Source organism: Rattus rattus, chromosome 2 (assembly GCF_011064425.1).
Source record: "Rattus rattus isolate New Zealand chromosome 2, Rrattus_CSIRO_v1, whole genome shotgun sequence".
Taxonomy (NCBI): Eukaryota; Metazoa; Chordata; class Mammalia; order Rodentia; family Muridae; genus Rattus; species Rattus rattus.
This window is the reverse complement of record NC_046155.1, coordinates 104377511-104444658: the sequence shown is the minus strand read 5'-3', so window position 1 is coordinate 104444658 and position 67148 is coordinate 104377511. Positions and strand designations below refer to the sequence as shown.

Sequence of the window (67148 nt, the reverse complement as noted above, 5' to 3'; positions counted from 1 at the left end):
ATGACCAAGGTATATATAAGTCTTTTAAGCAAGAAGAGGTAACCTCAAGTATCCTTTTGGAGGTCACCATAGCAATGAGAACTGATGTAGAGGGCAGACTGATTACAGAGGAACACAATGGCGAAGCTATCTCAGTGGGCAGACGAGAAAACATGGTGCTTGCACTCTTAAAGGACCAGAAATATACAGATTTCATGTATAATTATGAAGCAGAACTCACAGGACTTAATATTTATGTAACAGTATTTTAGGCATTGTTCCATGTGCTGAAGATACAGTGGTGGTGGTGGGGGGGACAACAGATGAAACCCTTATCCCAGGACTGGGTTTGTATATTTCAGTGGTAGAATGCCTGCCTACTGTGTGCCAAATTCCATGTTCAATTCTCCAGTACAAAATAAAAACATTCTCTGCACAATTAGACAATATAGGGACTAGTAGATTCCGTAGCTCCTTCATTGCAGCCTAATGAGAACTGATTGTCAGGGACTTTGAGACCTGGTTGATAAAAGCTGGCCATTATTAAACTGTAGCCTGGTACTATGACTTTCTATAAAGACTAGTCTGGCCTCAAACTTACAAAGATGTTCCTGCAACTCAAGCGCTGGAATTAAAGGCATGTACCACCGTGCCAAGCTATTTCTCCAGGCTTTTTGTTTTAAGGGTGCATATAGGGTTTTTAAAAATATGTATTAGCGGAAGAAATGGCTTAGCAGTTAAGAGCACTGAAGAGCACTGACTGCTCTTCCAGAGGTCCTGAGTTCAATTCCAGCACCCACATGATGGCTCACAACGATCTGTAATGGGATCTGAGGCCCTCTTCTGGTGTGTCTGAAGACAGCAACAGTGTACTCACATATATAAGATAAAAATAAATCTTTAAAAAAAAATATGTGTTAACAAAAGTTTATGTAACTTTTTCATGCTGATGGATACCTAGGTTTTTCTGGGATTTATGATTATAAGCGTGAGCTGCTGGATAATGGTGGTGCATGCCTTTTATGCCAGCACTCAGGAGGCAGAGGCAGGTGGATCTCTGAGTTTGAGGCCAGCCTGGTCTACAGAGTGAGCTCTGAGACATCCAGGGCTACACAAAGAAACTTATCTTGAAAACAAAACAGCTACCAAACCAAAACCAAAACCAAAACAACAAAAAACCCCAACCTGTGTGCTCAGTACTTAGCAGACTAAAGCTAAAGAATCATGAGTTTGAGACCAGCATGGACTACGTACTGTCTCTAAAAGAAAATGTTAAACTATAACCTTAAAATTAAATCTTTTTTTAAAAAATTAAAGCTGAGGAAAATGGAAGAGAAACCCCTACTGCCTGGTTTACCATCACGTGCCCAAATCACGTGTGCCCAAAGTTCTGTACATCTCTTGGGTAGGAAGGTCACATAGAACTCCATTATGGTATGTCTCTTCCTGTGTTTCAAACATTTTGTAGCTTGATCAACTGTTGTAGAGGAATTTTAACCCAGCAATATGGCTGCTCTGGCACATCCAAAGACCTTTTAGGTCTATGCGATCTGGTTACAGATATGCCCTTAGTACACACCTTTAATCCCTCTGGCTGGAATACAGACACAGTTGGCTGTGGTGTGTGAGGACTCAGTTTCACCAGCATAGTTTGATAGAGACAGGTTGCAGGTGAAGACAGGATGAGAAGGGGCCCAAAGACTACAGCAAATTACTAGAGTTAGTTAGAGGCCAAGCAGAAAAATTCAGTCAGAAGCAGAGAGAAGCCAGTTTGGACTAGTCAGCTTGGAGGAGTTTGGGCCAGAACAACTAAGTTGAACCAGCCAGCCAGAGTTCAGAAAGAACTAGAAAGGGTGAGCTTATTCAGCAGGAAGCCTCTAATACGACAATTATATCTGTCAAATAAAAGTTACTTTTACAAGAATTTACACAGAAGTCAGTAAATGTTACAAATCAGGGCTCTTCCCTTCCCAACCCACCCTCAGAGAACAACTTAAAATTTACCAGCATGCCCCTTCATAAACTTAGCACATCCTGGAAACAGGAAGCCATAGTTTAAATCAGGACTCCATCAGTGGCTAACAATGTGATTTGGCTAAGATACCTAATGTTGGTTTCTTCAAATATAAAAGAAGACAAACAGTTCTGCCTCATCTATTTGTGAAGCTAAAACAAAACACCTGAGGTGGATGACTTTAAAAGAAATGTATTTCTCACAGGTCTGGAGGATGGAAAGTCCAAGATCAAGGTGCTAGTGGGTTTGGTGCCTGGTGAGAAGGGACTGCTCTTCAAATGGCAGAAGGGAGAGAGCCTGTTTCTCCATGCTCTTTTTATAGCTGCATTGTCCTAAAATCTTCCTCAGAGGTCCTACCTGCCACCTCTGCCTTACTGGGAAATAAACTTCCAGTACTTGAACTTGGATAGGACAACTATAGTCAAACCACAGGATTGAAATACCATTTATTTGATTAAATGAAATTTAAATACATGCTTAGTACAACAGCAGACACTGGTGCCTAGTAAATGTGAGTAAATTATTTTCTATTCATAGAGAGATAGAAATGGTCTGTTTAGGAGCAGGAGAGATATTTCAAAAGACCAGAGTGTAGTTCCCAGCACCCATGTCGTCAGGCTTACAACTGCCTATAACTATAATTCCAGGGTTCTAACGCTCCCCTCTGGTCTTCTCAGGCACCTGCATGCACATGGTACACATACAACCAAGGCACACACACACACACACACACACACACACACACACACACACACACACACACACACACACAATCCAGAAAATAAATTTTAAGAAGAGAAAATGTTTTTGTTGGAGGGGTCAGTTGGGGACAGTGAGCTCTTTTTAGCAGCCTGAAGCTTTATTCCTAAGCCTTTAAATCCCAGGAGAGGGAGAATCTCTGCCTTATAGTATGCAACAAAAGCATCAGGCCCAGCACACCCAGTACTCAGTAGTCCCAGGAGGAATGAATGAAATCAGAGACTAGTTTTCGGGCAGGTTAGACATAGCTGTCCCGAGGGATAGTGAGGTCAACGTTCAGGTTAAATATAGAGTCTTGCAATGCCTAGAGGATGTCCTAGCCATTAAGGCTTGTGCTGGCCTGTGTTCAGTCTTTCCTGGAGGAAGTCAGAAAGCTGATGGTTTTGAGAATTGAAAAGCCTACACCAAAAATGAAAGGATTGTATTTCTCAGACCTTGAATTTCTTTGGAAATAAAGCCAAACTGAGGTCTCTATACCCTCTCTGCTTAGTGGAGGTTTACAGAGGACGGAAAAGGAACAGAGAGGAGACTGTGCTCCTAAGTCCACAGAAGTAGGGGTTAGGAGGAGCAAGAAGGGGAAGTCTGGGAAACCAGTTTGCAGGAGGGAAATATTCCCAGACTCTGACCTGTGATTGAATAGTGTGAATACACTGTAATCTCCAGGGGGCGCCTGTACACAACTGTGAACGAATTTCTTGGTCCAGACAGTATCAGAACAAATAAAATAAAATCAAGGTCAGTGTTGAGTTGAGTGCTTGAGAAGAGTTACCTCGTGACTTACGACCTATGACCAGCAACAAAGTTGCCAGCAAATTCACAGCCCAGAGTTCCCAGAAGGAGGCAATTCTCTATCTCACAGTTTTTGCCTAGAAGTTGGACTTCGTTTGCCTGTTGAAACATTGGGGAGTGGGGGTGGGGTAGTCCATGGAGGTTCTGGTAATGATTTTAAGCCACCAGATGAATGAATGGTAGACAAGTAATTTAGGAAACAACAGTATAAAACTGAGGCCATAAATACTATTCTAATATAGGTGGGAGATCTAGGAATGATACTAGGGGGACCAGAGCTGTATGGGAAGAGGCCAAGCTATAATATGAGCATCTAGTGTTTGCATATCTCTCTCTCTCTCTCTCTCTCTCTCTCTCTCTCTCTCTCTCTCTCTCTGTCTGTCTCTCTTCCTCCCTTCCCTTCCCCCTCCCTCTCTCTCTCTCCACTTTTTATTTTTAAAACAAGATTTATTTATTTATTTTCTGTATGTGAGTGCACTGTAGCTGTCTTCAGACACACCAGAAGAGGATGTCACATCCCTTTATGGATGGTTGTGAGCCACCATGTGGTGGCTGGGAATTGAACTCAGGGCCTCTGGAAGAGCAGTCAGTGCTCCTAACCTCTCAGCCATCTTTGCAGCCCCCATTTTATTTATTTTAAACCTATTTATGTATGTATATGTGGTCCTTTGTCTGCATGTATATCTGCACGCAAGAAGGCAGCAGCAGACAGTTGTGAGCTGCCCATGTGAGTGTCGGGAGTTGAACTCAGGACCTTCGGAAGAGCAGTGTGTGTGTGTTCTTAATCACTGAGACATCTCTCCAGTCCATGTGCTGTTTCTCTTTAGAGGTCTCGGCTAGGCAGAGGGATACTGGATTACAATGGATCCCAGAAAGGCCCTATATTAGAGTATTAGAGGCCACAGCCTCTACTTAGCATCAGCTATGAGAGCAAATCCAGCCAGAGATGCTTTGCGGTGGGAGAGTGTGGGTGTCTAGTCTCAGTGTTCCTTGTCCTTTGGGAATCTAACTTTGCCCACTGACCCATGAGGAAGGAATGACACTAATAGCACATTGTATTTGAACCAGTTTTGACTTATCCCTGTCTAGCTTGCAAATGAATGAGACTCACTATGGCTATTAAATTTGGCTTTGACAATGACTGGGGATAACCCCTGTATACTTTTCTAACTGTTGGCCTGACTACTTCTCCAGCAGTGTACCCCAAATTCTTGATGTTTTTCCTGGCCATGTGCTCATTTCTACCCTCTCTCCTCCTGCTTCTACCCCAACCCTGCAACCCACAACCAGGTAACTCAAAATCCTCCTACCGCTAATCCTTCCAGTAATTGGCTGTACCATTTTTATTTAACCAATAGGTTTTTTTTTTAAGACTTATTTATTTTATGCCTATCAGTGTACTATACCTGTCTTCAGACACACCAGAAGAGGACATCAGATCAGATTAGAGATGGTTGTGAGCTTGAATTGAACTCAGGTCCTCTGAAAGAGCAGTTAGTGCTCTTAACCACTGAGCCATCTCTCCAGCCCCCTAACCAATGGTTTTAAAATAAGGAACAAAGTTTGCACAACAAAACCTGGTATACCTGAGAATTCACTCATAGGCAAGCAAACAGCATTTAGCATTACAATACATAGCAACAGACCCAACCTCCGGTTTTCTATAGGGAGGATTATTGTAGAAAGGAAAGGTGATCTCGGGTTAAGAGCAGCTCAGGAGCAGAGCACGTGCTCTGCTTGAACATGGCACGCAGTTGATCTGAGCACCTCATGAAGGGAAAGGTTTTCTCTGGCCTCTGCTCAGGTTGTGTAGAGGGAAGTGAGGCCCTTAAGACCACCTAAGAAGGTTGCTAAGGAACAGAAATCTGGGAGACTCAGACTAACGCATAGTGGGTACTACCTACAAATCTTTACAGAGCTGTCAGCAAATCTTGGGTGGAAGTGAAGCAGGCTTTGGGAGAGGTCCCAGGGAGTGATGAGAAGGTACTGGTAATGGCAGACTCCTTCCTTCTCAGGAAGGAAAAGGGCATGGGATTGAAACACTGAGGAGAGAAACAGGACCACCAGATAAATGGCAGTGGCAAGCAAATAGGCCCCCTAGAGTTCAGTCTGCACCTGTCAGGAAATAGCCCCATTAATAATGTTCACTTACTACAGAGAAGGGAAAATTCTCAGAAATTTAATAATAAGAGGAGAAGCCAGTCAACAAAATGAAAATAAAACAAGGACCGAACTCAGGGCCAGGGATGGTAGCGCTCTTGCCAACATGTGGAAAACCCAGGATTGCTTAAGACACAAAACTAACAAAAGCAACCAGATAAGTAGCTGGGGAAATAGTTCAGATTTTGTAGGGTGACGTAAGGAAACGAAAGGCTGAGACATGAGAAAAGCCGGTCAAGAAAGAGTGCACGGAGAAGTAACATTTAAGGAGAAATCAGTTGTAAATATTTGCATCCTAGTTACAGTTCAGGATGTCCTCTCATGGGTAAATAAAGCATTTCTCTTCTAAGTTGGAACTATCGAGAGAGACTATGGGGAAGAGACACCCTTCTTTGGGTCCTGTTACTGTCAGGCCTTCCCTCAGACACGTTTTGCAACTTTATTTTTCCTGGCAGGGGTTGAGTTTGGGACAGGGTTTGTATTACATGACAATAGTGAGACAGCATCTCCAAACCAGTAGTCCAGAGATAAAGCTAAAAGGTTTAGGCATATTCTCCAGAAAAGGCCTCCGTGACTGATACTTGGAAAAAGTTCTCTTGAATATTTCTTTTATTTATTTATTTATTTATTTATTTATTTATTTATTTATTTGAGCGGAGGACTGAACTCAGGGCCTTGGCTAGGCAAGCGCTCTACCACTGAGCTAAATCCCCAAAGCCCTCTTGAATATTTCTGAGGAAGTTCATTTGTGTGTGCAGGCGTTATAGGGTGCATATAACATCTTTTTAGTTACCATAGGCTTTAGTTCAGTTGGACCTGACCCCTGGTACATTCGTCCCTCCTTCTTTCTGTAGAGGTGAAGGACCCCATAAGGTAACCTGTTCTGATTTATGAGCACCACCATTTCTTGTCAATATTCGAGAGAGTCTCAGTGGACATGGACTGGTCACAGCTGGAAATTTGCTGAAGGGGGTAGGGATTACTGCCGGGAAGAGAGTCTGAGATTCAGGTTTCCTTTTAGACTTTGACCTTTTTTGCTGTGATGTCATCTGCCAATATTGGCATAGTCATTGAAAGACAAATCTTTCTCAATAGGGTGGAAAGTGGGGGTGGTGCTGTTACCAATTCTATATAAGGTCAGCCTCTTGCCCATGCTGTCCTGTGTGGTCTTTGCAGCTCGCCATGGCTAGGACAGTAGTAGCACTAAATATCCTGGTGTTGCTGGGCCTGTGCTGGTCCCTGGCTGTTGCCAACCCTCTTCCTGCGTGAGTAGTGCTGGAGTTAGGGATAGAGGATTGTGGTGTGGGTTTGCGGGTGATGGGGCCAGGTTCTAGGTCACACACTATGGAAGAGGAGTGGGACCCAATGGACCCAGATTTCTATCTGTGTTTTCTCTAGTGCTCATGAGACTGTTGCTAAAGGTGAAAATGGGACCAAGCCAGACTCAGATGTAATCGGTGAGACCCCAATTCCCTGACTCTTTCTGTCCTTTATTGTCTTTGCACTTTAACACCTTACTGATATTTTTCTAACCCAGAACACTGCTCAGATACCTGGAGCTTTGACGCTACCACCATGGATCACAATGGGACCATGCTGTTCTTTAAAGGTAAGGGGAAGCTGTGCATGTTGGTATATGCTCGTAATCCAGCACTGGGAAATCGGAGGTAGGAGAATAGTAGTTCAAGGCCAACGCAGGCTACGTAGATGACTCTGTCTAAAAAGCAAACAAACAAAAGAGGCTAAAGTTGGACTCGTTGGGCCTCTAAGCATAATCCGTTCAGAGGGCTCTTCACCTGTAGGAGGGCTCAGGGATTTTATGAGGGTTTCAGTAACAGCTTCTTTGAAACTGTCTAAATTTGTCAAGGGTTTGTTCTGGACCACTCAGAGTGTATTGGTTTTTCAGGGGAGTTTGTGTGGAGGGGTCACTCAGGGATCCGGGAGTTAATCTCAGAGAGGTGGAAGAATCCCGTCACCTCAGTGGATGCTGCATTCCGTGGTCCTGACAGTGTCTTCCTGATCAAGGTACTTCTGGGTCAAGAAAAGAGCTGGGCTGGAAAGGGCTGGGATGAGAGTCTCTCCCTCCAGTGTCCTTGGCACAGAGCCTGACACGGTGCCTTTTCTGCTGCCACAACAGAATATCTGGTACCAGATAATTTTAATGAGTAGTACTTTTCTTGGCTCTTGGTTCTGGAACCTGGGGAACCCAGAGGCAGTGTGCTGGTATCTGGGAAGGTTATTCGTGTTGCATAACGTACAGAAAGATGGTACCCAGGTAAGGGAAAGAAAGCATGAGAGAACAAGAAGGGTCCAAACCTGCTTTTATAGCGATCCATTCTTATGATAGCTTAACTACCTCCATTATAATATTGAACCAATAATGGTCAGCCATTTGTAAGGCAGGTTTCTGATGAACTAACAATGTCTTATTAGGTTCTGCTTCCCAGCATGGGAACAAACTTTCCTACATATAACCTACATAAACCTACATATAACCTACATATAACCTACATAAACCTACATATAACCTACATAAAACATTCAAACTATGGTTGCACATCTTTCCTGATATGTGCAAAGTTTCCTTCCTGTGTGCCTTACTCTCCTGAAAAAGCAGTCTTCCCACCCACTTCCTGTGTGTGTGTGTGTGTGTGTGTGTGTGTGTGTGTGTGTGAGAGAGAGAGAGAGAGAGAGAGAGAGAGAGAGAGAGAGAGAGAGGTGCACTTGTGTTGGCAGGAAAAGCCAATATCCAATAGCTGTTTTTCATTCCTAATCTAGTTCTAGCTGGCTTTACTATTCCTAACTGCAGTTTCTTTCCTTGGCTTCTAAAACCCTGTATCTGACCTTGTTTATATGTGAGGCAAGTTGTTCCTAAAGTCCCAGGCCCTGGCCTAAACTGCTCAAGGAAGAGATAACTTCTAACTTGCCAGAGGGTGTGTCTGGTTGGATGTCACTAACAGCTCATTGCCTCTCCTGCCTCTTTCCACACCCTCTTCCTGACAAGTATACCTGTTATATTGCTGTGATGAAACACCATGACCAAAATCAACTCGGGAAGAAAGGATTTATTTGTCTTACACTTCCATGTAACTGTTCATCATCAAAGGAAGTGAGGACAGGAACTCATACAGGCAGGAACCTGGAGGCAGGAGCTGATGAAGAGCCATGGAGGGTGCTGCTGACTGGCTTGCTCCCCATGGCATGCTCAGCATGATTTCTTACAGAACCCAGGACCACCAGCCTAGGATAGCACCACCCGCAATGTGCTGTGCCCTCTACCATCAATTAAGAAAATGCCTTACAGGCTTGCCTACAGCCAGAACTTACGGAAGCATTTTCTCAATTGAGGGTCCCTCCTTCACTGTGATTCTAGCTTGTGTAAGGCTGACATAAAGTTGGCTAGCACAAACAACCCCAAAATGTCTGCTGCTTGGGGAGCCACTCTGAGACTTTTTTGTTCACCCTCCTGGGTGATTTCAGCCACTGCCATAGCTTTGAGGGCTTTGTGCTCTAGATCGCAGATTTGGATCGCCCTCCTGATCTTTGGAAATTGCTTTTCACTTTTTTGATATGCTTTTCCATCTTGGTGGCTGAATGGCTGGAGGTGTAGCAGTTAGTTGTTTTCAAGGGATCTTGTCATCTCTGGATGCTCAGTGCTTCTTCTCATAGTGCTCAGCCTGTGAGAATCCTTCAGCACGTGTTTCTTGAATGGAATCCATATAAAATAAAAGGGCAAATGAATGTATGAATGGGCGAGTGCCTATAGGATACCTACTTGTGGGTGTGCTTCTTAAAACTAGGAGAGCTGTAATTAAGTGTGCCACAGGAGTGCCTGGTTATACATAGGCAGGTGTATGTGCATTCTTAGTGAGGTGGCTTTTTTGCTGAGAGTAAGTATGTACAAGGGGCAACGTGTCCACCTGCGGACTGAAAATGCACGATGCTGTAAGGAGATACTGTGCAAGTGCAATAGAGCAAGAGTACATGTGTATGCAATGCATCTGGGGGTGAACAGTTTCCAAGACAGTGTTTTCTGGATGCAGGAAGACAAAGTCTGGGTGTATCCTCCTGAAAAGAAAGAGAACGGGTATCCAAAGTTGTTCCAAGAAGAGTTTCCTGGAATCCCATACCCACCAGACGCAGCTGTGGAATGCCACCGTGGAGAATGCCAGAGTGAAGGTGTCCTCTTCTTCCAAGGTGTGTCCACACAGGAAACCAAGCACAGAGAGGGAGTCACGGTGCTCATGGTGGGCTGCAGAGCCCTGTTGGCTTTATAAGGAAAGAAAATGGCTAGAGATCAAACAGACTAAGGAGTAGGAGTCATTCTAGTGGAGGGACTTGGTTCACATTCTCCTTCATTCCTTGTGGCCTGGGACAGACCTGTGTTCCTTGGCTTTCTGGTCTTACCAGGACCAAATCCCTGTTGACCTGCCAACATCCCTTGTCTTGGCTCCAGAAACTCCACACTGTCCCCTGCATGCCAGACTTGTCGTCAGCTTCCTCTCTGGTCTGCCATATAATGCCTACCTCAGGTTTCAGTTCGTTTCCTCTTTCTCTGACTTCCCTCTACTCCTCCTATCACTGGGTTGGTCATGTGCACATTGCTGCTGGCTTTTGATGCATGGTCCATGTATTCAACTGCTCCCTGCTATGCTTGTTCGCTCCATGTAGTCATCCCCTGTATCCAACCTATTCCTGGGCCCCAGTGCAAACTCAAGGTGTGCATGGCCCAGCTTCACTGAATGATTTTTGATTTCTTGGCCATAGGTAACCGCAAGTGGTTCTGGGACTTTGCCACAAGAACCCAAAAGGAACGTTCCTGGCCTGATGTTGGGAATTGCACTGCGGCCTTGAGGTGGCTTGAACGCTACTACTGCTTCCAGGGTAACAAGTTCCTGAGATTTAACCCCGTCACAGGAGAGGTGCCTCCCAGATACCCTCTGGATGCCCGTGACTACTTCATATCCTGCCCTGGCAGAGGTAAGAAGACCCCAACCCCTGGGATCTACTGGAATTTATCTGTGCTGACTGAGTTTGCTGGCTTCATATGATCATCTCCCACCTTAACCTCTGTGCTCATCTTAGGTGGGATTCTTCCCATTATCCTCAAACAGGGGAAGTCCACATTCCTCCTAATGTTAGCTATCTCTTCATTTTCAGATGCTACTCTGACCCCAGTTCCCCTGCCCCTCCCCCTGTGTGTGTGTGTGTGTGTGTGTGTGTGTGTGTGTGTGTGTGTGTGTGTGTGTGTGTTGTTCATGTTCCCATTACCTGTTTTTCTTCCAGGCCATGGTAAACTAAGAAATGGAACTGCTCATGGGAATAGCACCCATCCTATGCATTCGCGTTGTAACCCAGATCCTGGCCTGTCTGCATTGCTGTCTGACCATCGCGGTGCCACCTATGCCTTCAGTGGTGAGAGGCTGCCCCCAGAGTCTCCTTGTCTACCTTCCTGTCTCTTTCACTTGTGCCTGTTCTCTCTGACACAGCCTGTCCACTTTCAGTACCATGTCCTATCATTCGTTCCTTTGTATCTCACCTCCACTTACATCCCTCATCTCCTCAGATGCGTAGTTCACTTACCTGTCATTGCTCAGGCCTTCCTTCCTGTCTGCTTCTCAGTGTCATCTCCTTCCCTGTGTGTGTATTCTGTGGGACTCCTCTACCCCCAGTAATTTCTCATGTTTCCCTTGCTCTGCTGAGTCCTTTGACTGTCACTTGCTCTCTGGATCTCTCTGTGTGTCCGTGCCTGGTCATATCCCTTGCTCTCGCATGGTTTGCTGAGACTCTTGGCTCTTGGCTTGCTTCTGGATCTCCCCATGTATCTTTGCCTCCTTGTGTCATTTGCTCTCACACGTGCCTTTTTAAAAATACATTGGCTCCCCTTAATTTATTTCAGGAACCCCATTTTTCCAAGGTAGTTTGCTCTTACATCCAGGCCTCTGGACTCAGTGTCACTTGGGGATGAAATGTCCTTACTGCCAAGAAACAGAATAGAAACATTGAGTACTCTAGATCCTTATGATGTAACTTCAAAGAGAGTCCAAGGAAGAGACCCAACCTTGACTTTTGTTATCAGTTGATAAATCCATCTCATGATATCTGGGGACATATAATTCCTCAGGCTGGAGGTAACCGGTATTTTCTGCACCGAGGACATCTCCAAAATGGGGAGGGAACAACCACACTACATTCAACCTGATATATACTCAGCAAAAATGACCTAAATGGCAAGGGCACAGAAAAATAGGACTACTCTCTTAGTTCCTAACTTCAGAGCAAATAGGATATGTTGTGATTAACAACTTCCATTGAAAAGTATACAACTACATGGAATGTAGCTCAGCATGAATGCACACCTTAATGAAAACATATAGCTGCAATGAAACATACATATTGTGACAATAGAGATCTGAGCTGATTATATGTCATAGTAAGAACATATGAGTCAGAAGAATATGCGTCTCCTGTAGGATCACTGGGGAGAACCACAGACAAAGTAAGTGTGTGTGTGTGTGTGTGTGAGAGAGAGAGAGAGACAGACAGACAGACAGACAGACAGACAGACACAGACAGAGAGGCAGTCATAGGCAGAGAGACATAGACAGAGAGAGTGATGGAAGCAGAGAGGTCAATTGGAACATGCTAGGTTTGGGGTATCAAATAGGACTTAATGAATGTGTCAGAAAGACAATCGAATTTGAGCCTAAAGTTCAAAAGAGAGGTCAGTCTGAGACAAAGAGTTCACAGGCGTCCTCAGCATATTTGTGAGAACACCAAAGGAGTTAAGGGCATTTAGAGAAGAAAAGAGGACAAAATAGGGATTCTGATCCTTTAGATAAAAGACCAAAAGGTAAGTAGTGCATTGGATGAGTCTAGGATCATAGGAGCCAAGAGTTTTTTTTTTGAAAGTTCAATGAAGAAGGAATGGTTAGAGGTTTTGCTCAGCTGGTAGAGACTGCTTACCATGCACAAAGCTCTAGACTAGATCCTTAGCACCATATAAATTGGCCATGGCAGATGAAGGCATGAGAATCAGAAGTTCCTGAAGGCCACCCCCAGCTGTATAGCATACATGAGATCTGAGACCCTGTCTCAAAGGAAAAAGGAGTAGAGAGCACTTGAATGCTGCAGAGAGCCTGGGGATAGAAGCTACCCATTAGATGTGAAGGATAGCGCTCATTTTGGTAGGATAGAAGTGAAGGTAGCGCTCAGTGAAGGATAGAAACACAAGTACAGTTACAGAGCAATGAGGGAAAGAGAGGGAAATTGGAGTCTTAACTTATTTTTAAGATTTATTTACTTTGGGTATATGAGTACACTGTAGCTATCTTCTTTTAGAAAGTTATTATCATAATATAAGAGATTGGAGATGTGGCTCAGCAAGTTAGTGTGCTAGCTGCTCAAGTATGAGGAACTGAGTTTGGATTCTCCAGGATCCATTTAAAAAGCCAGGTAAACCAGGATGCACTCCTGTAACGCCATTGCTGTAGGGGGACAGAGACAGAGAGGATCATGGGGCTTGCTGGTTGCCAGCCTAGTTCTAAAGTCAGTGAGAGATCTGGTTTTCAAGAGAATTGGGCAGACGGTGCTAGAACAGCTGACACCTTCCTGTGTCCTCTGCACCCATGCATGTGTCCTCCTCCATACACATGTGCCTATGCCTGTCCTGTCTGCTGTCCTGTATGATTCCCTCACTGTCAGGTTCCTGCTGGCTCTAGCACCAATGGCTCTCTTTTCACTCTACCTCTTCCTTCTTGGCCCCTGGATACATCCATCCCTCATGACTCAAAGCTGCCTCCGTTTCTGTCCCTTCACTATGGAAGTCTTCACCACCCACACTGCACGACCTCTGTTATCCCACAGGCTCCCACTACTGGCGTCTGGACTCCAGCCGTGACGGATGGCATAGCTGGCCCATTGCTCATCACTGGCCCCAGGGTCCTTCAGCAGTAGATGCTGCCTTTTCCTGGGATGAGAAAGTCTATCTGATCCAGGTTTGTACTGGGAGAAAGGCTTAAGATGGAAACAGGGACATGGCTATGGGTCTATGTTGATTACTCTCCTTTGTCCCCTAGGGCACTCAAGTATATGTCTTCCTGACGAAAGGGGGCAATAACCTAGTAAGTGGTTATCCCAAGCGGCTGGAGAAGGAACTTGGGAGCCCTCCCGGGATCAGCCTTGATACCATAGATGCAGCCTTTACCTGCCCTGGTTCTTCCAAGCTCTATGTCACATCAGGTGAGGCACCTTTGGGTACGAGGGGGTGTCTTGTTCTAACTCTTCACAGCATAGATGATCAGGAGGGCATGAGAAGAGCTAGTTCAAGATCTGCATGATAGAGAAGCTATGTTAAGTTTGTTTTCTTCTTCCCAGGACGGCGGCTTTGGTGGCTGGACCTGAAGTCAGGAGCCCAGGCGACATGGGCAGAGCTTTCCTGGCCCCATGAGAAAGTTGATGGTGCCCTGTGTTTGGAAAAGTCCCTTGGTCCCTATTCATGCTCTTCCAATGGTCCCAACCTGTTCTTTATCCATGGGCCCAATTTATACTGCTATAGCAGTATAGACAAACTGATTGCAGCCAAGAGTCTGCCTCAGCCCCAGAAAGTGAACAGCATCCTTGGCTGCAGTCAATAAAAAGCCCTGATGGGAATTAGCCCAGCCCAGCCCACCTCTCCATGTCCATTCTAATAAAACCAGATGGTTTCTTCACATGAATCATGGGGTATTGATTATGAAGCAACCTTCTTTATTTGTATTAAAAAGTTATCAAGTCTTTTAAAACTATGTATTATTTTGCCGCGCCCAACCTCGATCAGCAAGGAAGACACGACCATAGGAGATCTTCTTCAAGCAGTTTTACTCAGGAACCTTGATACAACCTTCTGACTCTCTCTCTCTCTCCTTACTGTCTCTCTTCTTCTCTCTCTTTCTCTCTCTCTCTCCCTCTCTCTCTTTTTTCTGACTCTCTCTCTTCTTACTGTCTCTCTTCTTCTCTCTCCCTCTTTTTTTCTGACTCTCTCTCTTCTGATTCTCTCTCTTCTGACTCTCTCTCTTCTGACTCTCTCCCCCTCTCTCTGACACTCTTCTCTGACTCTCTCTCTCTCTCTCTCTCTCTCTCTCTCTCTCTCTCTTTCTCTCTCTCTCTTTCTCTCTTCCTCCTCTCTCTCCCCGGGGAACGCCCTGCACCACACTTAAATAGCTAGCACTGGCCAGTCCTAGCAAGCTATGTGGGTCATGTTGATAGGCTGTCACTATGCGGAAGCTAGCGGGCCAGGCAGACATAGCCAAATAAGGACTTGTTTACTGCAAGGAGCGCTCACCGTTGGGAGGGTGGAAGGCGGAAACCAGCGCCATCTTTGAGGCGTGGCACGTCGCAGCTCTCTACATTATTTCATCATTTTTAAAAAGAATATGAACATGTATGCATATGTGCGTGTGAGTGCAGGTGCCTGCAGAAGCGGGAGCAGTTGGATCCCCTGGAGCTGAGTGACAGGCAGTTATGAGCTGGGTGTTAGGGATCAAACATGGATCCTGGTCAGGAGCAGTGCAAGCTCTTAAAAGCCCCGATGAAGCAGCTACTCTTTGGAGACTCCCAAGCTCAAAGAGGCTGTGGGAAACTGAGAGAAGCCTGCATAGACGGCTATTGAATCCAAACCATAGGCCTTTTACTGCTTGCTTTTCCTTTTATTCTGATCCTACTGGTCTTCCTCCTTCTCTTGCTCCTCCTCCTTCTCCTCTGTTCGTTTTCTGGCAAGGTCTCTTGTAACCTAAGCTGGCTTCGTGTTCAAACTCCCCACATAGACAAGGATGTCTTTGAACTTCTCTAATCTTGTCTTGACCTTTTCAATGCTGGGGTTGCAGCATGTGCCACCATGCCCAGGTGTTACCACACTGGAGATTAAACCCAGTACTTAGTGACAAACACTCTACCAACTAAGCCACATTCCCGGCCCAGAACATGATTTATTCCAGTCTATCTACACATAGTAAGAAAGAGGACCAGAGTAGGAAGAGAACGTTTTGAGTATGCCCAGCATGTAAGGGAGCTAAGGCTCTAAATTAACCTGCAGATCTCCACAAGTGTCCCTTGGGCATCAGGAGCCATAAGGGCTTAAGAAACCTACACTCTTAGAAAGGAATTGGATTGGGGTTGGAGGAATGTCTTCTGTGGGTGGGTGGATGGCTCAGATTGTAGTTCTGTGTGGTTCTGGCAGAAGGCGGCAGTCGAGATTTAATTGCCTTGAGTTAACTAAGCACTAGTGGGATGAAGACAAAGCTGAAGATGAGTAAACCAGTGTGCAGCAGTGGCAGTCTGGACGCAGGAGGAGTGACTGAAAGCTGGACAGTGGGATGCATGGACAGAGCCAGTCTCTGGGGAATCTTCTGGAGACACATGCCATCTGCCAGCAGGGATGGTCTGACTCCTCTTTACCCTCCACGGTGTTTGCATCCCAAAGGCCAGCAGATGCCTCCTGAATGGAAGGGATAATGCTCGGTTCTTTTCTGCTTAGAAACCAATGAAAAGGGTTAGGCTTCACTCAGCTACTAAAAACAAAGCCTTCATGAAATTCTCAGGCAAATGGATGGAACTAGAGAATATCATACTGCGTGAGGTAACCCAGTCACAAAGGAACACACATGGTATGCACTCACTGATAAGTGGATGTTAGCCCAAAAGCTAGAATACCCAAGATACAATTCACAGACCACATGAAGTTTAAGAAGTTGGAAGACCAAAGTGTGGATGCTTCTGTCCTTCTTAGAAGCAGAAACAAAATATTCAAGGGAGGAAATAACAGGTACAACGTGTGGAGCAGGGACTGAAGGAAAGGCCATCCAGAAACTGCCGTACCTGGGGATCTATCCCATATACAGACCCCAAATCCAGACAATATTGCAGATGCCAAGTCGTGCTTGCTGACAGAAGCCTGATCTAGCTGTCTTCTGAGAGGCTCTGCCAGAGCCTGACAAATACAGAGGCAGATGCTCACAGTCGACCAGTGGACTGAGAATGGGGTCCCCATTGGAGGAGTTAGAGAAAGGCTGAAGGAGCTGAAGGGGTTTGCAACCCCATAGGAAGAACAACAGTATCAACCAACCAGACCTCCCCCCCCCCGCAGTGCTCCCAGGGGCTCGACTACCAACCAAAGAGTACACATGGAGGGACCCATGGCTTCAGCTGCATATGTAGCAGAGGATGGGCCTTGTTGGGCATCAGTGGGAGTAGAGGCCCTTGGTCCTGTGAAGGCTGGATGCCCCAGAGTAGGGAAATGCCAGGGTGGGGAGGTGGGAGGGAGTGGGTGGGTCCGTGGGGGAGCACTCTCAGAGAAGCAGGAGAAGGGGGGATGGGATGGTTTCCAGAGGGGAAACCAGGAAAAGGGGTAACATTTGATAACATTTGAAATGTAAATAAATAATATATATATATATATATATATATATATATATATATATATATATATAAAAGGCTTTAGCTTCAAACCTGCTGGGTTAGAGTGTTCTAACAAGGGGATCTCAGCTGAGATTCTCTTTCCCTTCCAGATTCAGCTGAGATTGGTTTCAGGGCCTAACATTAAGTTAAATTAAAAAAAAAAAAAAAAAAAGCCTGAAACGCTAGCTGGAGGGGTAGGAATATTTGTTTTTTGTGTTTGTTTTGCCCTTTAATTTTATTGTATGAGTCTGGGTGTTTTGCCTGTGTGTGTGTTGGTACACCACGTGCATGCCTGTGCTGGTGGAGAACAGAAGAGAGCATCTGATCTCCTGGGGCTGGAGTTACTAGACAGTTGTGAGCTGCTACTTGGGTGCTGAGAATTGATCCTGGATCCTCTGGAAGCGAAGCTAGTAATTTTAATTGCTGAGCCATCTCTCTAGACCCAAAGTGGAGGTTTTATCCTGAATATCTATGTCCTACTCTCTGTGACTTCTTCAAAATAGCTGTAGTACTGCGCCAGCACAGGCCTGTGCTGGGCTCCCACTCTCTGGAGAGATTGGTAGCAGGAGGGTCACCAAGCCAATGACTGCCGCCTGGGCTACAAGATGAGTTTGAAGTCAGTCTGGGCAACATACCAAGACCCCTTTTTCAAAATAAAAAATAAAAAGAGGGTTGTGGATATAACTCAGTGGCAGAATGCCTGCCTAGCATGGTATATGCGTATTTTTTGCATGTGTAGACATGTATGTAGGTGCATGTACATGTTGTTTGGGTGTGCATGTGGAGGCCCACTCTTCCTGCTCACAAGTAAGAAAGGCTTTCTCAGTCAAACCCAGCCCTCAGTGCTACCACTCACTAGTTTTGCTATTCTTGCTAGCTCTCTGGGGGCTAGAATTATGGGAGACTGCTCAGTGTCCCCGGCCTCTACCCACCAGCATTTACATGGGTTTCTGCCAAATCAGGTTCTCACATTTGTGGACCGAGCACTTTAACCCCTGAATGGCCGTGTCTCCAGCCATTCTTGTGGCCATCATCTGTCTCCCTGCTGACTGTGTCCTCTCAGTGGCAAAAAGTTTATATACAGATGTTTTCCCTTACTTCAGCTGCCCTTCGGCACTCACAAGTGCTTCTCCTGTGGAGAAATCCCTTCAAGCCCAGCCTCCCACGGATGAGACCAACCTCTAGCCTGCTTCCACACGCACGCCATGCCCACCCTTGCTTCTCCTCTCTTACTTCCTTACCGTCTTCCATCCCCCTGACAATCATTTTTTCCGCCTGGGATTGATCATTTGAACTACTCTTTTTTCTCTGTCTCACTGTTATTGTTATCTAGACAGAAAAAGAGAAGGGAATAAAACATCCAGCTAGAGATTGGAGAAAGGGAACGTTAGAATTCGACATGTCTGACTTCAAACCCTAGCTAACTAACCTAACTCTGTTAGACACTTAGTTTCTCTGCGTTGTTTTGTGTTCATTTGGGTTTTGGAGATAGGGTCTTATATAGCCCAGGCTGAGGGTTACCTTAAATTCCCAACTCCCTTTTCTCCTGTCTCCACATTCCGAGTGCTGGGATTGCAGGCAGGTACCACCACACTGACACTTTCTGAGGGGCGTGTGTGTGTGTGTGTGTGTGTGTGTGTGTGTGTGTGTGTGTGTGTGAGAGAGAGAGAGAGAGAGAGAGAGAGAGAGAGAGAGAGAGAGAGAGAGAGAGAGAGAAACCCTGCATGTACATGCAAGCTGGGGAAGATGTGTTGCACCAATCATTGTATAGTGTGGCTGCAGAAACCACTCTGGACATTCCAAGTAGATGAGAATTTACAGCAAAAAAGGGTGTTAGAAAGTTGAGGTTTGGAAATGGCTGTGGGGGGAGAACAGCATCATCCAAACACTAGGAAGCTAACTACCAATTGTGGTTTAGAGGAGCAAATCAGAGTGGAGGTATTGTCCAAAGATGCAGAAGCTGGGGCCGATGCCTCTAGACCACTTCTGGATCCATCCTACTCCTGTTATGCAGGAACCACTGCTGATGTGGCTAGACACGTTGAGGGAAGCGAAGGGAGAGCTTTTCCTTCCCTTCACCTTCAAACTTAACTGGGAAAGGAGCTGACAAGGAAATTCGAGAGCTGTGTTTTTCAGACCCTGGGTTTAGGTGACACAGAGGGGATTACAGAGAAATGAGGGTAGGAATGAGCACCAACAGGTGAAATCTGCCACAGTTACACCCATCACAATTCTTCAGCTGTAAAAAAACAAAACTTGAAGTTATAGAAGCAGTGAGAGAATTTGTTGCTCTACATGGCTAACGACTATGACTTCAAGCAAAGGTATGTACAGATACTAAGTTGATACTGTCAGGTCTCTGCGTCTGGAACCGTGCTTCTGCTTCTCTTCGTCCTCTTCCTCTTTCTCCTCTCCCTCCTCCTCTTATTCCTCCTCCTTCCCCTCCCCCTCCTCCCCTTTTCAGGTTGGCCTCATTGTCAGGAAGGTGCCACTTTCTTAGTGGCAAGATACCTGCCAAGCTTACACTAAGCTTGATAGTTCCAGGAAAATCACTGGCACTGATTTCCATGTTCTTTGGTTATTTGCCCATCTCTGAATTGATCACTGTGGGAGACTGGTTCTGAGTTTGGAACCACCACGAAATGGGCTGTGGGACTAAGACCCTATATAAATAAAGAACAGGATGGGTGGGTCTCTAAAGCACCCCTTTCCCAGACTGGGTCTCATAACTGAGTGTAAGAGTGCTGGAAAATGTGCTACTGAGCTAAACAAAGAATTCTCAACTGAAGAATACCTAATGGCTGAGAAGCACCTAAAGAAATGTCCAACATCCTTAATCATCAGGGAAATGCAAATCAAAACAACCCTGAGATTCCACCTCACACCAGTCAGAATGGCTAAGATCAAAAACTCAGGTGACAACAGATGCTGGCGAGGATGTGGAGAAAAAGGAACACTCCTCCATTGTTGACGGGATTGCAAACTGGTACAACCATTCTGGAAATCAGTCTGGAAGTTCCTCAGAAAACTGGACATAGTTCTACCTGAGGACCCAGGATTACCACTCCTGGGTATACCCCCAAAAGATGCTCCAACATATCACAAGGACATATGCTCCACTATGTTCAATAGCAGCCTTATTTATAATAGCCAGAAGCTGGAAAGAACCCAGATGTCCTTCAACAGAGGAATGGGTGCAGAAAATGTGGTACATTTATACAATGGAGTACTACTCAGCTATTAAAAACAATGACTACATGAAATTCTTAGGCAAATGGATGGAACTATAAAATATCATCCTGAGTGAGGTAACCTAGTCACAAAAGAATACACATGGTATGTACTCACTGATAAGTGGATATTAGCCTCAAAGCTTGGAATACCTAAGAAAAAATTCACAGATCATATGAAGTTCAAGAAAAAGGGAAACCAAAATGTGAATGCTTCAGTCCTTCTTAGAAGAAAGAACAAAATACTCATAGGAGGAAATACAGGGACAAAGAGTGGAGCAGATACTGAGGAAAAGGTCGTCCAGAGACTATCCCATATGGGGATCCATTCCATATGCAGCCACCAAACCCAGTCACTATTGCTGACGCCACAAAGTGTTTGCTGACAGGAACCAGATATGGGTGACCCCTGAGAGGCTCTGCAAGAGCCCTACTAATGCAGATGAGGATGCTTGCAGCTCACCACTGGACTGAGTGTGGGGTCCCCAATGAAGGAGTTAGAGAGAACACTGAAGGAGCTGAAGGGGTTTGTAACCTCATAGGAAGAACAACAATATCAACCAACCAGACCCCACCAGAGCTCTCAGGGACTAAACCACCAACCATGAGTACACATGGAGGGACCCATGGCTCCAGTTGCATACATAGCAGAGGATGGCCTTGTCCAGCATCAATAGGAAGAGAAGCACTTGGTCCTGTGAAGGCTCGTTTACTCAGTGTAGGGGAATGCCAGGGCGTTGAGGTGGGAATGGGAGGGTGGGAGTGGGAGCATCTTCATAGAAGCAGGGGGAGGGGGGAGGGAATCTGGGAAAGGGGGAAAGGGGATAACATTTGAAATGTAAATATATAAAATATCCAAGAAAAATTTTGGAAATGGATTTAAAAGAAATAAATGAAACAAAACGAAACAAAACAAAAATGTGCTACTAGTAAAACATATTAAATGTAGGATTGGGACTTCTGGGTTTGATGCAATTTCTGTTTTTAGTTTATTTATGCGGGGGCTGGATTTATGTGGGGGTCAGCGGTTAAGAGCGTGTGATACTTTCCCAGAGAATCTGAGTTTAGAACTCAGAACTCACAGCTCCTTGTAACTCCAGCTCCAAGGCATGGAAAGCTCCCTTCTGGCCTTAATCCTTTCCCAACACCCAAAAATAAAAGTAAATAAATCTTATTCTTTAAAAATTTGAGCCTGATGTGGTGGTGCATGTCTTTAATCCCTGCATGGGGATGCAGAGGCAGCTCGATCTCCGAATTCAAGGCTAGCTTGGTTTACAGAATGAGTTCTAAGACAGCCAGCACTGCAGACAGAAACCATGTACCCCAAAAACAAAACGGAAAAGCATATGTGTGTGTAAATGTATGCCGCCTATGCGTGGATCAGCACAGAGGCCAGATCCCCTGGAGCTACAATTTCACGTGCTTGTGAGCATCCCAGTTTAAATTCTCAAACCAGGCAGGTCCTTTGCAGAAGCAGCAAGCATTCTTAAGCACTAAACCATCTTTCTAGACACTCTCTCCCTGTTTTTTTAGTTTTTAAATTTGTAAACAATATTTGAATCAGGGTCAGGATATGTAGCCCAGACTGGCTTCCAAATTGAGATCCTCCTGCCTCTGTCGCCCAAAAGCTCTGTTTTTAGTTTCTTGAGAAATCCTCATGCCACAAAACTAGAATCCTTAAATTGAAAAAAAAAAGTTTTGTTTTGTTTTGTTTTGTTTTTTTCACATAAAGGTGTTCTGGATGCATGTGTCAGGGCACCACATGCATGCAGTGCCCGTAGAGACCAGAAGAGGGCATCAGATCCCCTGGGACTGGAGTTACAGATGGTTGGAGACGCTCTGTGGGTGCTGGGGGTTCACTAGATGAGCAGCCAGTACTCTTTAATAGCTGAGCCATCTCTCCAGTCCCCCAAACCAAACTCACTTTTTTTCTTTTGAGATGGGGTCTCTCTATATCACCCTGGCTATCCTGGAACTCACTATGTAGTTTTCAGTCTGTCTTTTCCTTCAGAATGCTAGGATTAAAGATATCTGTACCACTGTGCCTGGCCCCAAACCAAACTCTAACCTCAAATCATTTTCCAGCTTCTACCTCCTGTTCTTCCAAGCTTCTCACACGGTGGTCCTTCGTTTACTTACCCACTTCCTGTTTGCTCAGTTCACCACACCGGGCACCTTAATTTTCTGCTGATGTGGTCAGACGATGGGGGTTCATGACCTTCATCATGCTGAATTCAAAGAATGCTGTTTTTGCTTTGACCTTATTGGAAATCTTTGCAGCAGTTGATGCTGTCGACCGTTTAATAGTCCTTGAATTCCTTCCCTTGGATCTTATCCATGATGTTACTTTCTCTCAATTCCTCTCTTACTCTCAAGTTTCTTCTTGGCTTCCTTTCCTTTCCTATTCTGTCTCTTCCCTTCCTGGCTCTCTAAGCCCTGGCATTTCTCAAAGTTCAGGTCTCTCAGGCCTATTGTCTTTTTACCTTAGTGCTGGCATGGGTTAGGGTTTCTTTTTGTTTGGTTGGTTTTGGTTTATCGAGACAGGGTTTCTCTGTGTAGTGCTGGCTGTCCTGGTACTTGCTCTATAGACCAGGCTCACCTCAAACTCACAGAGATCCTCCTGGCTCTGGGATTAAAGGTGTGTACCACCACTACCCGGGTAGGATAGTTCTATTGAAGTGTCTTAAGGAAGTTCTTGCCAGGGTTGGAATCTGGTTTCTGAATTCCACCTTATGTACTCCACGGGAATATTTTATTCTACAGATTTTCTAAGTAAAGGCTACCACCCAGTAGGACTGGAGTCCATTACTTCAAATTTTTTAGAAAAGTGTATTTTTAAAGAAAAAGTATAATATAAAATCATCATTCCAGTGAGTGGTGGTGGTGCGTGCCTTTAATCCCAGCATTTGGGAAGCAGCTGCGGGTGGATCTCTGTGAATGTGAGGCCAGCCTGGTCTACAGAGTGAGTTTCAGGGCAGTTACACAGAGAAACCCTTTCTTGGGAAAAACAACAACAGAGCAAAACAAACAAAATCCCTAATACTTGGGCTGGTGAGAGGGCTCTTCAGGTAAAGGCTTGGTGCCAAGCCTGATGATCTGGGTTCCATCCCTGGGACCCACACAGTAGAAGGAGAGGAAGGAGAGAATCAACTCTTGTACATTGTCTCCTAAATTACGCATAAGCACTATAGCATGCATGAGCTCCCGTACGCATATGTACATAATATAAGTAAGTAAAAATGTTCCTGTAAATAAGTAAAAAAAATGTATTTTTGTCCTAAATGTTAATATGGATGAAAACTCTGTTCTTCAATATAGATGACTTGGGTAACACTAATTGGCTGGCCTATCAAATTTAATAGCATAACTCCATTATTCATTGAGTGTGGTAGTATGTGCTTATAATCTCAGTTCTTGGAGGGGAACCCAGCAGGCCCAGGAGGGAAAGAACAGCTACACAGTGAGTTCAAGGGTATCCTGCACCGCTCAAAGTGACTCTAGATAGTTTTGCTTCTGATCAATCTTTCCTTCTAGTTCCAATGTAATAACTACAGGAGATTGCTACCTGAGAGGGACTCACTTTTGTCAGAACCACACAGCATCCACAGCATTTCATAGGGTAAGGACTGATCTACGACTTAGAGAACACAGAATGAGAGAGAAGAGCAGAGAACAGGAGAGTGTAGGATGCAAATTGATTCTGTGTGGGTCAGAAGGTTTTCTAAGCCTAGGAGTAGGTAAGGAATTCAAGAAAATTCTAACAATTCAAGTAACAATTCAAGTAAATCTAACACACCAGAACACTACTTGCATGAAGTATGTACCTTTTTCTTTTCTTACACTCTAGCTAATTAGACTATGGAAGTTTAAATGAGAATGCCTCCCCACCACCCCATAAGGCTCATAAAATTGAACACTTGGTCCCCAGTTGGTGAAACTGCCTGGGAAGGATAGGAGGTGTGGCTTTACTGGAGGAAGTGAAGGGAAGCTCTCAGCTGGTTTGCTAGCACCACGTCTACCTGCCTACTGCTGTGGTAGTGATGGCTTCCATTCCTTTGGAGCTGTAAGCCCTAAGTAAACCCTTCCTTCTACAAACTGCCTTGGTCATGGTGTTTTATCACAGCGACAGAAAAGTAATTAATGGGGTTGTAGTGGCAGTAGTGCATGCCTTTAATACCAGAACTCTTGAGGCAGAGGCAGCGAATCTCTGTGAGTTTGAGGCCAGCCTGGTCTACAGAGCAACTTCTAGGACAGCTAGGCCTAAACGGATAAACCCTGTCTTGAAAAAAACAAACAAAACAAAACATAACAAAACAAAAAAAAAAAAGAAAAGAGAAAGAAAGAAAGAAAGAAAAGTACCTAACGTAGACTCCACATTCTCATCAGATTGTCCAAGTCTGTGATTATCTGAAGATAGTTCCTGAATACCTCAGCTTCTTGTTCAATGAGACTCGAAAAATTTTTGGTGGTCCTATTGTAGGTGAGTGGTATTTCTGACTTTTCTCACTGGTCAAAGCAAAAATCTAGAAGTCATTACCTGCCATGTCCCCAATCCAATGTCCAGTTAATTAGCTGATCACTAATTTCTGTGGATTCTATCTCCTGAATTTATACAATTTACTCCATTCCTAATCCCACTGGTGTGGTTCTTAGTGATCAAGTCCCACATTAGCTACCTTAATTACCTCCTAATTGGCCTTCATCCTTCCAACATTGACCTGTCTGTTCTCCCTCAACATCCACGTGATCACTTCTGCCATTCTCTTGCTTTACACTCTGATGACTTCCTACTTAAAGTTCAGAACTGACTGTATAAGGCTCAGATTGATCTGACACTATTCCATTTCTTTATTCTTCTGTACTGCCACAATTGCCTTAGTCTGTTTTCTGAGGTTATAAGTAAACACCACAGACAAGGTATTTACTGATAGTTCTGGAGTCTGGAATGTCCAAGATCAAGGCAAACACTTCGTGAGGTTCAACTTGACATTGGGATTCTAAAGAGGTCTAAGGTGGCACAGAGCATGGTAAGGAGAGGGAAGTGCATAAAAGACACGCAGGACAAACTAGCTTTTCTTCCAGACCTGTTCATCATGCAACCCTATAATCCGTTAACCCATGAATAGACAAACTCACTCATAAAAGCCGAACCTTCATGACTTCTGGGGGTCGGGGTGGATGGAAGGAGTTGAGGCAGGGTCTTAGTATATAATAGCTCAGGCTGGCCTTGAACTTATGGTTCTCTTAACTCAATGTGAGTTTGGGTGGCAATCTTTATAGCAATCTCCATACTCTTCCTGTTCTCTTGCTATTTTGAATAATTTTCTCTTCTTCTGCATGACCTCTATTTCATCCTGTTCTCTCACTTAAATTTTACTTCCTGTGGGAGCCTTCCAAATCTCCCAAGCCAGACTAACCCTACACACACAGTATCCTGTGTATTTTCTTTAAGACACCATGCTTTTAATTACCTAAGTGGTGACTCTTCCCTCTTTTAATTTGTAAGCTGAGTGAAAGGAGGAAACTCTACCTCGTGTTTTGGTGGTGTTAGCACCAAGGACAGTGTCTCATACAGTATAATTATTTGTTGAGAATGAATGAATGTCCTTCTAGGTAGCACTTGCTCATTTCTCAAGGATCCAGGTAAGGTGCCAAGTCTTCCAGGTGGGATACAGCTGAACCAGATTCTCTTTGGGATCCTTATGTCCTGCTTGGGATCCAACATGGTTTGTATATCTTACGTGCTTGTCAGATGAAAGTGGACTCTTAGTGACAAATCAGTAATTGTACAAGCTGAGTGACAGACATAGGAAGTTTTCTTACACTGCTCTGTTTTTGCACATAAGTGAAAACGTCCATAACAAAAAGTTAAAACATGTATATTTACCTCAGGATAAATGAAAGCATATTCAAAGACAACTTTGGAGTACTTGCTTTGAACAAGCCAGAGATTGATAAAGTGAACCTGTATTCAGATTGTGTGTGTGTGTGTGTGTGTGTGTGTGTGTACGTTTCCATTTCAGGGAAATTCCTTGGAAGACGAACACAAGATGAAATAACGAATTTAGATTTGGGCACTGTTAGACTTAGATGCATATCCAATCAGTTGTTCAGTATGTTCAGAGCCCACCAAGCCCACAACTCAGGGGACAATGCTTTTAGGGTTTCTGCCCCTCCTTATTCTTGATGGGCTCTAGGTCAGGGATCTGACCACTAAGACCTGCCTCACTGACCACCCAGGGTCTGCAGCGAACAGGAATATAGCCAAGTACAGCATTTCTGGTTATTTTCCACTTACATTCTCCACTTGGTCCTTTCCTTGAATTAATCCTACCCGGGAGCCCCCGGGGTGTGTGAGGAGTGCGGGGTGGGGTGGGGTGGGGCGCTGTGTCACAGCTTTATATTCAGAGGCACTGGTAGAGTTTAAGAAATATTTCAGTTCTGGTTTAGTTTAACCACTTACTCTGTTACTGAGGTTAAGTTGTGTTACCCTTCAGAATGTCAGCACCTGCCTCTCAAATCCGAGAACAACTGTGGGGATTGCACAGCGCTGGTTTGAGGATAAATGCATGCAAACGGCTGAACATAGAGCCTGGTACAGAGTAAGCGGCCAATAAATACGCGCTATTATTATCCACAGGACGTCAGGGAGTGCTGCCACAAGAGCCAGAGAGCAGCCGGCTGCCAGCCTCTCGAGGCGCGGCCGCGGTCCCAGCACCCTGCCTTCTCGCCAACCCCCCTCCCCCTCCTTCCCTCCTTCGCTAGCGGATCAGACTCGGTGCTCTAGGCACGTCTCCCGGCGTCGGTGCACGACCAGGGCCCCGCAGACGCCGAGGTGAGTTGATGGTGGCATGTAGGGGGAGAGCTGGGCAGGGGTCCTGGGAGCTGGGTGGAGCCGTGCGGGATACACTGGAGGCCTGGGCCGCAGAGCTCGCGAAAGGGTCAAGGGTCTGCAGGGTGCGGCTGGGGCAGCTGCAGCTAGTGCTGCTCGCACTCGCTCGCGCGCTCCGCCCGGGCCAAGATGGCGCCCCTCCCCCTCCCGTGCGCGGCTCCGCCGCTCGGGGCGCGGCCCCGCGGCCTGCGCGCTCCTGGGCGGGGGATGTTGTGATGGAGAAGCTGCGGTGTTGCCGGAGCCCTGCAGCTTGAGCCACCTTCGCCACCTGGGCCTGGGGTCTCGCCGCGCAGGTAGGTGCTGCGCCTGCTCCAGCCCAGCCCGAGAGCAGAATCCCCAGCTTCAGCAGCCGGTAACCCTTGCAGCCTCTTCTTCGCAGGAGTCCGGGTCCCCGAGTCAGGCCTGATTACCCCCCACCCAACCCCCAGCGCCGCCTTCCTACCGTGGGCCTGTAAAATCACCCTCCGCAGGATTCACTTTGGTCTAACACCGACCGCTCCCCATAGCTTTGCTTCTTGATCCTTAGGATGCCCGGCGGGAGGGAGGTATGGGGAGGAGAGGAAGGGGAGCGAGGGATGGTAGAAGAGTGGGGGAGGGGAAGTCTAATCCTGGGAAGGGGACTTGGATCAGGGTAGGAGCCAGGCCGCGCGATTTCAGCCTAGAGCCCCAGGCCTGGGATCTGTCAAGCTGCATTCTGTTGTCCTCCGCGACCGAGGGGTGTGCCCTGGGACCGGCGGGGTTCCCATCTCAGCCTGACAGAGAGGCCTAGCAGCAACTAGAGTGCTCCTTAGGAGCAGTTTTCCCTCTCCAATTCAGAGGTTATTTCCAGCTTCTTCCGAGTCCTGTTTGTCTGTTGCATTCTGAGCCCTTAACTTCCCATTCATTTTAAAATCCACTCCATTCTGTCTCTGACATCCACTGAAGCTTCCAAGCAAGGTCACCGGAGCCCTCCTTGGAACTCCAATGGACACTATGCTGTGAGCCCATTACCATTGAGTATGTTTCAGTTAGTCTCCTTGAAGCGTTTCTTCTGGTTTCTCTCCTAGGCGCTGCCAAATGCTTCTAAGTCTCCACGTTCTCTTGTCTCATCTCTGCATATGTGGTGCTATTCTGACCTGAACTGCGTTCTTTCAATCTGACCTTTCCCCCTGACATTTCCTCCCTGTCCAACTCTTTAAATTTCATCCATAAGCTGTCAAGTCCCAAATTTATTTCTCTGGCCCAGGCCACTGCTGAAATGCAAACTCATATATACCCGACTGTCCTCTGGCATCCTTTTGAATGGTCCAACAGGAATTCCAAAACCTACAGATTTCAAGGTGAATTAATTAACATCTCTCGTTCCCCTTGCACCTCACTCACATGTCTGTTGTTCCTCCAGCCTCCCACAATGGCATCTGCCCATTCGGTTCAGGTTATGTTCACACTGGGATTCTAAGCCACATTCGCCCTCACCCCTCCACATCAAATTTAACCAGGTTCTGTCATATCCACTACTTCAATATTTCTCAAGTCTGTTAATGTCACTGGAGTCTAATTGCTTAATCGAGACAGCCTCCCCAACCCCCTGCATCCCCCACTGCTCTTGTTTACCCCCTCTTAGTTATACAGCACTCAATGATCGTTTTAAAAATGCATCCAATCATTTATTCATTCAGCAAATAGGATTTGAGCACCCAGTATTTACAAGGCACTGCAAGAGGTACTAAAGATATAATCAGAAAACAAAGTAGACTGGGTTCGGTTCTTGTCCACAGAGAAGTGATGTCTTTGCAGGAAATCAAATAAGAATGACATTGTAAAGATAGGCAACATCATGAGGGAAGATGCATGGTGTGCTGAGAGATCCGGAGAACAGAATCTAGGCTGGCAGGGCGGATGAGAGAGAAGGGGCTAAGGGAAGACTTATCTAAGGAACGCTTAGTTAGAACTAGAATGCAAAGGGAGAGTTGGGATATGAGGCTCAAACCTCGGGTTGAAGGTTTAAGGCAGAAGGGAAATCATGTAAAACAAAGATGTCTTCCAGGAATCCAGGAAAGCAGCTTAGGCTAGGAAGGTCAATGATAAGAGTTGGGGCCAGAGGGTAGGAAGGCCATGGCCAGGATAACAGGGCAGTTTAGGCAATGCTACGGATTTTGACCATAAGGTGCATATTATGGGTGTTAGTTGAGGTCAGAGTGGGTAAGTCCGGAATATTTTCTCAGAATGGGATCGTTAGCTGGGAGCGAACAGCAAGGATCACACGTTATCTCTAGGATCACACAGCACTGTACCACAGAATAGGCACTCATCGCATCCTGTGATCCCAGATCCTGAGAGAGAGTGAGATAGATAGGACTGTAGGAATGAGAAACATGAATGAATGTCTTAGTTTGACAGGCTTCTGGGACAGCTATGTGGAGTTGTTGGGTAGGGAGTTGAAAGTTCATGTCTGGAGTTCAGCTGAGGGAGCTTGAAATTTGGAAATCATCATTGTATACATGGTAACCGGATCTGTGGGTAGGAAAGAATACTTCTACCAGATACAGCCTCGGAAGAGAGAAGGGTATAAGGAAACACTGTGAGAAACTTAGCCTGTAATGGCTGAGAGGAAGATGAGCCAGCAAGGAAGGCTTAGCAAACAGACAGTGCCCCCCCCAAAAAAAAAAACCCAAAACAGACAGACAGACAAACAAACAAAAACACACAGCCAGATATGTGGAAAGAAATCCAGGAATGTAGATCATGGAAGCTATGAATGCACAGTGGACGAGAGGCTCCTGAGCTAAATTCTGCTGAAGGTACACATGCTGGCCAGACATCCATTGGGTTAAATGCCATGGGGGCCATGTGGACCTTAGATGCTGGTCTTACTGAACATGAAATCTTACTGAGAATGAAAGCAGGGTTTAAAAGGCCACAAGGGGAAAGAGGAAACTAGAGTGAGTGTGGAAAGAAAAGAGCCCTGAGGAGCTTAGGGGGAGGGTCAGGCCAGGAAACACTTTGCTCTTAGGCCGAGAGGACCCAAACAGGTGCAGCAGTTGGTTCTGGGCAGAAAGAGAAAGAGCAGATTTGTCCACTTTGGGTGTTTGAGGATGTTCCCCAGTTAGTGACTCCCCCTTTCTTCCAGGAGAGAGTGGAAGAGCTGAGGGGTTGTCCAGGAGATTGATGCACTGGCAGGCTTCATTCCTAGACCTGCAGTAAACCACACGCTGGTGGTGTGGTGTTCTTTCTCCATCCTGGTATTCCACTTGTTCCACCAATAAAAAGTGTTTTTTGGTGGGCAGGAGAGATGACATCAGCAAATGAGGGTGCTTAGCACCAAACCTGCGATCTGAGTTCAGTCTTCAGGCCCCACATGGTGCAGGGAGAGAGCAGCCTCCCCAAAGTTCTCACACTTGTGCTATAGCAAAGGTGTGCCCAGAGACGGAATGCATAAATAAAAATAAATAAAAAAGAAGAAAGTACTTATAGATACTAGGAATTGTTCTGGAGATTGGCTCTTTACCATATAGTAAGGAGTTGTGCAGTGACTCCCTAGACTGTGACCTCCTCCAGGGAACCACTTTCTACTGATGCCCCCGATCATTCCTGGCACCTTATGTAGGCTGTCAGGTCGGAAGACTCCTGGCTTTGAACAGGACTCGCCTCATTCACCTGTGGTGTGATGGCAGCCTTTCTCAGGTGTCATGGACTCCTCCCTAGTCTCTCCAAGGCTCCGCTTAGCTTCAGACCATGCATTTATCTTTGTCGGGGAGAGGGGTGTGGGTATGCAGGAGCCACCGTGAAGATATGAAGGTATGGAGGTCAGAAGACAATGTATGGAGTTCATTCTCACCTCCCACCATGTGTCCTGAAGACTGAATCCAGTCATTGGCTTTTTGGCAAGCTCTCTTACCTAATGAACTACATTGACCCCTTTTTATCCCTTGAGATGCCCAAAGTATGGATAACTCCAGCGAGAGAGGAGAGGTTGGATTATACTTTTTTTGAAGAAAGTAGGTAGCTAGTTATCTTTTTGACTTCAAAAAGTAAGAAGGTAGTAGCCACATTGCCTCAGGCTAGACAGCTAGGTCTCAGCACTTACAGCAGGCTTACCCAATCTAATTTAAAATTGCTTTCTGCCCTGCTGCCCTGATGGTCAGGGCTGCCCTAAGGTCAACCTGGCTCTTCATGGACCCAGTGTCCAGAGCATGTGTTCATTTCCCAGTGTTAGGAAAGCCAGTCCCAGTCTGACTTAGAAACATGGCTTTGTCTACCATTGCTTCAGAAAGCTCATCACTCCTGACGTCCTGTGAGCTGTCCAGGGGCGTGGGGTCTCCATGAGATGCTGCCTCTGTCCCATCTTCCCAGTCAGGTGCCCTTCATCATTCTCTAGCTCCTCCCCTAAGACCACCTTTGCCTACTGTAGCCTAAGGTGACTGTACAAGCTGTTCCCATCCTCCGTCCTCTCCTTCCTTACAGTGACCACTCTGGCAGATACACAGCACATTACCCTTTATGACGATATTGAAATACTGAGTGAGACAGAGTTTCAGGTCTTCTGATAGCCTGTGACACTGTTATGGAGCACAGAAAGGGGGGTGGTCCTTGGAAGGTGAAGAAAGTCCAGGGAAGATTGCTTAGGAGCCTTGACAGCTGAGGGGCGATTTGAAACACAAGAAGTTCTTAAAAGAAGGGGTGGATTCCATGCTGAGGGAACAGTGTAAACAAAGACTCATCAAGCAGAGGCTTTGATGTGTTCCAGATCCTCCCCTACTTTTATATGGCTGAGTGTAAGGTGTGAGGAGGAGGGATGGCTTGAGAGGTGCTAGGTACTGGTTGGCTGCAATGAATGCTCTCTCAGGTATCCTGTAAACTGAGCTCAGACTTTATCCTAAAGGCAGTGGTGAGCCCTTTAATTTTGTCAACCAGGGAGTGACACAATCTAGTTTCCATTTTTGGAAAATCACTGTGGTTCTGGGTGGAGACAGAGCTGCCTATTTTTTCCCCTTCCTTGATTCCAGCGAGCATGAGTTTCCTCGCAGCCCAGGTGGAGCCACACTGACCAGACCAACAGTCAGTTAAAGGTGAAGGTAAAGCGGACACACGGAAAGGAACCTTATTTCACTTATTTTATACAAGTATTCAGAGCATTGTGCTAGATTCCCAGGCGCTAGAAATGTGAAAATGCAGTTAGTGGCTCCTGTCTCAGGATCCCTGGCCAAGCCTGAGGAAATGGGAGAAAGCCTTGCTTGGGCACCCTGGAACACCTGCATTCACTCTGGGCATCGGGAAGGACTGAGGCAGTGGAGGGCCAGCGTCAGACGCTGCGGCTAGACAATAAGGAGACGGTGTTAGATGTTAAAGAGAAGAGCTGCACCGTGGGGTCAGAAAGAAAGACCCGAACTGTTGGGGTGTTGGGGACTTGTGAGCAGAGGAAGAGCAATAGAAAGAGGGAGCTTTGAGGGAAGCCATTGCAGGGAGAGTGACCACAGGGCTTGGCTGAGGGAGGAATTGCAGTGAGAGTTGAGAGTGAGTGGGAGTTGGGCAGTGATTGGTCAAGGGGGAAGAACTAGTGTTGGGGAGTTCCAAGGAGAGCAGGATTCATAGAGTTCCAGAACAGGCAGGGACAGTGAAAAAGATGGATTGGCCTTGAGGGGAGGTCCGGGGATCCCGGGAGGATAGGTATACTCAGAGCTGGGTGGGGTTGAGGAAGACTGCTATACCATGAGCTCCTGCTGAGACAGACAGATCCAGAGCATGAAATGAAGTGTTTTCTGAGAAGAGTCTAAAATGAGGTCTGGGGAAATGTGCGGGTAGGTTTGTACACTTACTCAATGAGTGGTAATTTCTGGGTTCCTGCCTCTTGCTCTATGCCAGGACATTTTTAGAGACTGGGCATACTGTATTGAACATAACAACAGCAACAACAACAGCAACAACAACAACAGTAATAATGCAGAATCCTCACCAACATGGAACTTAGCCGTAAACAAATATAAAGGCTAAATTAGCGTGGTGGATAATGGTCCATGCTAGGAAGACTGGGGTTGCTGATTTGGGGAGAGGGAGCGTGCAGTTTTAAAATGGATGTGCAGGGAAAGTCTTCTGAATAGTGATCCCTGGACAATGACCTGAAAGGCTAGTGGCTTTAGGTCAGAGGCTCCTGAGGTGACCATGGCATTATAAGGGATGGCAGGGGGAGACTGGTACCCTGGGTGAGATATTTCACAGACAGACACTGTCTATAGTTAGGAGAGACAAGAATTGGAGCTGAAGCCCCTTCCTCTGTGACCTGCTCTCTTGGATGATGTCTGCTGGTTGGACACACCCATTGTTCCTGTCTGATTGGTCCCTAGTATAGAGTGGACTTAGGGATGGCTGTATTAGTGACTTATAATGAAGGGATCACAGCTCAGGGGGCTGGCGATGATGAGGCTTCAGATAGCACCGTGGCAGGAGGGAAGAGATAGTCAGTGTTTAGTATCCAAAACACTGAAGTCTGTGCTATGCTGTCTGTGTCCCTGGCACAGTGAGCCCCAGTTGGTCAAGTGGGTCATGGGGATACACAGAGAGCATTGTGCAGGCATTCTGCTTTTATAGTAAAGCAAAAACCAGCACCACTGTTCTGCTCAGAAAGGATGGGTTGCAGAACTGGGCCTGGCTTGTGATGGGGTAGGGTTGCAGAGGCAGGTGTCTGTGGGAATGTAGCTCATGGCACATGGATTGGTGTTTGCTGGCCTACTGAGTTACAAGAAGATGAGGGGCAGGTCCTAAGATTGGGGCGGAAACAGGAACACTCAATATGATCTCTCCTCCCTGTCTCACAGGATCTACCAAGGCCATGTCTGTTCCATCATCCCTGAGCCAGTCGGCCATTAATGCTAACAGCCACGGAGGCCCTGCCCTCAGCTTCCCCTTCCCCTTGCATGCTGCCCATAACCAGCTGCTCAACGCCAAGCTGCAAGCCACAGCTGTGGTACCCAAGGACCTTCGAAGTGCCATGGGAGAGGGTAGTGTGCCTGAACCAGGCCCTGCCAATGCCAAGTGGTTAAAGGAAGGCCAGAACCAGCTTCGGAGGGCTGCCACAGCCCACCGAGACCAGAACCGAAATGTGACCTTGACCTTGGCGGAGGAGGCCAGCCAGGAGGCTGAGACAGCACCTTTGGGTCCCAAAGGCTTAATGCATCTATACTCTGAGCTGGAGCTCTCGGCCCACAATGCAGCCAACCGAGGGCTTCATGGATCCGCCTTGATCATCAACACCCAGGGACTGGGACCAGATGAAGGAGAGGAGAAGGCAGCAGGAGAAGCTGAGGAGGAGGATGAAGACGAGGAGGAAGAGGATGAGGAGGAGGACTTGTCTTCTCCTCAAGGGCTACCTGAGCCTCTGGAGAATGTGGAAGTCCCCTCTGGACCCCAGGTCCTCACAGATGGCCCCCGGGAACATAGCAAGAGTGCTAGCCTCCTATTTGGCATGCGAAACAGTGCAGCCAGTGACGAGGACTCAAGCTGGGCCACCTTATCGCAGGGCAGCCCCTCCTATGGCTCCCCGGAGGACACAGGTATCTTGTAGATGTGGTGGTATGGGGGGGCATGGGGTCAGAGGTCTGGCTTCTCCATGCAGAGGCCAAGGCCAACCTGAGCATGTGCTGCAGAACCTATATTCTCAGTCCAGCATTCTCTCAGTCAGAGGGTGCTTGGACAGGTTGATATGTCCATGTCCATCGTGCATGCCATGAAGGCAGGATCTGTTCATCATGTGGGCTGTCATGGTTGATGTGTCGAGTGATGTGGCTTATGGAGTGCTTACTAAGAAACTGACCCTCTGCTAAGCATTATGACATTTAGTAATTAGAGCAATGTTGTGACACAGGTCCCCTTCCTGAGAGGGTCACAGACAGTCCCGGATCATGATCAACTAAGATTGAAAGCACATCTGAGTCTAGACCTGAGTGAGCTCTGAGCCCTGTCTTACACAGTCGCACATGTGTGCACAATACGTGCATTAGGGAACATAACGTGGCCTCTTTTACCAGTCACGTCTTTGTCCAGAGGGAGCATCCAGCACCTTCCCAAAGACGTCTGTCTATAAAGTGTGGGGGTTGATTCCTGCTTATGAACCACATGCCCCCTGCAGAGTGCCATGCTAGCCATTGCAAAGATGCCATTTTGCTGGGACTGAGATGCTGGCTAAAAGTTAGGGGACAAAGGAAGAATATACTGATGCTTCCTTCTGGGGAGATACTAGAGAACAAAGACTGATCACTAGATGTGACCCATTTAATAAAGTTGAAGTTCTGCATTTAGCAATGTTATAAAGAGTAGAGATTTCTCTATTGTTGCTACAGCTACAGCCCAGGAGATCTGAGGGTGGGAATGTAAGAAAAGCTTTGGGGGTTGGGGGTGAGATAAGTTAATGCTAGATCACGTGCTTAACATGCATGACCTGGGTTCTGTGCCTGGAAGAGAGATGGTGAGGCAGTGACAAGGACTTTCACTTCTAAGGTACTAATAGTGCCTACACCTTACAGATGGTTGCTGGTAAGGCACATACATTTCAGATACTCTGGAGCTTCACCCATCTCTTCTTTGAAAAGCCTAACTACTAAATGTTTTCAAGCACATTACGGAAGTGGAGACAACAGAGAAATAAGCCTGACTTACTCATCACTCAGTTTCAATAATCATCAGTGATAATGATCTCAATGTGTCAATGTCTTATCTACTTCTGAGCCCCATCTAGGATATATATATTTTATTTATATACATATATATATATTCCTATACAAATATACCTATATTATATATCATATATACATTATATTATAAACTATACATACATATACATTATATTATATACATATATAATACACACACACATATATATATATACATATATATATAAAAAATATTTTTTTCTATGTAGCCTAGATGGACCCTACTTTGCCTTGTCTCCACCATGCTGTCCTGGGCTATAGGCATGAACCACCATGCCCACATACCCAGCTGTGATTTTCTTATATTTATCTGCATGTTTCTAAAAGAAAAAAAAAACCTCATAGAAACAAACACTGTGATTCCTTCCTATGTCAGATGTCCACTGAATGTTAATGTTCTCCCCACTGTCTTACAATTGTCCCACTTAGCCCTTTGCAAAGATGAGAACTATGTGGATTGATATCCAGATAGTCCTGCTATGGTTATGCTTTTGGGTTTGGTTTGACTTGGTTTTAAATGCATGCTCATGCATGGGGAGACCAGAGGATGACTTTCAGCTGATTCTCTGCGTCTAACATGTGGGTTCAGGAGATTGAACTCAGGTCATTAGACTTGGCAGCAAGCACCTTTGCCTGAAGAGCATTCTTGCCGGCCCCTCCCTCCCTCCCTCCTTCCCTCCCTCCCTCCCTCTCTCCCTCTCTCCCTTCTTTCTTTCCTTACTTCCTCCTTCCTTTCTTTCGTTTTGGTTAGGAAATCTTGTTGCAGTTTTGGCTAACCTGGGACTTGCAGTGCACTGTGTAGACCAAGTTGACTTCAGACTGGTGGTGGTCCCTCGCCCCTCTCTTCGGAGGCTGGGATTATAGGCACGAGCCAAACACCTGGCTTTAAATGTGTATAAGTTCTCCCTTTATTTTTCTGCTGATTGTACGTACACACGTTTTCTGTCCTGAGTTTTCTATGATGTGGATTTTTTAGCCTTTCTTCCTGTTTTTGAATATATCCCTCTTCTGGATTTCTTGTAATAGATAATTTTATAGCTGTAGTAGATAATTCTAGAGCCTTTATCAGATTCAGTCTTGAGTGGCGTTTTGTTTTTTCAAGGACACCTCATAGGTGGTACCTTACCAAAGGTAAAGTCTAATTGTTTCTCTTTGTGTCACGTTGGTGGCTTTTGATGGCCAATGTCCCCATCCTCTGTAAAGGGGCCATCTTCTGCATTGCTCAAGTTGGTTGCTTATTAGGTTGAGTTTGGAGAAAAACAAATGTACAAACTGAAAGTTAGATGCTGACATAAACTATCTCGGTTTCTAGATGCCAGCAGCTCAGCAGCTAATTCAAGAGCACTGTGCAGGACATAAGTGTATCTTAGAGACTTGCAGCTCCGCTGATTACAACCCTGGACTTGGGGGGTGTGGCGGGGGTTGTCACTGGCTAAATGGAGGCTTGGCTGCTTAGTGGCTCCTGGAGTCATGACTGGTTTCAGTCCTTTGAGGTGGAAGGGACAGAAGGGTGATGAGGAAGGCCAGTGATCTCAGGGAGGCCATGGGAGGGGTGAGAGGAGACTCAGCACAGTAATCCTGGTGGAGTTGTGGGATGCAGGTGTTAGGCCAGCCCCAAGGGGAGGAAGGCTCTTGGCTGTGTTGCTTCCACCATGAGAGCTACAAGTGGTAGATTTCTACTCAGTAGAAATGGGGTAGGATGGAACAAAAGTTGCTTTTTCCTTCCCATTTTAGGATTTCCGTGAAGCAGTTGTTGACTGAATGAACTGTGTGAATTATGTGAGTGAATGATGAATGAATGATGAATGAATGAACTTTACTCCCTGTGATGGAGTGACACTCTGAGCAAGCCCTGGCCTAAATGCTGAGAATGTGTGTGTAAGAAAGGTAAAGATGGTCTCGCCCTCTGGTACTCACAGTGGGAAAACTGACACACAATCAGTGGTGATAAGGAGGTGAGTAGAGGGTGCCCTGCCTGCCTGAGAGAGTCCGGAAGAGAGGGTCGGTAGTGAGAGTTCCCTTTATGCTTGTCTGAAGGTGGAGTGAGTGATAGCTAGAAACCTAGCAGGGAGATAAGGGAGCTGGGGAGTTGTCAGAGGCAAGGCTGAGAGGCAGAAAGCTAGGGGCTCTTAGCAGCACATAAAACCTGTGGAGGGGTTGGATTTTGTCCTGAAGGTAATGAGAAAGCAGTTAAGAGTATTAAGCTGGAGAGAGACCTGATTAGTTTGGCATCTCATAAGAATCATTCAGGCTAGAGTGTACAGCCTGTAGCACAGACAGAAGGAAACCAGTTGAGAGGCTTCTGCAGTAATCCAGATTAAAACGTGATGGTCTGTAGTAATGGTGTGGTGCAGGGGGGAGGGGAGGAGAGAGCAGCAGCAAAGTAGTTTGCCTGCCTAAGGCACTAAGGCATTTGTGGATGAATGGAGGAAGGGCCATAGGGATATTTGGATTCATGTGAGTGCCTGCAGGAAAGTGTGTGGTTGTGCTATTAATGCATGTGTGTGGAAGCAGAGGCCCGGGGGTGGGGGGAGGTGCTTGGAGAGAGAGATGCCAAGCTCCAGAAGGGCCTCCCAGATGGTCAAGGGGGGAGGAGCTGCCCCCTCCAGGACAGATCGGAAGGATGAAGCTCTTTGAAGCAGGAAGGCACAGGCTGACAGGAATGGCAGATGGATCGGTGTGCATCGGTGTGCGTGTGAGTGACTCAGTCAGGAGAAACAGTGAACTGGCCCCCAGATTCCAGAAATGCCTGATGGACCATGAGGCAGGCAGGCTGTGGAGGGTGAGGGCCCTTGGGGTTAGTGTTCCTGGAAGGTTTTAGCAGCATAGTCCTGAGGACATCTGGGGGAAAGCATACATTTGCTGAACCTCAGTAGACAGATAGTAGAAGGTGGAGACACAGTGATGGCTGCCTAGCAGGTGGATAGGCAAAAAGAGCCCCTTTCATTGGGTGTCTGTGTGCTTACCTCATTTGCAGGCTGAGGATGGAGAAGCACCTTGTCGGAATAACTCATATTAGGTGTGGAAACACCTTGGCATAGCCAAACCTATTTCCAGCCCCTCTGTGCCTTAGTACCCAGCAGTCTGGATCTTAGAGACTGCCTGTCCCTCAGTGCTGCCTCTTGGACCAGTCAGGATTCCTGGTTTCCTTGGTAACGGGAAGCACGTCAGCAGTCTGGGCACTCCCAGCCATCCCGGTGCTGCGGTTGCCGAGGAGACACTGCAGCCAAGCTGGGCCCTGGCAGGTGAGGGGGGTGGTGCTGGGAAACCTCAAATCCTCAAGCTTGCTAGGGCTTCGGCCCTCAAAGACCACCCTTTAGTTGAAAGTGCTGGATAGAGTCTAGCTAGGAGAAGGATCCCGGAGGGTTTGGAAGCCACACCCTGTTTATGTTGAGTCCTATAGATTCTGCCGGGCCCCAGGTGGCTGAGCTATTCCCCAGAGGCTGAGCCTCCTGGTGTTTGTAAGACTGGCTTAACTGAGGCTTTGATGTCACCACTGGAGGGTGGAGGGTGGGGTGGAGATTCAGAATTGGGGAGGGGAGCCTGGTTAAGGAAAGAAGAGCAGAAGAGCTAGGGTCTCATGAGCTCCTCTTCCTCACCCATCTCCGTCCCCCAAGGAGGCTCCCTAGTATGGTGGTCTTGGCCCCTCCCTCGAGAACTCCAGGCGGAGGAGGATCTTGCCTGGCAGACGCTCTGCCCTGGTGAGAAGGGGGCGGGATGAGCTTTTCTCTGCAGCCCAGCAGCAGGCTGTGAGCCCAGCTGGCTGGGCTAGAGGGGATGCGAGGAGGGAGGGTGGAGGCCGGAGGGGCAGAGAGTAAGCGCCATGTTCTCCCAGGACTTCTTCCTGGCCATCATCCTGCAGGACAACAGTCCAGGTGAGGGGCACCAGGGGGCTTGGTGTGATGTGGGATGGCGCTGGCAAAGAGAGCAGAGGGGAGGCCATATAATCCGGGGACAAGGATGGAGTGCTGTAGATCTAGGAGAGGAGGGGTATATATCACAGATACAGAGTCTATGCGTGTGCATGGTATATGTGTGTGTGTGTGTGTGTGTGTGTGTGTGTGTGTGTGTGTGTGCCCGCTATGTGCACAGACATGGCAGAGGTTGATAATACATTGTATCTGAGTGTTTCCCCACCTGTATGTGCATGTGGTACTCACATGTATGTTGGGAGGTTTTGGTAATGCTGTATGTACACACCTGTTAGCAGGGCTGGCATCTATAGCTATATATGCACACATAGCTCTACACAAGTGTATAACTGGTGTTGTTATGTCTGTTTGCCCCTGAACTCACAAGCATACCTGTATGTGGTGCCTTCCAGAATTTTCTGTGCGCCGTGCACAGTTTAGGGCTGTGCAGGTGTGTGGTGGGGCTTACATATATTGTGGGTCTGTGTGCATGTGTATGTGTGCAGAAGCCGGCAGTGTGTGCACCTTTTATAACTAGACATATGTCTATGCATGATGTGTGAGGAGGTGATCTGGGTCATTCGGCCTCCTTCTTTCCTCCTCCTTCCTCTCCGCTTTCTTCTTTCTCTCCATGTGGCCACATTAGGCAGCAGCAGGGCTAGCAGCAGAGGAGACCTGAGCCATGCTCCCCACTGGTGGCTCTCAATGTGGTGACTCAAGTGTCCGGCTCTAGAAGCAAGCAGGAATTATAATGTCCCTTTCCCAGCTTCTTCTTCTCAGCCTTGGGGTCTTGGGAAGGGGACTGGCCCTCTGCTGGATGGTTATTGGGTGGGCTGACCCTCACTGAGCCTCCTACCTGGCAGATTCCTTCTGGAACCCCAACGCTTTCGAGACGGATTCCGATCTACCGGCTGGATGGATGAGGGTCCAAGACACCTCAGGGACCTACTACTGGCACATCCCAACAGGGACCACCCAGTGGGAACCCCCAGGCCGGGCCTCCCCATCACAGGGGAACAGTCCCCAAGAAGAGTCCCAGGTAAGGCTCAATGGCTTGTTGCACACCAGGGGTGGAAGGGTCTGTGCTTCTAGAACAGGGTGAAACTACCACCCTACACCCATTCTTCCTCCAGCTCACCTGGACTGGCTTTGCTCACCAAGAAGGCTTTGAGGAAGGAGAGTTTTGGAAGGTAAATAAAGAAACCAGCTTCACTCTGGGGGCTACTGGAGAGGGGGACTTCATTTTGGGCTTGATTCTTTAATTTCTTTTCAAAGGATGAACCCAGTGAAGAGGCCCCAATGGAGTTGGGACTGAAGGACCCTGAGGAGGGGACATTGCCCTTCTCAGCTCAGAGCCTCAGGTGAGTCAGATGCAGCAGACTAGGGCGAGACTGGATCTATGTGGAAGGGGTATTGGGAGGATTCTTAAAACTAAGGGTGCTGTGTCAAGTGTTCCCATCTGCCTCCAGCCCAGAGCCAGTGCCCCAAGAGGAGGAGAATCTGCCCCAACGGAACGCCAATCCAGGGATCAAGGTTTGTTCAAGACCAACACCCATTTAGTAAGCAGGACTCTGTGTGGAGGACAGACCTCATGCTGTGCTTTGAGGACATCTGTGGTCTTAGCAAATCTCCCAAACAAGTTCTTACCAGTTTCAGGCAAGGCCGTGTGTATACTGAACTGTCTTCTGACAGCTTCTGTGTTTAACTCAGTTGGCCCAAGGGCCTCTTAGGGACTCTCAAGGCTTAGATCAGCAGGCCATCTCTTCGGACCATGTCTTGTTTGGGGACCTTCCATCTAAGTTCAGAATGTCTCACATGTTTTATGTGCCAGGTCAGGAGCTCCTCTGTCCTGTGCCCAAGGCACCTCCAATTCCATCTCAGATCTCTACCCCGACCCTTTTCTGTGTCTGGCAGTGTTTCGCTGTGCGCTCCCTAGGCTGGGTAGAGATGACTGAGGAGGAGCTGGCCCCAGGACGCAGCAGTGTGGCAGTCAACAATTGTATCCGCCAGCTCTCCTACCACAAAAACAATCTACATGATCCGATGTCTGGAGGCTGGGGAGAGGTGAGGGCCTGAGCTGGTGAGGTGGTACCGTGGGGGTGTGCAGCGAATTGTGAGATATGAAGGATTTGACTAGTCTCCGAGAGGGCTGATGGACATGGGGGTGTATATGGGTTTAAGGAGCAACTCTGAGGGATGGATGTGTAACTCCAGCCTGGCACCCTGAGGAGTGGTTGCTTAACAGTGATGGGGATAAGAGTCCTGGGACAACCTTTGTTAGACTAAGGCCCACAGGTGGGCAGTCTGACAGCTAAGTAAGCCCTGCTCCTCCCCAGTGGTGGCCAATGTCCCCTTTGCTGGAGAAGGCAGAGCTCTGCCCCCCCACCCCCCACTAGGGTACCACTGAGTCCCGCCTCCTGGGTTTGCAGGGAAAGGATCTGCTGCTCCAGCTGGAGGATGAGACGCTAAAGTTGGTGGAGCCACAGAACCAGACACTGCTGCATGCCCAGCCCATCGTCAGCATTCGCGTGTGGGGCGTTGGGCGGGACAGTGGAAGGTGGGCACAGGAGTCGCCGGGGTGGGGGAGGCTCATCCATCCAGCAGTTAGTCCTTTTTCTAATCTGCTCTTTGGCTCTCTTGTGCTGCCGGACCCAGAGAGAGGTATTAACGTCCATCTGCTTTGACTGTGCCCCTTCCTACTCCTGGACCGGATGCTTCGAAGCACCTAGGCTCCCTTACCGTGTGCCCTGTCCCTTCCCCACCTGCTGTGCTGGGCCTTATCCCCCACCTCAGCATGCTTGCCTCTGGCCTCCCCAGCTCCTGAAGGCAGACCTACGGAACACCAGGGCAAACCCTGTAGACTGTCATGGACAGGGAGGTTGAGGGTGGAATGGTGGCCAGGCATGGCATTTGGTGGTTCTAGGAGACACTGAGGTGACCCTCCCCCAACAGGGACTTTGCCTACGTAGCTCGAGATAAGCTGACCCAGATGCTCAAGTGCCACGTGTTTCGCTGTGAGGCACCTGCCAAGAACATCGCCACCAGCCTGCATGAGATCTGCTCCAAGGCACGGCCCCTCCACTCCCTGAACTAGCTGTCACCTTTGCTCTAGAAGGGTGTGGGTAGGGTTGCCGAGTTGGTGGGTAGTGAGGTGGGGGCTTTGGGGCCAATGTAGCTCTAACAGAGCACACACACCCCCCATTCATTCCTCAGATCATGTCTGAACGGCGCAATGCTCGCTGCTTGGTAAATGGACTCTCCCTGGACCACTCTAAACTTGTGGATGTCCCTTTCCAAGGTGAGTACCACACACAGCCTCACAAGGCACAGCTCAGCTTTGTTAGTTAAGGTGAGGTGACCCAAGAAGAGGCACAGGATCCTGGGCAGGCATGAGCACATGGAGATGGGTGCTTGACAGTACATAAGTGGACAAGCTTGTAGCGGGAGGCAGGGGAGAAGTGGGCGTGAGGGTTGGACTAGGAAAATGCATAGTTCATGCTTTAGTGTCAGGAGCTAGAACAGTGACCCTCTTTTTCTTTTTCTTCTCACAGTGGAATTCCCAGCACCAAAGAATGAGCTGGTGCAGAAGTTTCAAGTCTATTACCTAGGGAATGTGCCTGTGGCCAAACCCGTTGGTATGTGTCCTCTTCCCTCAGGGACCACCCCCTTGGTCCTGGAGCTCTGTGCCCCGCCCTGTGTTTTCTGTGGTTCATTCTCCTGGATTTTCTCGTTACGTGGCATCTCCTTGCCTTTCAGAGTTCATCCCACCTACCTTTGTGCCAGCCTTGTCTTGTGTCCTGCCTGGTACTCCAGTGAGCATGTTTCAGTGAACATCTAGCACAGGACTAGTGCTGAGCTAGACACGGAGGGCGACTTTCTTCCCCTAGCCCTGATCCCATGGAAGAGCTTTGCTGGGTGTGGGAGGCAGGTGTTTGGGTGGCTGGAAATACCAGGCATCAGCCTGGTGCTGGGTTCAGTACAGGAGCCATACATATCCAGAGAAGGAAGCCGTAAGCATAATTAACATAGCTTCAATTTTATAAAAATATAGAGTTTTTTAAAAATATATTATTTAATTTCACAGCACCCGCCTTTCTTTCTTTCTTTCTTTCTTTCTTTCTTTCTTTCTTTCTTTCTTTCTTTCTTTCTTTCTTTCTCTATTTATTTATTTAACAATTACCTTTGAAACCTGTTGTGTCAGGCCCTGTATTGGGAAACAATGGCCACAGCCTGGTTTTCATGGAGTTTATGGGAACTTACAGTAGAATAATCAGGACCCAATCAAATAAATGTCATAATAAGTTAAGGTCTCCGTGGAAAGGAAGCAGCAAGATACAGCAGAAGACCTTCATTTAGTCTAGGAGGCCAGAGAAGGCTTCCTGTGAAGCCTGGCCTAGTGACACCTATAATCCCAGACCGTGGGAAGCTGGAACAGGTTGGCTGCAAGCATGGTGAGCGATATATCAAGTACCTGGCTAGCTAGGGCTACAGAGAAAGACCTGTTTCCTTGACCCCACCCCAGCCCTGTGAACAGAGGAAGGAAAGAAAGCACAGTCTTGCTTGAAAGTGTCACATGACTGAGAAATATGACGAGCAGTGACTGTTAAAGCTCGGTGGAGGGAGACAGACCACGGAAAGGCCAGTCTCAGCTGTATGGATGGTGTGTGAGGCTCCGGGGCAGGGGACACTGTGGTACCTGGGAAGCACTAGGAGAAGGCTTAGGATAGCAGTGTGGTTTTCAAGATTAAGAGCTGCAGGGAACCATTTTCATTGGTCAGCTTCCATTACTATATAAAACACCTGAGGTGATCAACTTCCAAAGAGAAGCCGTTTATTTTGGTTCATGCTTGGTTGGCTTTGTGGCAGTATCACGTCATACAGGAGCCTGTGGCACAGCACAGACACTCCTGGCCTGGGACCAAAAGGAGAAGCTGAAGTTGTGCAATTCCCATCCGGGACAAACCTCCTGCTGTTTCTATCTCTTCAAGATTCTGGAGCTTCCAGAAACCCAGCGGGCTGGGAAACAAGGCTTTTACACGTGGGCTTTTGAGGGAACATTGGACCATGCATGTTTCAGGAGCGTTCTTGAACAGATTTGAATACAGTAAAGCTTGCTTTGGCTGTACCATGAAGAAAGATGTTGAGTGGGTGGAAGAAGATATAGGGCATGCAGAAGGAGCTTGCTTTTCAAGGTAGCCAGTAACGAGAGTGTCTTAGACAACAGCAGGCTGAAAGGAGTTTAAGGCAGCAGGCTTTGGTGACTGATTGACAATAGGGTGAGAAGCACAGGCATTAAGGGTGACTTGAATTGTTAAGGAGCACTTGGCATTGGACTGGATGGCTGAATGCCAACTGGACAGTGGTGCCTTTCCCTAAACGCAGCAGACACTGGCAAGAGGTTAGTTTGGGTTCAGATTTAAATATGCCAGATTCAAAGTGCCCTAGGAAAAAGAATAGGACAATCAAGTTGGCAGCTGGGTTCATGGGTCTTGTCCATAGCAGGGAGCAGAGATGTCCGCTTGAGATAGAAGTTTGGGCATTGTTAGGTTGTAGAGATAGCTGATCAAAAGTATGGAGGAGGTTGGCACCAGAGTAGGGGCAGCCCAAAGTGAAAGGAAAAATATGCTAGGCCTACCTTTGTAGTCCTCCAGGATTTAATGGCTGGGTGGAGGAAGATGAACTTCCAGAACAGTGAGGGAGGAAAAGGGGAGGGAGGAGGCAAAGAGAGGGTCCCAGGGAATGGTAGATGGAATGCATGTTAGAAGACAGAGCCCCGACGTCTTGGTGCATGCCTGCAATGCCTGCTCTTGAGAGGCAGAGGAAAGAGGACTGTGAGCTTGGGCTATGTAGTAAGACCCTGCTTCCAAAAGAAACCAAAGCAGGAGGAAGAGGGGAATGTGAGAGAGAGAGGGAGAGGGAGAGGAATAAATGACCACGCTTGGAGCTGGAGGTGAGGATAAGTTCTCAAAGATAGTGGGGTCTTAGTTTACTTCCTCCTTTGTATCTCTATTTCTTTAAAGTAAGTGTGTGTGTGTGTGTCTGTCTGTCTGTCTGTGTCGGTGTGTCTGACTGTGTGTTCATCTGTTGAAGTCTGTGGACAACTTTGAGAAATCCGTTCTCTCCTCCCACCTTTCTGTGGGTTCTGGGGATAAATCCAGGTCATCAGGCGTGTGTGGCAAGTCTGTTGAGTTATCTTGCTGACCCTGTACTCTCGTCTCCCTCCACTGTTAAAACACTGTTCTCCTCCTGAAGCTACAGTGTTTGTTCATCTATCCACCCAGTAGATTATTCTTGAATACCTTGTGCCAGGCATCATTTAAATTCTTAGCATACATCAGTGAAAGGCACTGACCATGATTCTGGCCCTCAGATTAGATTCTAGCAAGGAGAGATCAACAATAAGAAGTGCATTGCATGGTATGTTTGAAAGTAACAACTGGTATGGTGGGGAGGGGAATGCACAGAAGAAAAGGGGAAATAGGAGTGTAGGCCAGTGAGACTGCAGGTTTTAACTCTGGGCTATAAAATTCAGCTATTTAAATGCACCTCCACTCTCCCTCTCCCTCTCTCCTTCTCTCTCTTATTTTATTTTATTTTATGTGTGTGAGTACACTGTAGCTGTCTTCAGACACACCAGAAGAGGACATCATATCCCATTACAGATGGTTGTGAGCCACCATGTGGTTGCTGGGATTTGAACTCAGGACCCTTGGAAGAGCAGTCAGTGCTCTTAACTGCTGAGCCAATTCTTTAGCCCTTCTAGAGCTTTCTTTATAGATCAGGCTGGTCTTGAACTCAGATATCCACCTGCCTTTGCCTCCCAAGTGCTGGGATTAAAGGGGTGCACCACCACACCCAACCAACTGCCTTTTTCTAGAGCACCTTCCTGTTGACTCAGAAGGTAGACTCAGAAGTCAAACTCCACCCAAGATCATGGGCATATTCTTCAGCTTGACTTTGGTTCTTTCCACCCCTGTGAACTTTGAAATTTCATAGTGTTTGAACTTAAATGTCATAGATATCACACCATTCTGCCTTTCGATTGAGCCTCTTGCAGCGTGACTCTGCCATCTGCTCCTCCCCTGCATCATCATCCTCCTGTGCACTCCATTGTTATTAGACTTTCTATTTTCCTGCATTTGACCATGCTGCCTTGAGAGTCACATTGCCATGTATCTGAAATATTCAGCAGATAAGCCCTGAGTTAAGACTGAGAAACATAAAATCCATTTACACTTAGTCTCTGTCTACCGTTATCTCTGAAGGTGGGTAGTGGTGGCACACACCTTTAATCTCAGCACTCAGGAGGTAGAGGCAGGCATATATAAATCTCTGTGAGTTTGAGGCCAGCCTGGTCTGCACAGCAAGTTCAAGGCAGCTGGGGCTACAGAGAGAAGCCCTGTCTTGGAAACAATAGAAGTTCTCTCTGGTGTCTTTCTTTCCATCCCTGGAGAAGGCTTCCCAGGTGGGCCTAGGATGTTTTCAGGAATACTAAGATGGATACTGGAAAAAGGGTCCATGGAGACTGGGCCATTAGTCATAGACTCTGTCCTTAGGGCATCCTTGCCACTCAAATCTAAACATCTCCCTCCCCCAACACACGCACTCTCGCGTGTACACACACACACACACACACACACACACACACACACACACACACACACACACACACACACACACGCACGCACGTCTCTTCAAGTAGCTCTAACTGTAACTTGTTTAGACTAGATTGGCCTTGAACTTGTGGTGATCCTCCTGACTCTGCCTTCCTTGTGCTGGGATTTTACAGAAGTTTAAAAGCAGTTTGCAGTGGAGGAGACCTTTATGGGATTATTGATCTTGAGACAGGTCTTACAATATAGCCATGAATGGCCTAGAACTCACTATGTGTAGTTCATCCTAGGCTTGAACTTGCAGTGAGTCTCTTGTCTCTGTGGAAAGTGCTGGCATTCCCAGAGAGACCATTTTGTTTTTACTTCAATGTTTTTAAGTATTAGTTATATGTAATAATGAGTTTCACTAGGACATTTCCATATATGCATATAATGTGTTTTGTTATTCTCCTTCTCTTACCATCTCTTATTCTTCCACTCCTGCCGAGCATATTTATTTATTCATTTATTTGTGGTGTGTGTGTGTGTGTGTGTGTGTGTGTGTGTGTGTGTGTTTTGCTTGGTTTTGGTTTTGAAACAGGTCTCTACGTAGCTCAGGTTGTCTGGGAACTCGCTATACATTATCAGGCCAGACTAAAACTCACAGAGGTCTGCCTGCCTGTGCCCCCAAAGTGCAGGAAAGTCATGCACCACTGCAGCGGCCCCTGAAAGCCGAGCCAGGTCCTTTTCCCAGCTACTATTCCTTCTGTTTTCAAGGTCTTGCTCTGTAGCTCTGATTGGTCTGGGCACGTTTTGATCTCACAGTGAAACCTTGTCTCACAAACAGAAGCCAAACCAAACAAACAGAAAAATAGGGCCAGAGGTGGTTCAGTCAGTAAAGGCCTGCAGCCTGCGTTCAATCTTCTGGACCCACGTGGTGGAGGGAGAGAATGACTCTTGATGTTGTCCTTTGACCTCCATGCGCACACAATAAATATATAATAAATTAAAGATTAAAAAAAATGGGTCTGGAGAGAGAGGGGGCTGGCCTGGCTGACTGGAAGCCCCTGTAGTGTGAAAGGAGCCATGTAATGTTTGAATGTGTAGAGTAATGGGAAGTCAGAACTCTCTGGGGAGAGGGGTCCATCCATTCAGGGGGCCAAAGTAACAAAACCAAGCCAGAGATCGGAGACAGGAGAAAGGGTCAGGAGCCCTGAAGTCAAGTGCTCAGGAAGGGAACCTGAACAGCGGCGTCCCCAGGCTCAGGCTCAGACTGGAGAGATGGGTCTACAGCAGGACCCTGCTTTAACAGGCAGAGCTGGGCTATCTTCCTCCCCCCCTCAGCCCTGCATGTTTGTGTCTGTATCTTTCAGGGGTAGATGTGATTAATGGAGCCCTGGAGTCAGTCCTGTCTTCCAGTAGTCGTGAGCAGTGGACCCCAAGTCACGTCAGCGTGGCCCCTGCCACCCTCACCATCTTGCACCAGCAGGTAAAGAACTGGGGTAGGAGACCGTGACTGTGACTGGGCTTTGCCATGGAGTCAGGGAAAGAGCTGCCAGTAGATAGAGTTAGGGATTTTCCTTTTTAACTGGGTGCCTCCCCTACAGACAGAAGCAGTGCTGGGGGAGTGCCGAGTGCGGTTCCTCTCCTTCCTGGCTGTGGGCAGAGATGTGCACACGTTCGCGTTCATCATGGCTGCCGGCCCAGCCTCCTTCTGCTGTCACATGTTTTGGTGCGAGCCCAATGCTGCCAGTCTCTCGGAGGCTGTGCAGGCTGCATGCATGGTAAGTGGGCAGGCTAGTGGGATAGCAGTGTGACCTGAAGGGCCTGAGATGGAGAGTCACTGTCCTTTTGTTCCTCCACAGCTCCGCTACCAGAAGTGTCTGGATGCTCGTTCCCAGACCTCCACCTCCTGCCTCCCAGCACCCCCTGCGGAGTCAGTTGCGAGACGTGTAGGGTGGACTGTCCGCAGGGGTGTTCAGTCTCTGTGGGGTTCCCTCAAGCCCAAACGTCTAGGATCCCAGACCCCATGAAGAGCTCCCATCCTCCCTCTACCTGCTTGTTTTGGGCCCCAGGGAACTCAAGGGTTTGGGGCAGGTAGGGGCTGTGGATGTTCTTCCTACACCCCATGTCCCCCGGGCTGCCCCTCCTCAGTAGCTGGGGTTCCCTACCTAGGGGCTGGGAGAGAGAAATTGAATTCCTTCACAGAAGTCATTACACTGGACTGATGACATGGGGGGCCAGAAGCAAAGCCAGCCTTGGGCTCTCCATCCCCAGTGTTTGAGGTGGAGCAGGAGGAACTGGTCCAAGCCAGGCCCCATCCTCAAAGGCCCAACAAGGGCAGGAGGGGACTGGTCTCGGCATGGATCCCCTGTCCCCTGTTCTGCGGGCACCTCCGCTGTACTGATATCACTAATAAAGTCTGTCTGCGCTGCTGTGTGTCTTGTGGCCATGTCAACTCTTCAGTCAAGATCTTGCTACCTACCAAGCTTCCTTTGCCCTGCCTGTTTGGGAGGAAGAAATTGGGACAATGGAATCTGAAGTATGAGTCTCTTTATTTTAACAGCCTGGCAGGATCAGGTAACAGTACAGAGTTCAGAGGTGCATAGCACAGGCTGGGGCAATAGCTCCTGTCTACAATCCAGAGCACTAAGACCTCGGCTTTGTGGCCTTAAAGACATCAGCCCCACGGGTAATCCAGATACTGGGCATAAATAGGACAGCCAAAACCTCCCTCAGTCTAGCCAAACAAGCTTTCACGAGGAGGCTTGTTCCCTGGCCTGGCTGGCTCCTTCCCCGAAAGCTTTTGCCTCAGGTAGATCAGCGATACTCAGGAATCTATCCCTTTGCTAATACGTGAACTTTTCCCACACTAGCACAGCAGGGGCCGTGACCACAAGCTATGGGCATCTGGGAGGCTCCCATTGGGCATCAAGTGGCGACACAGAGCAGGGCTGTCTGCACGTGCTGAGAGCTGGGCACACAGAGTGGCCAGGCGGCAGGGTGTGCCGCAGGGCTCTGAAGGTGGGTGGCCCTTATGGTAGAGAAACCAGAAGGTCTGGAAGAGCTGCTCATCAGCCTTCATGCGGTAGACCAGGTTGTGCCAGGAGGCAGGCATCGCATCTGGGAGTCCATAGGTTTCCCGGGCCCTGTAGAGGCGCTTCCAGCTGGGTGTGCCCCCTGGTGCGTTGGCCTGGGTCAGATTCAGGATGTAGGTCTCATGGTCCAGGACCACATGAGAGCTTCCCGGGTAGTTTCCATCTATTTGGTAAACTCGGTAGCCTGCGAGAAAAGAGGGTGGAGAAGGGGATAAAGGAACTCTGGGAGGACCTGCTTTGGCTTCCATCCCTTAGAGTCACGCCAGCCTCAGGATAAGGAATGCTCCCTTCTGCCTCACTCACCAGGATTAAGGTTGATAAAGGTGGTAGCACTGGGTCCCAGGAAGGCTACGGCTAGAGGGCGGCTCAGAGTTTCCTCATCATAGAAGATCTCAAACTCATCCACATGAGTGTGGCCAAAGAACTGACCAGCCAGAGTGTTTTCATACCTGCTCAGAGAGAAGTGAGGGTGGGGAGACCTGGGGAATTAGGGTGGTCATTCTGCAACTTGCAAATTAGCTTCTCCACCAGACTGAGACTCCATGCTTGGGGGAATTGCTCCTTCCTTTCCTTTTTTTAAAAATCCAGAGGCAGGATTTCTCTCTGTTAACAGCCCTGGCTGTCCTGGAACTCACTTTGTAGACTGGCTGGCCTTGAACTCAAGAGTGCTGCCATTAAAGGCATGTGCTACCACTGCCTGACTCTTGAGGGTACTTTAACCCTTCAGTCCCCACACCCAAGCCCTCTATTCCTTTACCTGGCTATAATTTTGTAATAGTTCCAACTCCAGCTCTTGAGGCAATGTCCTGGAGGAATGTGGCCAATTATATGCACCTGAAGGGAAAGTAAGGGCAGTTAGAGCGTTGAGGAGTCCAGGCAGCCTTGGGCAAAGTGGCAGGAGACAGAGTAGATGAAGGACATAGGAGGGTGGCCATGGACCCAGGGAAGACTGGAGTTCCAGGAAGTGAAGTAACACTCCCCTCTTCAGAGACCTCAGCCGCACAGCAGCCCGCTTCTCCTCAGCCCCAACAGCACCTTCTCCACAGGGCTCATAAGGCATCTCCTTACTTTGTCTCCTCGATTCTCAGCAGCCTGAAGCTCCTCCACCAGCCACTGGAGTTGTCCAGCAGGATCTGTGGAGTTGATCAAGAGCCAAAAGTTCTCACGGGAACAAAAATTCATATTGAGAGAGATGAGGCGGAGGCCAGGGCGTGGGGTGAGGGCATAGAAGCCCCCAATTCTGAAACAAAAGTAACCGAGGTATCAATACTTGGACAATCCTAGTCCTGCATGTGGGGCAGAGCTACACATGATGTCATCTCCCACCTCCAGGAGCTCCCATCCCAGCTGAAGACCAACAGCAGTAATTATAGGCTCCTCTGACAGTAAAGAAGGCTCAGAGGGCTGAGGGCTCCAGTAATTCAGGACAGAGAGTCAGGTGAGCCAGAAAGCGAAGGCCTTTCAGTGGATGGATGTTACAGGCCAGGCCGAGTTGAGAAAAATGAGAGATATTAAAGAGGGAGGGAGAATTCATTTTACAAAGAGTTACTGTAGGCAAAGACACAAGCTGGGGTGTGAGGATGTGGTACTGTTAGCTCTGAAAAGAGGCTGGAGATAAGAAAAGGGAAGGCGGGGTCATGTTAGGGAAGGCAGTAGAGAGTGCTGCTTGCTTGAGCAGTCTGCCCAGTTCCCTCCTTTCTCCCTCATCCGTCTTTCCTCTCCCTGGGTTTCCATGGACAGTAAGTACCTGAGGGTGTGAAGGGCGTCAGCTGGTAACCAGGGTTCCCATGCCTTGGCCATGGCTTCATAAAGCCATTGTGAAGACTGGTTTCCCTTTATGAAGGGGGGAGGGAAGCCATTGACAGGAGTACTCTCATGGTTGCCCACAGCAGGGTACACCGGTACAGGGCCCAAGAACTTCCTCACGAGGTCTGTGATGGTGTTCAGGGCCCTCAGCTGATCCTGTCGAGACTGTTGCCAGACATCATGGGCAGGGATGTCTCCTGTCCAGTACACCATTTCAAAGGGGCCGGCGGGGCCCAGCCCTTTCAACAGGCTCTCTAGCGTTCGCAGGGGCAGGTCACACTTGCTGTACTCTCCCCAGTACCCAGCCCCTGTCCGGGAGTTGGGCGGCCATCCAGACCCCCTGCGGCAGCAGAGGGGATCTGCACAGTTAGGGTCTGTGCCCTCCAGGTAGTCATGGTCCCAGTGAAGGTCAGTAAGGAAGAGGACACGGCTGACAGGGGCACCTGGGGCTGGTGGGCTTGGTGGCTTTGGGGGTGGCTTCGGCACTGATGGCAAAGAGATGTTCCAAGTCGAAAAGATGTCCCAGTGCCCACAAGAGGAGCCCAGAAGCAAGCCACAAGCTTCTGAAGGGCTCAGAACTGAGCGTGTCCACACGTCCACCACATCGTCCTCAAAGAGATGAACAGCTGACTGGCACACATTTAGTGGCGCTATGTTCAGCATCTTGCACATCTTGATGGCCACAGAGCCTACTCGTGCCACATTGGGCTCCTTCTGTGGAGGAAGGAACCAATGATGAGAGGTCAGAGACAGAACAAGTGACCCCTCGCCACCACTCCACAGGCTTCCATGTCTAAATCAGGGCTAGGGTGAACTCTGTCACCATGATAAAGGGACATCAGTGTCTCCCACTTACTGCCCGGCAGCTCAGCACCAGGCCTCTACCTACCTACTCTAGCTCAGAGTGTGCTCTCATTTCAAGCCCATGACTAGCCAGCTGACTTTACTCTCCCTACTCTACAAAGGTCACAGTGGGGTGGTGGTAACATGGAGGCATAGGAAGCACCCTCCACCAGGAATAATATATTGGCCCCAGAGACTATCAGTGCCCCTCCCCCTGCCCGGAGCATTCCACCACAGCCCTTCAAGCACTCACCTTCAGCCCATAGTTGAGAGCAGTAAATAAGGCTTTGCAGGCAGGGCAGGTGAGATTCCTCCACCCAAAGGCATTCTGGAGCTGCGGCACTACGGCACTGAATTTGACAGAATGGCCTTGGGAGGGAAGAGGATAAGCTCTGGCCGGAACCCAGAGAACCGTGGAGTCAAACAGAGCCAGGACCAGAGCCAAGCCCAGCCCCATCCAAAGGAGTCCCAATTTGGGTGCCGGTAAGGACCTCTCCAGTCTCTGCTCCCAGCCGGCTCTGAGATGGCCCTGGCCGGATGACGCTCCGTGGTGGGGCATTGCCAAGCTCGTAGACAGGACTAGATCGCCCCTCCAGGCCCCGCAGGCCGAGGCCCTGGCTGGCCCTCGGGGCCCCAGTAGCTCTGGAGACACCTGATTACCCTTCGTTGCGGTTGACTGATGGCTCAGCAGCCAGCCACAAAACAGCTCCTCCCCTTCCTGTTCCTCTTATGCCCCAGCAACCTTAGGGGAGTGCTGTCAAAGCCTTGGGGGCGGAGCAAAAGGGGGACCCGCGGGCCCTCCCTCCTCTGTCCTCTAATGCCACAGCCTGTCATTGCAGGCGGTCCTAGGACCCGCGAGGTTGGGTGGTAGTTGGGGTAGGTAAGTGCCCTCCATAGAGACGAGCGTCGCCACCTTGAGTTATTGCTGTGTGAGGCTGCCAGCCGCGGCCTGATGCTTTCTGGCCAGAACTGGTGGAAGCCCTTTAGGGAACTCCCAGGTGCCTCCTCGCCCCTCGCCCCCGCCCCCAGCACCCTCCACCCCCCTTTTCAAACTTTCAGATTCCTAGAATAGATGCCCGGCTCAGCTGGCCTTTTAACTCGGGAGGCTAACGAGAGAGGGCTGGGGTAGCGATCCTATCCCTGCACTGAGTGGATTGACCTGCCAGGGAGGTCCCTCTCGTCGGTTTCCTATGCTCTGCCACCATTACAGCACTTGATGTTTTGTTAATGTTACTTTTTTTTAATTTAAAATTTTGCATTATCATTTATTTATGTGTATGGACATTTTGTATGTGCGTGCACCATGCACTCTGGAGGCCAGAAGAGGCCGTAGGATCCACCTGGACTGGAGTTAGAGATGTATTGAGGTCATCACTCAGGTGATGGGAGCTCGACCCAGGTCCTCCAGAAGAGCAACACTGTTAGGTGTGGGGCCTGCCAGAGGTCTTCATATCCTTAAAAAGAAAACGGCCTCTTCTCTCCTAGGAGCTATCCAATGCCAATAGTTCCTTAGCTGGGAGTGGGCCTCTGGAATTTTGTCTAGCTTGAACATCCTGTGTAAGCTGTCACAATCACGGTGATTTCACTGCATGCAACTTCCCTATTGTGTCCAGAAAACAGTTTCCTTTAGTCATCTGCTGCCTCTGGCTCTTTTAGTCTTTCGGTCATCCCTCTCTCAGTCACTTAACCTTGTAGGGAGAGGTGTGATATAGACCTTATTTGGTGAAGATCACTTAGAAGTCTTTTGTTCTCTGTTGATCAGTTGTAGGGGTCTGTGTTAACTCTCACCTGCTTCAAGGGCTTCACCGATGAGGGCGGAGAAGTGCTCTAATCTACAGCTACAGAAATAAGACACTGAAGTCATTTAAATGCTGTGCCTATTTAGCAGAATAAAAGTAGTAGGTTCTCCCTGTCCCCCACCCGTGGGGGGTTATGAACTATCTAGCCACAAGTCCTTGCTCTGATAATGGCGCCAGGTACGGGTTCCATCTTGTCTCCCGGAGGTCTTAAATCCAACCAATAGCAGTCACTTAAGTGTTTTTAATCCTATTTTATTTTATTTGTTTTGTTTTTGAGACAGGATCTCACTATGTCTTGCCCCAGCATCCACAGTGCTGGCTGACTTTACAAGTAGGAGCCAATCAACTTTCTCCTAGCATAGCTTTAACTGAGAACCTGATTCAGAATTCTCTGGATAGAAGGGCTTTTGGCTCACATGAAGATGCTATTTCCTCCTTTTTAATAGAAAAAGAGTTGGGTATACTCCTGAAATCCCAGTGCCTGGGAGGTAGAAATAGGAGGATCAGGCATTCAAGGCCACCCTTAGCTTCAAAGCATATTTGGGAAGTTCGAGTCCACTCTGGGCTGCTGTGAAACCATGTCTCAAACAATTAAAAGGAAGAATTATATCCACAGTGCAAAAAGCTCAATTTATCAAATTCTGCAAATGTGCTAAGCACTAATCCAGGCACACAATCCACAGATAGCTATAATACTGCTATTCTTGAACTGGTGGGGTGGCGCATGCCTGTAATCATAACACTGGAGAGGTGGACGCAGGAGAAACAGGAGTTCAAGGTCATCCTATGACCTTGTACTCCTATGTACACGAGTTCTAGACCAGTCTCAGCTGCATGAGACCCTGCCTCCATACAAAACAACATAAAACTATTGCTATTCTCATTCTGCAGATGGGAAAACTAAGACAAAGGCAATAGCAGTGAGTCACCTAATCTGTTTGATTCCTACAGAAATCCCACATTCCAAGCTATGAATCCCCACTAGTAGTTTTCTTAGAGAATTTCTTTCAGGGAGCACCTCCCCTATCCCACTCCATCCCCCATCCCTACCTGGTAGACTTCATTTCAGACAATCATGATAATTACCAAACAAGTTCCAAGATTATGTGCTGGACTTTCTTGAGAACTCCAAGTAAACTCAATCCTTACAACAAATTTAGGCGTTGGGTACTATTTTCCTGCCATGTTTCCCAGGATCCTCTTAGAGACCAAAGTTCAAGAAGTCTTAAGTCCCTTTTGTAGAATGGAGTAGTGCTGCATATGCGTGTAAGCCATACACGTCTATATACTTTAAATCCTTTCTAGTCTGTTTATTCCTAGTAGTAATAATAGTTGTTACATCGTAGTGTTAACAAGGAAAAAGTCTGTACACGTTTAGTATAGGCACTCCCCACCCCCCATGACATTTCTGATCTGTGACTGTTTGCATCTTCAAATTAAAAATAAAAACCCTAGATTTATTTATTTTATGTATATGTGTATTTTGCCTTCCTGTATGTATGGGCACCATGAGAATGCCTGGTACTTCCAGAGGTCAGAAGAAAATGACAGATTTCCTGAAACTGGAGTTGCCAATGGTTGTTAGGCACTGTGTGAGTGCCTGTAGTCAAACCAGGGTCCTCTGCAAAAGCAACAAATGCTCTAAATGGCTGGGCCTTCTCTCCAGCCCCAAATCTTCCGACTTAACCCTTACACCCACACTCTCAGTAACCCATAATGAATATACAGCGCGTCTCACACTGGAGATGTTTCAGTGATGCTGAAAGAGCTGTGCGGGGCTTTTAGTGGCTGGACGAAAGCGACCCTTTCGAGAAGTGAGGACCACCCTGAAGTATACTTCCTAGGGCCTGGGAGGGAGGTGGTGCGTCTACACAAGGGAGACTGACAGTAAACTTAACCACAAATTCTTTTTCCAGAGAAGCTTTATGGTTCTGAAGAGGTCATCAAAACCACTGCCACAGATGTGAAGATAACATATTTTATCACACCTTTGTTTCCTTTCTTTTTATCTATTTTTTTTCTATCTATTTCCTCCCCCTCTTCCACCCCCAAATCAGGGTCTCACCATGTAGCTCTAGCTGTCCTGGAACTCACTCTGTAGACCAGGCTGGTCTCTAATTGACAGAGATCCGCCTGCCACTGCCTCCCATGCATTAGGCTTAAAGTCATGACCGCCACCAGAAGGGCTTGTGTCTGTTTTGGAGGGCACTGTCTAGCTATCATCTCTTGCTGTCTACGAGGCCAGCTGAGCAGTGGTACTTCCTTCGGTCAGCCTTGGCCTGTTCAGAAGAAGCCTTGTGATCTCCTGGGGCCTCCTGGTTCTTCCTTCACCTTACGCTTCTCATTGCTTTAGTAAATCACATGACCCCCGAGAGTCCACGGAACAGTCACTTGGTGGGGACTCTGGCTTTATACACATCTTAATGTCCACTTTGTGAAGGCCTAAAGTCACTTCTGTCAATGAAAGCATTTCTACCTCACTGAGACCACCGTTTTATAATTTTTCTGTCGATGAATTATTTTCATCTTTTTGTATTTTCCCCTCGGACTGTTGATAGGATTGAGCAACAGCCAATTCTCTTATCCTTATAATTAGCATTTCGCTCTCTCATTTTCCAGAAGACTGATTCACAGGCCAGATGGTGTGGTTCATGCTTGTAATCTCAGAGAAGGTGAGGCAAGAGGATTGCTGTGGGTTCAAGGTCAGCATGAGCCCGACAGGAAATGCCAGGGCAGCCTGAATTGCAGAATTTGACCTTGTCTCAACAAAAGCAACTAGAAACCTCCAGTTTACTAAGACAGCAAATACATTCTTTTGTACTGTCATGTCCTCCCATTTTGTCAGGAACTTCCTTCCCTGAGTTCCGCTTAGCTGGTGATGATATTGTCTTTGTTAGCAGCTAGGGGGTGAATGACCCACCCCCTTCACCCCCATGTCATTCCAGCACCTGCTTTTACAGAGCACTCCTAGCACTGACACTTGGAGATCAGGTTTCTCAGGACCACAAGCTAGAGCTGAACACACAGGAGGGTTATTATGGGTTGCATCCAGAATCCACATCTGAGAAGGAAGAGAAGAGGATTGGGCAGAATACAGTCTCTACAGAGGCCTATAGCAAATTCTAAAGAGAAAAATAAGGATGCCGAAACTTCATTCTCCCTTAAATAGGTCAGTCCTACCATGTGTGCTGCCTCTGGGAAGGATGTGGCCACAGATAAGGTGATTCTTCAGAGGCCAAAGGTCAAGGTCCATAGAGTAGCAGAGAGAAATCTGGGCTGCACACAGTGCCCACCACACCCTCCTTCTCAGTGTCTGTCTTGGGAGAGGGTTCCATTATAAACAAAATCTATGTCATTATGAGCAAGGCTGGTAGTGAGAGTGGCTGAGAACTGCTTTATTCTTTAACATGTTAGGACCCAGAGAACCTTTTGTGGAATTGTCTAGGCTACTAGACAGAGAGTATCACTTGGGGACATATTGTTGAATAAAGACTTAATTAAGACTTGAAGGCTGGATCAGATGGCTCAGAGGTTAAGGGCTTGGATTACTTTTCCAGAGGACCTCGTTCATGGCTGCTCACAACCATCCACAACTTCAGTTAATCCCACGGAATTCTAAATTCTTTTCTGACCTCCTCATGCATGCATGTGCTATACATAACATACATACACACATCATACACACACATATATACATCATATATATATATCATGCATACACCACACATCATACATCATACATATATACATACATCCTGGGGAAACATCAATACACATAAAATAAAAATAAATCTTTAAAAGAAAAGATCTAAGGCTTATATAGTTCCTGCCAACACAGGAATTAGTTGTCAAGTTCTGGGAGTCTGGGAGCGGTTGGCCAGTATGGGCTGCCTGAATGGGGCTGAAAACCTTCAAGTTACATTTGGGTAATTTGTCTTGGTCTTATTTATTAAAGATAAGGTCTCGAGTTTTACGTTGCTCAGGCTGGCTTCATAGCTATGTATCTTGGATGAACCTGCACTCACGTTCCTCCTGCCTGCGGTTCCCCAGTGCTGGGATTGCAGGAGTACGCCTGCGGGGTACTGGGTTTCCAGCTTGGTTTTGGTGCATGATAGCTGAGCACTCCACCTTCTGGGCTAATCCTTAACCTGGGATAATTTGCTTGAGCTCTGTGTAGCTCCTGGGTTCTCTATATCAGAAGACCCGTGTAAATTCTGCATGGGGCCAATCAGCTATCAACTACCTATGAAACTACAAATTAAATCCTAAATGCAAAAAAAAAAAAAAACATAAAACAAAAAAAAACCCCAAACGAGCAGCCTAGAGTTTGGGTGGGAAAAGATCTCCCTCCTGTGGAATTTTGAGGGAATACTAGTGGACTAAATGTGCGTTAGAAGCAAGCAATTCCAACACCCTGAATGTAGACTCCCCTCTAGTAGTGCTAAAGGGGAGCTTCAGATTCAGGCCTCCTGGGTTTAAATCCTGGTTCTGCCAACTGACTATTTGCATGGCCCTGACCAAAGGATGTCACTACCCCAACCTTCTGAGTTCTGGGCTTATAGGTATGTGTGTGACCATGGTGAGCAAGGCATGATTTAATTGATATTAAATGTCACCTGTAGTTATCTGGAGGGGGCAGAAGAGAGAGAAAACATTATATGAAGTTCAGATTTTTAATGTCCAAAATAAAGTTTTATTAGAACACTGCCATTTGTTATGTGTTATCTGCATCAGCTTTGCCATCTACATGTGAGAGATGAACAATCACAGGTGATTGGTGTCTCCACACTGAGGGAGTTGTGCTCTCAGTCTTTATAGAAAATGTTTGCTATGTTCTGTTCTAAATTTTTTTTTGAGACAGGGCTTCACTAGGTAGCTTTGGCTAGCTTGGACTCAATCTGTAGCCCAGGTTAGCTTCAAACTCATAGAAGTGCTCATGCCTCTGCCTCCCAAGTCTTGGGACTGAGTTGCATGCCACCACACCCAGCTAAGCTCTGTGCTGGATTGGAATTGGAAAGTAGTTGAGTTATCTTGGAGAAAATTGGAATTGCTATAGTGGTGGAAAATAGATAGAAGGAAAGGTGTAAGGTTTAGCGTGCTGCTTTGTACACACAGTGTATATCTGCATTGCCAAACAAGTTTGTAATTAGATGTCTGCCCTTACCCTGGGGGAGAGACCTCAGCCATCTGAGAGTAGGGAAAACGGGGTCTGGCGAGAGAAGGTCAAGCCAGAGTGATTGTCTTGTCATAGTTGGCATCCAGATGACTGGGCAGCTTGTGCCTCCTACATCAGTCAGCATGAGGATGCAAAGAAGCCAACCCCGGATGGTTCCTGTCACACTCAGCTTACACACTGTGTCACCAGTATTCACAGATGATCTTTTAGTCACTGCTGGAGGAGACTCTCCATTCAGAGCTGTCTCACACAGGGTGTTCAGCATGAGATCCTCCCCTGTGTCTTAAGACATTGTTAACTCCAGCCGTGCTGTCCCATGCGGACTCCTCACTTTTAGTGACTCAGAGAGGTGTGATGGGAGCCTCATGTAGAAAAGAATGACTAACCCTGGGGACCGAATGAAGGGATTTACCCAGAGAATTTTACATTTCTCCCCATGCCTAGGTTCTGAAGAGGCTGAGTCCTGGGAGTCCTTTTCAGCCAGCTATGAGCATATGTGGCAGCTCCCACCTCAACTGCAATAGCTCTCTGACCTCATCCATGCATCCAGTCTAGCTGGACCTGCTGGGAAAAAGCCTGTAATTCTAGCTACTCAGGAAGCTGAGGCAGGGGAATTACAAACTCAAGTTGAAGGGCAGCCTGAACACCTTATTTCCTGTCTCATAATAAAAAGTAAAAGCAGGGAGAGACATATAGCTCTGTAGTCGATCCATGTAGTTTCTCGGTGTGAGAAAGACCCTAGGTCTAAGGTCAGTACCACAAACAGCACTGGACGCTCTTCTAGAGAACGAGGGTTTAACTCCCAGCACCCACTTGGCAGCTCACAGCTCTGTAACTCCAGTTCCAGGGCTTTCATGTACCAGGTATGCATGTGGTGCCCACACACACACACACACACACGTATGAGCAAAATACCCACACACGTAAAATAAGATAAATAAATCTTAAAAAAAAAGTCAGGTGTGGCGGTGGCACCTTTAATCTCAGTACTTGAGTCCGAGGCCAGTCTGGTCTACAGAGTGAGTTCCAGGGCATCCAAGGCTACACAGAGAAACCCTGTCTCAGAAAAAAAAAAAAACAAAAACAAAATAAAGAAACAAACAAAGAAAGGACCAAAGGTAAGAAGCCTAGAAGGACCAGAGAATTTAATAAAAAGTGTCACAAGTCCCTCAAACAGGCCCAGTTTTCAGGAAGTACCTTTCAGAGAAACCCTGATTTCAGTCCTGTAGCCATCAGAGGAGAATCAAAGCCCGGGGTTCTTGTACAAGTCTCTACCTTAATCTCAGTAGTAATGTCTTATTACCTCTGTCTCTGCCTCTCTCTGTGTGACTCTGTTCCATATTCTTTCCCCACATCCCATTATGAAACTTATCAGAGGCAGGCTTATACGGTCCCGAGATTTATTGCAGATTAGGAAATAGTCCCAGATCTCAAGATGCCTTGTGACATTCCCAGACAGCCTGCCTCAGAGGTTAAGCATGATTGTATAGGTGGGAAATAGGTCCCACTGTGTTGTCGTAAATAAATAAAAATAAAGTAAAAGTAAAAATGTATAAACGAAAACCGGGGGTGGAATGTTTTCCCTCAGGGTGTTTTTCCCTGCTAGGGTTCCACACCTCGCTTCCCCAGATATCTTCTGGATATCTTGGCAGAAACACAACCCAGCCACACACTTTCTTATACTGAGACTCTTACACAAAAGAGCATACAACTGGTGTTTTTACCCTGCTAGGGTTCCACACCTCAGTGCCCCAGATATCTGCTGGATATCTTGGCATAAACTCAGCCCAGCCACACTTACTTAAATTGAGACTCTTTCTTAAAAAAAAAAACACACTCATTTAGCATTAAAGCAATCCAGCGTCTAGATTTGGCAGATCCACATTACACTGTCCTAATCCCAGTTCCCAAATTACTCATCCCTGCACCTTTTATTTACCAAGTCTCCAGCTTCTTCTCCCCCCTGGTACCTCTAACTCCTCTCAGTTCCCCATCGTCTCTCCACCTCCCTCTCTTCTTCCTCCTTGCTTCCTCCTCCAACCCCTCCTCCCTCAACTGTCAATCCTCCCCCCCCCCCTCCTCAGGTTCCACTCGCTCAACTGTCTCCAACTGTCAACTGTCAACCTAACCTCTGAATCTAATCCCCCTCTCACTCCCAACTCCTACCTCTGCCCAAATCTCACGCTCTTGCCTTTATTTAACAAATTCAGAAAAAACCCCAAGGCAAACCACAACATTTCCCCCTTTTTGTCCAGTTAAAAAACCTTTCCCTATACATAGGTGAACTAAGCATCATTATTACCATTCTGCAATTTACAAAACCAACAATATGCTGATCACCCAGTCCACCAACTCTGTTCACCAACCATGTTATCCACACCACATATTAGCAAGGCAAACCACAACATTTCCCCTTTTGTCCAGTTAAAAAACTTTTTTTTTTCCTATACATAGGTGAACTAAGCATCATTATTACCATTCTGCAATTTATAAAACCAACAATACGCTGATCACCCAGTCCATCAATTTTGTTCATTAACCATGTCATCTATACTAAAAACTATACTTGACTATATCCTGGTTCTAGATCCTATGCCACCCTAAAACTACTCTAACAGATTTATCATCTTTCTCAATACTAAACCATTCGGGTTGTCTATGAGACTACTAGTCTCCAACCACATCAGAAATCCAAGAATGATTAATATTACCTGAAAACATAGGAAGCACAAAACATGGCTTCCAAGCTTAGCCAATTTTATAAAGACTGCTGATCACCTGGACAGTCCCCTTATTCCTTAATATGCTGGAGCATCAGTCTTCAGCCTTCTGGCCCAGGATCATCTGACAGACCTTATCAATGCAGATTTTGAAGGGCTGATCACCCTGCCTCGGCAGAGATTATCAGTCGACTATTCTGCATAATTTGTCCCTTTCTGGACAGTGTCTTGTCTGTAGATGAATTGAAGCAATTTGCTCAGTGGCTGCGTTACCACGATTTGAGCAACTCCATTGATGCTCAAGTTCTTCTTCGAGTCTAAAGGGCCCTGTCAGGGGCAGACAAGTCTCTAGTAAAATGATCTAGATGAAGAAATGTCCATAAACAGGTTATTCTTTGGACTTCTGATGCCCTTGAAGATTTCCTATCTACATAGGCGTTTCTGAACTGTTAAGCATAGAGTACCGTTGGCCCTCTCTAATCGAAGTATTTACAAAACCCATCTAAACTGACTTAGAACCATAACCTTGCCATCTGACCCTTAGCTGGTACTGGTTAATCAACTAAAAATAATGTATAACAGCAGTTATAGGACCGGGTCTAAGACTTGTATTCTTAGATGCATAGTGGAGGCACAATGCCCATGTTAAAGTAGCAATATTAATCTCAATTATAAATCAACAAGAAAGTATACCATTGAAAACCTCGCATTTGTGTAAAATGCATTCTATACCAATGAAAAGATTACAGCTTCAACTTTGTATCAATTACAAACATTTCTATCAATGTAAAATATAGCTGTAAAATTTTGTTTAAGAGTAAGTTTGCCAATCTATCTGTTTGTCTATTTCTCTAATTTCTATGTATTACTATATCTAAGAAGGATACAAAAAAGGAAAGGAAAAGTAGCAATCCCTGAGTTTACATTCTCTAGTTTCCCCTGCCCAAAGCTACATTTGTATTGTATCCCTTAAAAGAAAACTTATCCACAGTTCTTAAAATAAACAGAACCATCCACCCCAACATAAGGAAATGGGACGACGATCTTCCTTGTCTGCTTCTAGCTGGATTGGGGCGAAGAATTCCCTTCTGGGGCCCAAGGGGTATTAGGAAAAGTTGGCTTTGTCGAAGTAGAGCTAGCCGGGATTTGCCTGCCAGTCATTCTGTGCTGAGAAAGTTCATCGCTTAGCTGACATCTTGACTATGACAGTCTGAAGGGCTGGATAAGTAAGATGTCCATTCTGGGAAAGTTCTGAAAGCAGGCCTTTAAATCAAGCATCTTCAGTGTAATTAAGGGAGAATCAAACACGAAGTTGGACTGGAAAGTCCCGGAATCTCAGCATCCCAGAGTGTGTATCATTTCAGAGCTATCTTTCTCTTCCTTCATCCTGCAGCACACAAAACTTTACAAGCATTATATAGTTCTATAAGCATTTTCAAATGGGATAAGCAGGGTGCACAGTTTAGTAAATAAAGATCAAAAAAAAAAATGACTACCTTTTTTCAGGTTAGGTTAATCATATAATCAAACCGTAACATAATTTTGTAATACATACGTATTACAAGTTATGAGGAATTTGCACTCAAAATATCACTGGCTGTTTATAGACATTTCAGTCTCAGCCAGTTCATACATGGAGACCTAAACAACCTCATATATACATCACCTATTTGTTGATCGTCTTAGTCTCCTTTTTCTTCTGTGTTGCCAAGGACTTCAGGAGGTCTCCCCCTGTCATTTCTGATTTTTATCAGCTTGGAAGGAACCCACAGCTTTTCTTCTCCTGTAGAAACATAGGCATAACCCCTTCCCCAGCGTAACACATTTCCCATTTTCCATTCTGACGTCAGAATATTCTTAATATAAACAGGCTGGTTTAGTTCAGTAGTCTTTTCCACAATCCAATGTCTTTCAGCAGCTGTGCTGTTTTGTTCATCAACATTTAAAAATTTAAGGTTAATAAAGCACTATGTATCCTATCTCTGGGAGTTTTTGTTGCCCCCTTTTGCCTGTTAAGCATCTCCTTTAGACTTCGATTAGATCTCTCCACAATCGCTTGTCCTGTAGGATTGTGTGGTATACCTGTAACATGTTTTATATTATAATAGTCAAAGAAGCGCTTAATCTTGTTAGAGATATATGCTGGACCATTGTCCGTTTTAATTTGTATGGGTATTCCCATTATAGCCATAACTTCTAACAAATGTGTAATTACAGAATCGGCCTTTTCTGACGTTAAGGCAGTTGCCCATTGAAATCCTGAATATGTATCTATAGTATGATGTATGTATTTCAGCTTACCAAACTCTGTAAAATGGAGAACATCCATTTGCCAAATTTCATTTCTTTGGGTACCCTTAGGGTTAGTTCCTGTAGGCAATGGAGTTTGATTATATAACGAGCAAGTAGGACATTGCCTCACAATCTCTTTGGCTTGTTGCCAAGTGATAGAAAATTCTTTCTTTAAGCCTTTGCTGTTAACATGGTGTTTTTTATGAAATTCTGAAGCATCTAGTACACTTCCTATCAGTAGCTGGTCAATTTCATTATTACCTTGTGTCAGAGGGCCTGGCAGACCTGTATGGGATCTTATGTGTGTTATATATAGTGGGTAACTCCTATTTCTGATTTTTTGTTGTAGCTGAATAAATAGTGATGTCAATTCGGAATCATCCTGAATAAGTTCAGCAGTCTCTAGAATTGCTCTTACCATATCTTTCCAGTCTTGGGGGATTACTCTATTTTTAATAGCCCAAGAAATTAAGATTTGTTTTACAAATGGCGAATGCATTCCAAAATTAGTTACACTTTCCTTAAATTTCCTTAATTCTAATACATCCATGGGTTGCCATTCAAATTCTTCATAACCCTGTGGATGATCATTCGTTTGGAGGCCTTTGTTTATTGCTAACTGGATAGACTAAAGTTTGTTTCCTAAAACCTTAGGTTGGCTTTCCTTAATTTTATCTTCTGTCTCTACCTGAGTTTTTTCTTTAGTTGTAATTTTAAATTCTCTCTTAAAGTCTGTATCCGTGGCTTCATATTTCTCTTTCTGTCTTTTTCCCTGTTCTTTGAGTTCCTGAATTCTCTGTTCAAGGTTTTGCTTCCACACTTTGAATTTTTCTTTATATTGTTCTTCTAATAATTTGTTATCTATTATCTTTTTGATTGATTAATTTTAAAAGGTTATTTTCTAAGTCTTGCTTCCAAACCTCATTACTTTCTCTCTGCTGTTCAGTATGATCTGTGAGCTGTTGTATGTTCTGTTCTAACATCCTTTCTAGTTTCTGTCTATCACTTTCATTTTCATCTTTCTGTCTCTTATTCTGATCTATAATTTTCTGTGTCTTCAATTCTAGTGTTCCTTCTAGGCTACATTGCCAAGATTTAATTTTCTCTTTCTGTTGTTCATGTTGTTCCATAATTACCTGTATCTTCTGTTCTAAGGCTAGAAATTTGCTATTTAGGGCTGTGTGCTGTTGTATGTTCTGTTCTAACATCCTTCCTAGTTTCTGTCTATCACTTTCATTTTCATCTTTCTGTCTCTTATTCTGATCTATAATTTTCTGTGTCTTCAATTCTAGTGTTCCTTCTAGGCTATATTGCCAAGATTTAATTTTCTCTTTCTGTCGTTCATGTTGTTCCATAATTACCTGTATCTTCTGTTCTAAAGCTAGAAATTTGCTATTTAGGGCCCTGTCTTTTGAGAAGATATAGTAAATCAGAAGAATGAATATTGCAATACTGGTAAATGATAAAGTGTCTTTTTCCTCAAAATTCTCAACCTTCAGACCATTCAAAATATCATTCCATAAGGCCCAAAAGATATTCATTATGTTTCTCATCTTTAAGTATCATAAAGTTATATATCTCTCTTACATCAAAGTATTATCTGATCTGAAGCCCCTTGTACCTTTTTCTCCCTCTGCTTCAGAATACGTGCAGTCCTCTCGATTCTTCGTAGACCCTCCAGACCCAGTCAATTCCCAATCCACTAGTACTCCTGCCTATTCTGGGGTTGAGAGGGAAGTAAACTTTTATCTCAGGTTAGTTGAGTTCTAATGGTTTAGTTGGGCGCCATATGTTGTCGTAAATAAATAAAAATAAAGTAAAAGTAAAAATGTATAAACGAAAACCGGGGTGGAATGTTTTTCCCTCAGGGTGTTTTTCCTGCTAGGGTTCCACACCTCGCTTCCCCAGATATCTTCTGGATATCTTGGCAGAAACACAACCCAGCCACACACTTTCTTATACTGAGACTCTTAC

General features: G+C 46.7%; 3 protein-coding genes across 8 annotated transcripts; 2 read left to right on the top strand and 1 right to left on the bottom strand.

Moving 5' to 3' along the window:
• Positions 1 to 6743: 6743 nt before the first annotated feature.
• Hpx (hemopexin) lies at positions 6744 to 14487 on the top strand. Its single transcript, XM_032895093.1, has 10 exons — positions 6744 to 6804; positions 7036 to 7158; positions 7239 to 7310; positions 7608 to 7726; positions 9745 to 9898; positions 10469 to 10681; positions 10988 to 11116; positions 13568 to 13698; positions 13780 to 13942; positions 14078 to 14487. Exons 1-10 carry the CDS (start codon positions 6744 to 6746, stop codon positions 14335 to 14337), a joined length of 1425 nt encoding a protein of 474 aa, XP_032750984.1. The 3' UTR covers positions 14338 to 14487.
• A 12558-nt stretch (positions 14488 to 27045) lies between these two features.
• Apbb1 (amyloid beta precursor protein binding family B member 1) lies at positions 27046 to 49879 on the top strand. Of its 6 annotated transcripts, none has more exons than XM_032893175.1 (15): positions 27046 to 27199; positions 34048 to 34782; positions 40712 to 40887; positions 40982 to 41038; positions 41124 to 41209; positions 41318 to 41381; positions 41763 to 41912; positions 42278 to 42405; positions 42504 to 42509; positions 42801 to 42915; positions 43062 to 43146; positions 43400 to 43483; positions 48814 to 48929; positions 49048 to 49224; positions 49306 to 49879. In XM_032893175.1, the coding sequence occupies exons 2-15, from the start codon at positions 34062 to 34064 to the stop codon at positions 49471 to 49473; spliced, it is 2133 nt and encodes a 710-aa protein (XP_032749066.1). In that variant the 5' UTR covers positions 27046 to 27199; positions 34048 to 34061; the 3' UTR covers positions 49474 to 49879. The 6 variants fall into 6 exon arrangements, with proteins under 6 accessions (XP_032749066.1, XP_032749065.1, XP_032749068.1 ...); XM_032893174.1 differs by having other exon boundaries at positions 27190 to 27549; XM_032893177.1 differs by lacking the exon at positions 42504 to 42509 and having other exon boundaries at positions 27190 to 27549.
• Positions 49880 to 49976: 97 nt separating this feature from the next.
• Positions 49977 to 53900, bottom strand: Smpd1 (sphingomyelin phosphodiesterase 1). The gene is made up of 6 exons (XM_032893181.1): positions 53441 to 53900; positions 52286 to 53058; positions 51607 to 51778; positions 51296 to 51372; positions 50842 to 50987; positions 49977 to 50722 (listed from the first exon to the last, which is right to left on the bottom strand). Exons 1-6 carry the CDS (start codon positions 53744 to 53746, stop codon positions 50313 to 50315), a joined length of 1884 nt encoding a protein of 627 aa, XP_032749072.1. The 5' UTR covers positions 53747 to 53900; the 3' UTR covers positions 49977 to 50312.
• Between the last annotated feature and the right edge of the window lie 13248 nt (positions 53901 to 67148).

What these genes read in the sequence shown, in the direction of transcription:
- Apbb1 (XM_032893175.1), top strand. Translation starts at nt 34,062, where the DNA reads ATGTCTGTTCCATCATCCCTGAGCCAGTCGGCCATTAATGCTAACAGC. An exon ending in TTCTCAGCTCAGAGCCTCAG is followed by an intron (nt 41,210 to 41,317) that starts GTGAGTCAGATG and finishes ATCTGCCTCCAG; the next exon opens with CCCAGAGCCAGTGCCCCAAG. An exon ending in TGCATGAGATCTGCTCCAAG is followed by an intron (nt 42,916 to 43,061) that starts GCACGGCCCCTC and finishes TTCATTCCTCAG; the next exon opens with ATCATGTCTGAACGGCGCAA.
- Smpd1 (XM_032893181.1), bottom strand. Translation starts at nt 53,746, where the DNA reads ATGCCCCACCACGGAGCGTCATCCGGCCAGGGCCATCTCAGAGCCGGC. An exon ending in GACGCCCTTCACACCCTCAG is followed by an intron (nt 51,779 to 52,285) that starts GTACTTACTGTC and finishes CTTTTGTTTCAG; the next exon opens with AATTGGGGGCTTCTATGCCC. An exon ending in CTTTATCAACCTTAATCCTG is followed by an intron (nt 50,723 to 50,841) that starts GTGAGTGAGGCA and finishes CTTTTCTCGCAG; the next exon opens with GCTACCGAGTTTACCAAATA.
- Hpx (XM_032895093.1), top strand. Translation starts at nt 6,744, where the DNA reads ATGTCATCTGCCAATATTGGCATAGTCATTGAAAGACAAATCTTTCTC. An exon ending in CTTTCTCAATAGGGTGGAAA is followed by an intron (nt 6,805 to 7,035) that starts GTGGGGGTGGTG and finishes GCCAGGTTCTAG; the next exon opens with GTCACACACTATGGAAGAGG. An exon ending in GACCATGCTGTTCTTTAAAG is followed by an intron (nt 7,311 to 7,607) that starts GTAAGGGGAAGC and finishes TTGGTTTTTCAG; the next exon opens with GGGAGTTTGTGTGGAGGGGT.